The following is a 60,948-nucleotide window of genomic DNA, read 5'->3' as shown; positions in this document are numbered from 1 at the left end:
TAATCTTTCTTCGTTCAGTTGGTAGCGCATGGTGCTTGTAACGCCAGGGTAGTGGGCTCGATTCCCGGGACCACCCATTTGTCAAATGTACGTCGGATAAAAGCGTCTGCTAAATGGCATATATTATAAAACATCTAAACGACAACGGTTTGACAACATTGTTATTTGACTGACATTATGGTTCATGATAAATCCATGTGTAATAACAGAGCACGTAGTCAATCTTCAACTCAAGCTCTACTGAGGAGAATGACCATTTCCTCGTCTTGTAGGTAACATTTTACATTACATCTGGTTATACAATTTAGTATAATTGTATTGTCGTTATTTGGAATGTATCCTCTGACCATCTAATGACAAATATTTGAATCACATCTGTTACACTAGTCCTTAATCAATCAATGATTGTCAGACAAATCTGTGTACAAGAAAAATAGGAAACTATTTAGTAGGCTACTATTTAATAGTAACAACATATTTCCCCACTATCACGTTTGATGATTTATGACGATATTTCAACAACTAAAATAAAGTCAGAATCCTTATAAATTGTCATCAGAAATAATTATTCATTTAAAAGTGTAATAAACGGCATGAATTTTATTTTGAATGGAAAAACCTGACATTGTAAGCCCATGACCAATCAAAATTACGAACACATTTACAAACGTTAGATTATTTAGCAGTATACGTTATTAATTCAAATGCAATATAACCACAGTCCAGGTGTGACAAGACAAGAAATAGCCTACATAAAACATCTCCCATAAATGATTTGATAAAAAATAAATCTGTATACGTTCGAGGCATATATGTTCCATATACATTATCCAGTGTCTACATACAACAACATAGTTATCGAAAATGGTTAGTTTATCAAATGAAAATACTCACAATTCAAAGCCAGACCAAATAGTTCAAGACATCCATGTTCTTCAGAAATCGACGATATTGTACTATTGTCTAACTCTTCATTCTCTTTCAATTAAAAACATCTTAAATGTCGTGTTGTCTCTTTTTTTATCTGGCAATGCAGACATGTAGGCCTATAAACATGATCAAGCGCTCTTATGAAGAGAGGTACAAAAACAATGGAAATAAATATGAGACAAAATGCATAATGCGTTATATAGGGAACTAAATAATGGCCATATTAACCTCGCCTATCTGACATGATGACAGGATATATGTCACCTAAAAGGGCAAAGTATCGAGGAAAAGCTTGTCTATTATTGCAGGTGGAGGGACCAAGTCTTCCAGTTTCAAGTAGAATATCCTCTGCAGACCTTGTGTACATAGCGTGCGAAGTTCAGGCAGCTTTCCCAAGAGTTTTGTCAAGTGATTTGGTCGACTGACACTTCCATCGTTAAAAGTCACTTTGTCTTTCAAACAGTTCACCATCTTGTTCTGAAGTTCCTCTACTTTCCTGGGCTCCTTCAGCCCATGTCTCTCTGAAACAATGACAGGGTGCAATTCGTTTCAAAACTTAACCCAATGGCATTATAGGCGCATAGATTCAGAACTTAACCCAATGGCATTATAGGCACATAGATTCAGAACTTAACCCAATGGCATTATAGGCACATAGATTCAGAACTTAACCCAATGGCATTATAGGCGCATAGATTCAGAACTTAACCCAATGGCATTATAGGCACATAGATTCAAAACTTAACCCAATGGCATTATAGGCACATAGATTCAGAACTTAACCCAATGGCATTATAGGCACATAGATTCAGAACTTAGGGTTTTATTAGCCTACCTGTTACTGTGGCAAGGGCGCTTATGCAGGAGAATGTTGCTACGTCTATATTCATACTTTGAAGGTTTGCAGAGAACTCCACTATGGTGTCAATCCAGTCTCCAAAGCCGCGCCTACACTGAAGCCTGTGCAAAACCAATCCGTTGCAGAAGATGAGCTTCCCTTCCTCAGGGTTGGACCTGTAATATGATAGCATCGCATGATTAGGAATCGGATACCGATTTGGCAATAAGATCAAATGGATACTATCGCCCGTAATTGTTGTGCGTAAAATGACTATTTATATATGTGCACTTTTTGATATGCTATTGTTTAAGATACCTGTAAGCCAAACGCAGAACGAAGAGTTCCAGGAAGGCTGATTCGAAGAGGAGATCTTGGTCCGGTCTCGGCAGATCGGTAAAACCTGGGATCTTTTGCGCCCAGTCCCGGATAATATCCATGGAGGCGGTTAGGACGTCGTAGAACTGCTGCACATGTTGCGTATCATCTCCGTCGATTTGGCTGTCAGCATTATTCTGGAACTAGAAGGTGATGTTAAATTGAAATCATAAACCCAATGCTCAACGGTATATTTTTAAAACGTATTTTATTACTTATTTTATGAATAAACTGGTGCGCAAAGTGATGTGGGTTGCATGACCGAGGCTCGTACTTACTCGGGAGTAGTCCAGTCGAGACAATGAGGGGTTGGAGTCCACATGGGCCCTCACTAGCGCGTTAAGGATGCTGACAGGTGACAAAGGGTCTTGAATTTTATGTTTGGAGGGTAACCGGCCACGTCGACCCTTTAAACTTGCAGTCCTGACGACTGAATAATGAAAGTTGTTTTGTATAAATAATTACTATTATGCTTTGAAAAACACATTCTGCCTACAATTAATGTGTAAATACATTTCAAGGCAATGCGTAAAGTTGTGCGTTTTAGAACAAACCTTACCTTCTTTGACCATTCCCGTGACAAGGCACTTCTGGAAACGGCAGTATTGGCACCTGTTTCTCCGGCGTTTGTCAACTGCACAGTTTTTCCCAGCTAAACACACATATTTGGCATTTTTCTGAACAGTGCGCTGTGAAGAAACACAGAGGAGAACACCTTAGTTGCCATTCGATGCGTTGCCACCTGAAGCTTTGATACATTGATCAAATATAGCCATTAAAACACTTTTGCCACGCATATTGACCATGGGAAATGAACAGCCATGGCGTTGCAGTCTTCCACCTACTCTCCCAGCTGCATAATGCATCATAGCAGCGGACGAGGCAGACAGTGGGTAAATATAGTTCCGTGGCTACTCATAATATTAAGTTGACCCTCTCCCAGTCCTCTATTGACATGGCAAGGAGATCAAGGTTCTTGGTTTTGAAGGGATTGTATCAGGAGCCAACAAACAACACAATGAATCAGTAGCCTAAATATTAAAATACATTTAAATGGAATGTTAGTTGACCGTTAGTTCTAAATGTATAACAATCCCCGCAGATATTTAATGTAACATACCTTGAAGAATCCCTTACAGCCCTCGCAGGTTCGCACGCCGTAGTGCTGACAGGCGGCATTGTCCCCACACACGGCACATAAAGCATCGGTGTTGGTGGGTGATCCTTGGCTAGGAGGCGACGGTGCTTGGTTATCCATAAAGTGATGTCCGTGACCGAGCTGGAACGAATAGGGGGAACCCACCCTGTGCTGTTTCCTTAGGGAGCTGGAACCAAAGATGCCCTGGCTCTCCAAGCTATGATACCTGCCTGGGGTATCCGAGTTCACCGACACCTGGAGGGACCCGTCAAATCTCATCTGGCACGTCGACAAAGGACTACCGGTTTGGGAATGCTTGAGAGAAAACAAGGATAATCTGGATATGGCATTTTTCCGCTGCTCCATTCTGTGCGCCACCGCCAAGTAGTCCTGGTGAAAACTGTAGAGAGATCCAGAATCATCCCACGCATGGCTGGGTGGACTCTGGAATGTCTGTGTGTGTGGAGAGGGGGGCTTGTAGTAAACGGACCCGGAGGGAGTGACCATCTCATCGGACTGATGCGGCTGGTGGTGGTGACTCTGCTGGTGGTACATGGGGATGTCCTCAACTTTGATGGATGACTGCTCCCCCGGATGGGGCATTTGGAATAGACAAGGGGGTTTGACGTCATAGTTCGAATTATTACAGTAGCTGTCCACGAAAACACCGACATTTGGAAGATTGGTGATAGTGGCTGATGTGATTTCTGTGTTGGTCAGGTCCATGCTAAACTTGACAAACTCGGGCGTTAGGAAGTCGCAGTTATGGCTGTGGTGCTCTCCAGCGGCGTGGAAGCTGCTTGCGCTCTGTTGCGAAGCGGGACTAGCTCCTTGAGGCGACGATCCGCACTGAGCCTGGACGCACGGCATAGCTGCTATAATGAGAGAGGGAGACATAGTTATATACATCGATCTCCTTGTCAAGCCACAATCCCATCCAATGCAGATGCATTGCACGTAAATTAGAATGTTTGCGTAAAAGCGCACGGGACTTATATGATTAGCCTATTCTGTCACCACTCTCTAGAACAAGTGCCAACAGCAAAAGCATTGCATCTATAATAGGCGCAACGTCTCCAACATTATTTGTGGTCTTACCTTCAGTTGTATGACTATTTTCAAAGACACAATGCCCGAATCACTTCCTGGAGTTATGATAATATCCACTCGATGTTGCTCCCTGCTAAAGAATTCGAAAAAATCGGTCACAAAAATTACAAACCTGTAAAGATATGAATTTATAAGCAGGTCATTACTTTCTGATCACATTAATGTTATACTGTTGAAAACAAAATGTGAATTTTAAAACAATTAAACCAATACCTTAAACTGTCACCGGGTGCATTATAATACATACATTTAGAGGATTACATCTTCTCCGCTGTATCCATATCCAAGTGCAAATGTAGCATTGTGAAGAGAACGGGTCAGATGGCCATGCACATCCCCAGCTGGCTACTAGACTGGCCGCGGTTAACACTGACAATGTGCCTTTGTTTATGTGGCTCGGAGTCGGAATACCACTGCCCACGTGCCAAAGACACTGGACGTCATCGAGCATTACGCGCACCAATCCCTTCCAAGGATGGATGTTTTAGATACTTCTGTAAACGCACGATAGCGTACAGAATCTAATAGAATAGAATGTTTATTTTTTTTGACATCATCATACAAGAATGATAAAAAACATCACATAATAATACACATGAACGCATATGGGTTGGCGAAATGCCTGATGAAAGCATTGCAAAAAACAAATAACAATCTCACCTCAATTCACAACTAACTTAATGATATGCATTGTTGCATTTACAGCAGCCTACGCCAAATATAGAGGTATGTACGAAGATACTAAACAACAATCATGTAAAATAATGACTAGGGCTGGTGACACTTGTGGCACCATAGTGACCCCGCACTATTGAGGATGGGGATTCCTGAGGAAACGTTGTGCATTTTTGCCCTTCACTTACCTAATTATTATAGCAACGCCCTCTCCAACCTGATTGGATAATTGTGTAATCCCATTGGTCTACCCATATGTCAGTCAACTAATCTTTGCTTCCTGGTTCTCCTGGCTGTCAGAGTTGTATCACCGTTCTCCCGGCGTTATCATCAATTGAACATAGAAAATCAGTAAGTGAACGATTTAGAATAAATATTTGTGCCCTTTCTTTATTGTTATATTGATAATATGAAAAGTTGAGCGACTGGCAGCGAGCCAGACAATATCATGGCGAACGTCAATGCGGCATTGTACGTATTGCTAGAACCCTCTCACCAGTGCACCTTCAACGTTTTCTGTTCTGTTTCTGTTAGGATGATGATACGGCATTCTGTTTTATTTTACACCGTTCTATAGAATAAAAACACTGTGAAATAGTTATATTTACTTCCTGTTGCATTTGCATTGGATAACCAGTATCACCGAAATGGGGATGGATTGACTTTTTTATTTTTATGTAACGTATAAGAATTGGAACAAATGCTAAGTTAGTTTGTCCTCTAAATTCACGTTGTCGTTTTTGTGTAAACACTCGGAACCTTCATATGAGTTGCTGTCACTGTTCTTGCATGTGTATTTGTTGTCATTAACAACAAGTGTCAAGCTAAAATGTTGTCTTAGAGGGATTTACTGTATGTAATGTGGATGGTGGCGTCTGTATCTCGCGTGATCATGTCTCTAATTCATGTGGTTCCCTGCGTAATTTCTTCATTTTCTGTCATTCAGTTGAGTAAACGGCTGCTGTCATGTGGGATTTGGCCCTGGTGTATTACGTTGGAGATGTGTCACCAGGAAGTAATGCCATTCTGAAACCAACAATGTACTTGTCTCTCTGCGTGGGCGGGGCTGCAAGACCCCTCCCCATTCATTCCCCCTATACTTAATCATGCTGAGTATTAATAAAAATAAAAACAAATAATACAAAAATATGTTTTATTTTCACGAAAACTGGATAGGTGCAGTGAAATGTTTTGTTTTACGGGTCAGCCCTAGTAGTACAGAGCGCCTTGCTTAATCTTCCGGTTACTGGGGTAACTCTAACTAGTACTGTAGGCTACCTGCCGCACTCTAACACATTCACTGGATCAACACGACGATGTCATACTACATGTACTTTTTTTCTTATTATCATATATCTGATTTTATGATCCATCTGATGAACACATAATAATAAACACAGAACGCAGCTTTGTCTCATCCAAAAGGATTTGCCTACCTACATTCATGACAGATAAGAAAATGACAGACATTTTTTAAATTCTCCTCATCTTATGAGGGAAATCATTACCTCTGGCCTAGTGAAACAAGAGCTGCTGGTGTGCATGCATACACCACTATGATGTTTGCTCAGTTGTAGATTAGAATATATTGCAGATTGTCAGAATAATGGAGAGAAAGTGGCCATCATGTCACGGCACCTGAGTGGGTGAACCAGGTGTCGTCTTAACTCCCGAGTGGCGCAGTGGTCTAAGGCCCTGCATCTCAGTGCTAGAGGCGTCACTACAGACCCTGGTTCGATTCCAGGCTGTATCACAACCGGCCGTGATTGGGAGTCCCATAGGGGCGGCGCACAATTGGCCCAGCGTCGTCCAGGTTAGGGGTTGGCTGGAATAGGCCGTCATTGTATTACCTGACTTGCCTAGTTAAATAAAGATTTAAAAAAATAATTAACTGTCAGACAAGTAAGAATATTAAAGAAAAGTCAGCTGTCATCCAAGTGTCTCACACAGACACTCCCAGGGCTCCCACACTCTCCTCCACTACTTCTGCCTGTGAATCCAAAGCCCCCCTACCCCCACCTTGTCCCTCAGCACCTGGCCCTAGCCGATTGGCTCTTTGCCCTCCTGTCACGCCCTCTCCACATGATCACCTGTCATGTCATTGCAATATAACCCAGTGTGTCTAACTCAGTCCACTGCTGTGTGTTGTGCTGCAGGAACAGCATCAATGGCGTTCCGGAAGGCCTTGAAAGGGACAGCTATCATCGGGACCGGGGCGGCTGCTGCTCTTCTGGGCCTATCACAACTGTCGGAATACAGAAAGACACAGGTAGGCCTGGGACATTGAGATGATGTAGTGGGTTGCATTTCACACAATCTGCTTGTGTTTTGTAAACTTGTTTTTCTCATACTTGTATGGATTTTGAGTTTGTATGCTGCATTGAGGACAATAACATTTTCTAATCTCATCTTTATGTTGCCAAGGTTGTGGTAGTCTGTTTCTAAAGTCAGGACCTGTAAATTACACCTCAGAGTCCCTCTGCAGCAGGTTATAGATAGTACTGAGAGTGGGAGAGCGTCTGCCAATGGCAGGGCAGGCTCCTGGGAGTCTACTAGGGAATGCTGGGACAGCATCTGACAATGGCAGGGTATGCTCCTGGGAGTCTATAGGGAACACCCATCTGGGCAGCAGGTTGGCATTTATTGGGATGACTAATGTACTGTAGGCAGCTCTGCAGAGTGGTCACTAGCTGGCACACACCTTAACCTTAAACACACTGCTAATGCCTAACACTAACCACACTGCTAACCCTAATGCCTAACCTTAAATTAAGACCAAAAAGCACATTTTTATTTTCATGCATTTTTACAATATAGCCAATTTTGACATTCCAGCTGGCCTGTCTCGTGGAAATGGCTCAGTTCTGCCTCCAGGACAAGATTCATGACAATAAACGTCAACATGCATCTGGGCATGTCTTATCTAGACTGAGGAATGTGTTCCACTATTATTCAAGACTATGCTGCTCAGATAGGAATGCTGTGTAGAGTGAAGTTGACCTGAATATGAAGACAGTCAATGGGACTTTAGCTGTGTAGAGTGAAGTTGACCTGAATATGAAGACAGTCAATGGGACTTTAGCTGTGTAGAGTGAAGTTGACCTGAATATGAAGACAGTCAATGGGACTTTAGCTGTGTAGAGTGAAGTTGACCTGAATATGAAGACAGTCAATGGGACTTTAGCTGTGTAGAGTGAAGTTGACCTGAATATGAAGACAGTCAATGGGACTGCTGTGTAGAGTGAAGTTGACCTGAATATGAAGACAGTCAATGGGACTTTAGCTGTGTAGAGTGAAGTTGACCTGAATATGAAGACAGTCAATGGGACTTTAGCTGTGTAGAGTGAAGTTGACCTGAATATGAAGACAGTCAATGGGACTTTAGCTGTGTAGAGTGAAGTTGACCTGAATATGAAGACAGTCAATGGGACCAACCCTGATCATAAAATAGCTTACTTTCTGTCGCAACTTTCCATAAACTGCCTTATGAAGTGGTAAGATGGACTTTAGCTATGTGACGTGACAAGTTCTTATGCCTTGTTTCATTTGCGTTAAAAAAAGAAGGGAACATGATGTTTGTTTAGTACAGTGAAATAATCAGCACTATTTTGGTGACAAACAAACAAAAAAACACTGAGGAGGAATGGGAGTCCTGATTTTTATTTCATTATTTTTCATTTATTCAAATCTGATGAAGTTCATGTGGATCATATAACATAGCGTCTGAAACTCCAGGGAACTGGACAAAATACACCTCCATGATGTTTCCATGGCGATGCATCACTTGATATTATTAAAGGGCAACTGCTGTGTGAAAAAGCAATAGACTGGTCCCAGATCTGTTTGTGCCGAACATGTTTGACATGATAATGACCATATTGACAGCACAAACCGATCTGAGACCAGGTGACCACTGCATCACTGTAGACCAGGGATTGAAATAGCCAAGGAGTCGCGTGGGTAACGTTAGAAAGAGAGAAACGGGTGCATCTCTTGACCTTTGAACCTAATCAGCGCCACAGATATAAATACGTCTTACAGTATATCTTCTATTTCAATGGTCTGTTATTACTAGTGACATACCAGGTCACTTGTCTAAAGCATCTGACCCTTTGTGTGACCCTTTGTCCTAATGTGAACCTTTATTTCTGTATCCTGGTATAATATCTCATCATCCCCCTCACCTTCCTCCCAAACAAGAATAAATGGGTAAGCAAAAGTGAAACACCTCCGAAAAAATTATAATAATCTGCAATCAGGCATGCGGACGACAGAGGCCATCACTAACTAACCCTGGAGAATCTACTGCTAATTGGATAAATATGTCTGTTTGGTCTCCTCTGTGACAAGGGCACAATCTCTTTCTCTCTTTCAGCTTGAACGTTTTTCTGTTCTTTGGCGGTGGGCGATTGGACATTTGCATGACATCCACTGTCTCACTGACTCCATGTACTCAATGTGATTGCAGGGCAGAATGCCACTTAATTGTCTGTGGGTGTTTTAAATATGCACGTCCATGGAAATAGACACTAATTATTTGATCTTGTTTGCTGTTACGGCCCTAAATTACAAATGCCCGGGTTTCATTCACAGATTTGCAAGTCAAATGGACCAAGTGGCATCACAGCAGCTCGATGTAATCATTTAGAGAATAAAATGCTAAATAGAAAATGAATAAAATGTTTCATTACGACAGCCATCCTTAACTTGCTTGTCCCCATGATCCTTGAGTTCAGAACAGACTTGATTTGACTTTGTTCTATTTTCCCTGAGTTCTTTTGTGCTTTTGCAAATCAGACACCAGGAATCATTGTTATTATCTAAGTACTGCAAGCAGGGGTCTTTCTGTATGAATAGGATTGTGGGTACAACCCTTACCGATATGGGTACCTGATGTTGTTGTGACCATCGATATCTATGGTCGTGACAATGTTGCTGTGACAATGTAGACACATCTATCCCAGAGGAGATTATCCAGGCTTTAAGACATTGCTTTATGCTTTCACTAATCTCTGAACCCAGAGCCAAATCTTGATTATTTTCAGTCTGTTACAAAAGACAATGCCTCCACCAAAACAGATGTAACTGTGCCTGTACTGCATGTTGTCCAGGCACGGCTGGCGTACGTAGCGGCGGAGGGGGAGTTAAAGCAGCCGTTTAAAGATGAGCTCCCAACCAGACAGGCTCAGCTCTCCACCCTGCAAGACACTGAGGAGTTTGACGTCCTTGTCGTAGGGGGAGGGGCCACGGGCTCCGGATGTGCCTTAGACGCTGTCACACGCAGTGAGTCCCCATGAGCTGCACCATTTTGGAAAACCTTTTTGGTTGGGGTCAATTACATTTCAATTTCAGTCAATGTGCAGGAGAGTCGAGGCTATTCTTCTCTCAAAATTATGAGGCCCTCAATGCAATATGCATGCCTTGCCATTTTGCCTTCATGCATATTACACGACAGGAGAAGCACATGGAAGTCATAACCTACCAAATGCCTCCTGAATAACTCTGACTCTGAGGGTGCATCTGAAATGACACCCTATTCCCTATATAGTGCACTACTTTTGACCAGAACCCTATGAGCCCTGGTTTAAAGTAGTGTGCCATATAGGGTGATTTTTCAGACTGTCTAAATCCTGTTCTTGTCTTGATTTTTTTTCTCTGCTCTCCTAGACCTCAAGACTGCCCTGGTGGAGAGGAATGATTTCTCATCGGGGACCAGCAGCCGGAGCACCAAGCTCATCCATGGGGGAGTACGATACCTCCAAAAGGCCATCATGAAGTTAGATTACGAACAGGTAAACGGCTCGTTTTTCCGATGCTGCCTGACAGTTGGTTCCCTCTGGGATCACATTGCTTTGTTTTCCCCCTTTGTGGACATTTTGTCATTGAAAAGAGATTGAGAGGTTGGAAGATTCAGAGGGTTGTAGGGCACTAGGTGTTTCCCCATAATCCTTCCTTGGTCTGCTATTGTGTGACTGCTATGGGTCTACTCCTACTCTTTTACCAACAAGTACTGTGTTATGTGTTAGATGTTATCCATCCATTTTACTGACCTCTGAACCCCTCTTTCCCTTGTTCTCAGTACATGATGGTGAAAGAGGCTCTCCACGAGCGCTCCAACCTGCTAGACATCGCCCCTCATCTGTCTGCCCCACTACCCATCATGCTCCCTGTTTACAAGTAAGACACGAGTCCACACAGTTAGTAGAATGAGTGTTATACCCTGTCAACTGAAAATGTTCTGAGTGTGTGGTGGCTGTTTAAAACATGTATACACATTTTAAAATGTTCAATGGTATACAAGCCAGATGGCCATTCTGTATAACAGACAGCTAGTTATACGAGGTGTATTTACATGTTACCTCTAGTGGTTACTTCTAATGGTTACCCTCGAATGGTCACCTCGAATGGTCACTGACTTTAAGTCACTCTGGATAAGAGCATCTGCTAAATGACCAACATATAAATGTAATGGCTGAATGTACTCTGTCTACTGGGCTGGTATAAAGATGTTGTACTGTCTGTTTATAGATGGTGGAAGCTGCTGTCCTAAATCAAATCAAATCAAACTTTATTTGTCACATGCCCTGAAAACAAGTGTAGACCTTACTGTGTAATGCTTACTTACAAGCCCTTACTTACAAGCCCTTACTTACAAGCCCTTACTTACAAACCAACAGTGCAGTTCAAGAAGAGTTAAAACAAATATTCACCAAATAAACTAAAGTAAAAAGTAACACAATAAATGAACAATAACGAGGCTATATACAGGGGGTACCAATACAGAGTCAGTGTGCGCGGTTACAGAAGTCATTTGTACATGTAGGTAGGGGTGAAGTGACTATGCATAGATAATAAACAGCGAGTAGCAGCAGTGTACATGTAGGTAGGGGTGAAGTGACTATGCATAGATAATAAACAGCGAGTAGCAGCAGTGTACATGTAGGTAGGGGTGAAGTGACTATGCATAGATAATAAACAGCGAGTAGCAGCAGTGTACATGTAGGTGGGGGTGAAGTGACTATGCATAGATAATAAACAGCGAGTAGCAGCAGTGTACATGTAGGTAGGGGTGAAGTGACTATGCATAGATAATAAACAGCGAGTAGCAGCAGTGTACATGTAGGTGGGGGTGAAGTGACTATGCATAGATAATAAACAGCGAGTAGCAGCAGTGTACATGTACAGTGCCTTGCGAAAGTATTCGGCCCCCTTGAACTTTGCGACCTTTTGCCACATTTCAGGCTTCAAACATAAAGATATAAAACTGTATTTTTTTGTGAAGAATCAACAACAAGTGGGACACAATCATGAAGTGGAACGACATTTATTGGATATTTCAAACTTTTTTAACAAATCAAAAACTGAAAAATTGGGCGTGCAAAATTATTCAGCCCCCTTAAGTTAATCCTTTGTAGCGCCACCTTTTGCTGCGATTACAGCTGTAAGTCGCTTGGGGTATGTCTCTATCAGTTTTGCACATCGAGAGACTGACATTTTTTCCTATTCCTCCTTGCAAAACAGCTCGAGCTCAGTGAGGTTGGATGGAGAGCATTTGTGAACAGCAGTTTTCAGTTCTTTCCACAGATTCTCAATTGGATTCAGGTCTGGACTTTGACTTGGCCATTCTAACACCTGGATATGTTTATTTTTGAACCATTCCATTGTAGATTTTGCTTTATGTTTTGGATCATTGTCTTGTTGGAAGACAAATGTCCGTCTCAGGTCTTTTGCAGACTCCATCAGGTTTTCTTCCAGAATGGTCCTGTATTTGGCTCCATCCATCTTCCCATCAATTTTAACCATCTTCTCTGTCCCTGCTGAAGAAAAGCAGGCCCAAACCATGATGCTGCCACCACCATGTTTGACAGTGGGGATGGTGTGTTCAGGGTGATGAGCTGTGTTGCTTTTACGCCAAACATAACGTTTTGCATTGTTGCCAAAAAGTTCAATTTTGGTTTCATCTGACCAGAGCACCTTCTTCCACATGTTTGGTGTGTCTCCCAGGTGGCTTGTGGCAAACTTTAAACGACACTTTTTATGGATATCTTTAAATGGCTTTCTTCTTGCCACTCTTCCATAAAGGCCAGATTTGTGCAATATACGACTGATTGTTGTCCTATGGACAGAGTCTCCCACCTCAGCTGTAGATCTCTGCAGTTCATCCAGAGTGATCATGGGCCTCTTGGCTGCATCTCTGATCAGTCTTCTCCTTGTATGAGCTGAAAGTTTAGAGGGACGGCCAGGTCTTGTTAGCTTTGCAGTGGTCTGATACTACTTCCATTTCAATATTATCGCTTGCACAGTGCTCCTTGGGATGTTTAAAGCTTGGGAAATCTTTTTGTATCCAAATCCGGCTTTAAACTTCTTCACAACAGTATCTCGGACCTGCCTGGTGTGTTCCTTGTTCTTCATGATGCTCTCTGCGCTTTTAACGGACCTCTGAGACTATCACAGTGCAGGTGCATTTATACGGAGACTTGATTACACACAGGTGGATTGTATTTATCATCATTAGTCATTTAGGTCAACATTGGATCATTCAGAGATCCTCACTGAACTTCTGGAGAGAGTTTGCTGCACTGAAAGTAAAGGGGCTGAATAATTTTGCACGCCCAATTTTTCAGTTTTTGATTTGTTAAAAAAGTTTGAAATATCCAATAAATGTCGTTCCACTTCATGATTGTGTCCCACTTGTTGATTCTTTACAAAAAATACAGTTTTATATCTTTATGTTTGAAGCCTGAAATGTGGCAAAAGGTCGCAAAGTTCAAGGGGGCCGAATACTTTCACAGGGCACTGTATGTGTTCCTTTTGTCCAGGTGGGAAAGGACAGTGTGAAGTGCGATTGAGATTGTGCCATCTGTGGATCTGTTGGGGTGGTATTCAAATTGGAGTGGGTCTAGGGTATCCAGGAGGATGCTGTTGATGTGAGCCATGACCAACCTTTCAAAGCACTTCATGGATACCGACGTGAGTGCTATGGGACGGTAATTATTTAGGCAGGTTACCTTCACTTCCTTTGGCACAGGGACTAGGGTGGTCTGCCTGAAACATGCAGGTATTACAGACTCAGTCAGGGAGAGGTTGAAAATGTCAGTGAAGACACATGCCAGTTGGTCCGTGCATGCTTTGATTACAAGTCCTGGTAATCCATCTGTCCGCGCGGCTTTGTGAATGTTGACCTGTTTAAAGGTCTTCCTCACATTGGCTACCGAGAGCGTTATCACACAGTCATCCAGATCAGCTGGTGCTCTTGTGCATGCTTCAGTGTTGCTTGCCTCGAAGCGAGCATACAAGGCATTTAGCTCATCTGGTAGGCTTGCGTCACTGGACAGCTTGTGTCTGGGTTTCCCTTTGTAGTCAGTAATAGTTTTCAAGCCTTGCTACATTCGATGAGCGTCAGAGCCGGTGTAGTAGGATTCAATCTTAATCCGGTATTGACACTTTGCTTGTTTGATGGTTTATCTGAGGGCATAGCGGGATTTCTTATTGGCATCCGGATTAGTGTCGCGCTCCTTGAAGGTGGTGGCTCTAGCCTTTAGCTCGATGCGGATGTTGCCTGTAATCCATGGCTTCTGGTTAGGATATGTACGTACGGTCACTGTGGGGATGTCGTCATCGATGCACTTATTGATGAAGCTGATGACTAAGGTGGTACACTCCCCATTGCCATTGGATGAATCCTGTAACATATTCCAGTCTGTGCTAGCAAAACAGTCCTGTAGCGTAGCATCCGCATCATCTGACCACTTCCGTATTGAGCGAGTCACTGGTACTTCCTCCTTTAGTTTTTGCTTGTAAGCAGGAATCAGGAGGATATAATTATGGTCAGATTTGCCAACTGGAGGGTGGGGGAGAGCTTTGTACAGATCTCTGTGTGTGGAGTAAAGGTGGTCTAGAGTTTTTTTACCCCTCTGGTTGCACATGTGACATGCTGGTCAAAATTTGTTAAAACTGATTTAAGTTTGCCTGCATCAAAGTCCACTAGGAGCGCCGCTTCTGGGTGAGCATTTTCTTATTTGCTTATGGCCTTATAGAGTTGGTTGAGTGCGGTCTTAGTGCCAGCATCGATCTGTGGTAGTAAATAAACGGCTACGAATAATATAGATGAGAACTCTCTTGATAGATAGTGTGGTCTACTGCTTATCATAAGGTACTCTACCTCAGGCGAGCAATACCTCGAAACTTCTTTAATACTAGACATTGCGCACAAACTGTTATTGACAAAAAGACACACACCCCCACCCCTCGTCTTACCAGACGTAGCGTCTCTGTTCTGCCGGTTCATTGAAAATCCCTCCAGCTCTGTATTATCCATGTCGTTGTTCAGCTACGACTCGTTGAAACATAAGATATTACAGTTCTTAATGTCCGTTTGGTAGGATAATCGTAATCGTAGGTCATCAATTTTATTTTCCAATTATTGCATATTAGCAAGTAGAATTGATGGCAGTGGGAGTTTACTCGCTCGTCTACGGATTCTCAAAAGGCAGCCCGATCTGCGTCATCTTTTCCTCCGTCTTTTCTTCATGCAAATGAAGAGGATCTGGGCCTGTTCCCAGGAGAGCAGTAAATCTTTCTCGTCAGACTCGTTAAAGGAAAAAGCTTCTTCCAGTTCATGGTGAGTAATCCCAGTTCTAAGGTACAAACAATGCAAAAAAATGAACAAAATAGCACAATTGGTTACGGGTATGTATAAAACGTCAGCCATCCCCTTCGGCGCCATCTTAGATGAACTACTGGACTGGTAGAAAGATGTTGTACTGTACTATCTGTTTATAGATGGTGGCAGCTGCCATACTACTGGGCTGGTATAAAGATGTACGACCTGGTAGCTGGAGGCCAGTGTCTGAAGAGCAGTTATGTCCTCAGTAAGAACAAGGCTCTGGAACTCTTCCCCATGCTGAAGAAAGACAAGCTGGTGGGAGCCATCGTCTACTATGATGGTGAGTATTTCTCATTATTATCTTCATTGAAAGGGCTTTTTAGTCCAGGAGTAGGTTTAGTCTGGATCCCGGGAACTGGTCCGAAATGTGTTACACTCACTGTAAGTCTCTCTGGATAACAGTATCTCTGCTAAATGACTAAGATGTATAAGTGTTGTTGGACATACCAACACTTCAGTCAGTAATACTCCGATAGGATGGTAATAACCGTCTCATTTATCAAGATGCTTTTCTTCTGTTTGCTAAGTGGGCTATGTCTAGGGCCGGTTTGCCATACATTAAGAATTCACACTGTTATTAAACAAAACAAAACTCATGTTCATAAAAATACTGCCTTTTTCCCAACAGTAACAAAATTATTTTTCTTTAGTGTGGGTGTGATTGAATGTGACCCAAGTCAACAACAAGACAAGACACAAGGCAGCCGGTGGCCATCAGATCTCACATGTCCATTGATGCCTGAACCAATGCGTCTGCGAGCAGCTTGTGCTCTCTATGTGCCTTGGGCCAAGGCTGTGTAGTGTGTGCGTGGCCTGGATTGGCACGGAGACAACCAATCAGATGTTCCGGCTCTATCTGGGTGTACTCTGTGCAGAGAATGTCCCATTAGTTGACTGGAGGCCTCTCTTTTTCAAACCAACAACGGCCAACTCTGTGTCTGAAGGCTATCTGAATCAGTCAGTCTACATTTAGATTCTACTAGGTCTCTCCAAGAGTGGAAAGACAACCTCTTCTCTGAGGGGGATAATATACCAGGCCAGATACCTGAGCAACAGTTCATCACATTTACTCACTTGCCTTTCTAAGGAAGAGTGAGGCATGCTGATATTTTTTTAGCATTTTGTTTATTTTAATGCAGTTTGTTCATTTGTAATGCGTTTTGTTTATTGCTCATTTGAAATGTGCAGAACATATTTGTAGCTTAACATTTCTTCCAGGCAGCATGTTTGTGTGTGTATTGTCTCTGGGTGTGCTGACTGTCCTACAGCAAACAGAGAGAATATTCGGAGGGGTTTTGTGTTGGGTTGAAGCAGCATTGTTGGGTTGGTTTGTACCCCTCCCCCCCAGGAGGCTGAGGGGTTCTTTTCTCTCCAATTATTCCGTCTGGAACAATCACGGCCGTGACATTTCAAAAGCTGACCTTCTCTGCTACTGCGGCTCAGAGAAGAGGAGAGCAGTACCGTGGTCTGACTGCCAGACTGCTCTGTCTCCTCCTGTTCTTCACCCTGCCGGGTGGGATCTTAGACTTCACCAGCGTTACTCATTTCCCAGGAGACCAGTGTGGTCCAACACACACACACACACACACACACAGAGACAGGAGTCCTCATTCTTACTAATTCATTCTGCACAAGTGTGTAATTGTATTTTTTCAGCAAGCAACCATGAACTGGTTTGTTAGACGTATCATATTTTGGGTTAACGACAGGGTCTCCAGTCATACCTTCTGCTGCCGAATGTGAGGCATCAGCCCAGCCAAGCACACCCCAGCCCCACGTCAGCCCACCCCAAGCCAGCACTACCCAGTCCAGCCCTGGCTGTCTGTCCCATCCCACAAGCTCTCTGACTAGTGATTTGAGTAGCACCAGCAGGCATGGCTTAGGACCGGGCCTTGAGGGCAGCAATGAACCAAATGCCCCTGCAAGGGATTCCCATACATTAGATACGCCACACTGCACTTCAAAGCTCCGTTCCAAATTCTTAAAGATGCAATATTGAACTTTTTGGGCAACCTGACCAAATGCACATAGAAATGTGAGTTATAGATCTGTCATTCTCATTGAAAGAAAGTCTAAGAAGCGGTAGATCTGTTCTGTGTGTGCTATTTCTATGCTTCTATTCTTAAGTTTAGTTTTTGCGTCTTTCTACTTTGGGTTTTGTACACCAGCTTCAAACAGCTGAAAATACAATATTTTTGTTTATGGAAAATATATTTCACAGTGGTTTAGATGGTACAATGATTCTCTACACTATAATTGCTTGTTTTGGCACATAAACTGTAATTAGGCTGACTTTTACGAATTTTTCACAACCAGGAAACGGCGGAACAATTCTGTATAGAGCACCTCCTAAGGAAATCTTCCTTCTTTGTTTCTATTTCTCTTCGACCCCCTCCTATCGTCTCTCACCCTTCACCCCCCTCCCCCGCTACAGGACAGCATAACGACGCTCGTATGAACCTGGCGATCGCCCTGACAGCAGCCAGACATGGTGCTGCCATCGCTAACTACACAGAGGTGGTCCACCTGCTGAAGAAAACAGACGCAGGGACGGGCAAGGAGAAGGTCTGTGGGGCGCGCTGCAGGGACGTTATCACAGGTACACACACTTGTATGTGCACACACACACACGAAGACACAGTATGACAGTGGTTTTTGACTGAAACAGTTATGATCTCTCACAGGAAATGAATTTGACGTCAGAGCCAAATGTGTCATTAACGCCACGGGACCGTTCACGGACTCTCTGAGGAAGATGGACGACGGGAAAAACACTAACATCTGCCAGCCCAGTGCTGGGGTTCACATAGTTATCCCTGGTTATTACAGGTACAGTACAGGGACGGCAACACACTGTCACACCTTCACACCAGGGACGGCACCACACTGTCACACCTTCACACCAGGGACGGCACCACACTGTCACACCAGGGACGGCACCACACTGTCACACCTTCACACCAGGGACGGCACCACACTGTCACACCTTCACACCAGGGACGGCACCACACTGTCACACCAGGGACAGCACCACACCTTCACACCAGGGACGGCACCACACCTTCACACCAGGGACAGCACCACACCTTCACACCAGGGACAGCACCACACCTTCACACCAGGGACAGCACCACACCTTCACACCAGGGACAGCTTCACACCAGGGACAGCACTACACCTTCACACCAGGGACAGCACCACACTGTCACACCTTCACACCAGGGACGGCGCCACACTGTCACACCTTCACACCAGGGACGGCGCCACACTGTCACACCTTCACACCAGGATTGAAATTCAACTCATGAATTGAAAATTGTTATTTATTTTTAATGAGGGAATTTCAATTCAGCAGCGCTGACCAACCAGGTCTTCCTAAATGTAGTTGTCATTTCCATTGCCCCTCCTCCCTCTGCCCTGTTCTTGTAGTCCTGACAACATGGGTCTCCTGGACCCGGCAACCAGCGACGGCCGTGTCATCTTCTTCCTGCCCTGGGAGAAGATGACCATAGCCGGGACGACGGACACGCCCACTGACATCACCGCCCACCCCATCCCCAGGGAGGAAGACATCAACTTCATTCTGAACGAAGTCCGCAACTACCTCAGCCCTGATGTAGAGGGTACGTAACCCCCAAACTACCTCAGCCCTGATGTAGAGGGTACGTAACCCCCAAACTACCTCAGCCCTGATGTAGAGGGTACGTAACCCCCAAACTACCTCAGCCCTGATGTAGAGGGTACGTAACGTTGACTTTGGAACAGCACAGTAACTAGTAATTGTTTTAAGTGCTGGAGACACTACAGGCTTGATTTTCTGATTGTTTAGCTTGATATGGTTTTGCCATTAGATGTAACACCTGTCCTGTGCCTCAGGTAATGATCTCTGTCATCACATGCAGATGAGATTCCCTGTGTTCTCTGACTGGTTCTAGGACCTGTGATAAGATGTGATCTGATGTGGTCATCTGATTTAATGGAACCTTGTGTGTAATACTGACTCTGTCCTCGCCCGGTGGTCCTCAGTAAGGAGAGGAGATGTCCTGGCAGCGTGGAGTGGTATCCGTCCTCTGGTCACTGACCCCAACTCTAAAGACACCCAGTCCATCTGCAGGAACCACATAGTCAACGTCAGCGACAGCGGCCTGGTCACCATTGCAGGTCAGTACCTACTCTAAAACAAGTGGTATCCTGATGACGTGCTATACAGCTGTAGTAGTTTCTAGGTCGTTCGTAGCCGTCAATGGCTCTTAGCCTATAGACCTTTTCCTGCTCAAATTGGATAGGTCATGTTCTGTATTCTGTCTGGCCCTGTATCTAATAATAATGATCATCTGGTGGGTGTTTGGATTTGTGTGTATTATATGCATGTGTGAATTGGAAATGTGTTTTTGCATATCCCAACTCCTCCTGAGTGACCCTCAGCAAATAGGGCTAAGTGCCCTGCTCAAGAGAACATTGACAGATGTTTCACCTTGTCGGCTCAGGGGTTTGAACTAGCGACCTTTCGGTTACTGGCCCAACGCACTAACCGCTAAGCTACCTGCCCCCCTATCGTATCTGGTGTGTATGTGTGTGTAACATGTGGATGATCCCATCACCCCAGGTGGGAAGTGGACAACGTACCGCTCCATGGCAGAGGAGACCCTGGACGCCGCGGTTGCAGCACACAGGCTGGGGGGCGGGCCCAGTAAGACAGTGGGCCTGGTGCTGGAGGGGGGCCAAGACTGGAGCCCCACCTTGTACATCCGACTGGTGCAGGACTACGGCCTGGAGAATGAGGTGGGGACAGACCCTTCCCATAGACATTCTGTCTTTAGCCACCATTTTGGATATATAATACTCCCTTAGGCATTGTCAGTTGCACTATGGTTACACAGTCCCTGTATATCATATATCAGAACATTTAACATTGGTTAACGGTTGGATGAGGGTTGAAAATGTTGAGATGATGTCGCCGTTACAAGACCGCAGTACACAGGGAGATTGATCCAAGGTTCTAGACCAGGGCTAATCAACTCTTACCCTACGAGGTCCAGAGCCTGCTGGTTTTCTGTTCTACCTGATAATTAATTGCACACACCTAGTGTCCCAGGCCTAAATCAGTCCCTGATTAGAGGGGAACAATGCAGTGGAACTGGCTTTGCGGTCCAGAGTTGAGTTTGAGGGCTCTAGTCCAGACCAGTGTACTTCCCTTTCAAGGTTTTAGAAGTCATTTGTACCAGGTAGGAAAGCGCTCCGCTTCCTATCTATGTTAACTTCCCATTAGAGAAAGCCTTCCACACCATTAGGGTGTTTTCTAGAATATTCCAAAAGGTCAGTGCTCATATTTTGACAGCATTTGACCTTTTGGTGAGAGAGCTAAGCCAACCATCTGAATAGCAATAACCCCTTGTTTGGTCCAAACGCAAGATAAATCATAGACATAACTGTATCTACCCATCACCCACCTCAGCATATCCAAAACATTGGAGCCATCTGCTGAAAGATCGTATCGAACCATAAGGAGTTGCCTTTGAACAGCTGCCTGCTGCGTTTCACAATACTCTCTCAACACTGTCTTTGGCAAAACGCTGTGAGTCATATTCAAACTCATGAGAAACAGAAAGGAAAACGCCTAACACTGCTGCTTATGTCCCCAGGTGATTTATTTATAACAATGTTTCTGCCCTTAGGTCTTCATGGGGCATATTCAAACAAAACCATTACCTGGGCTTTAATCAAAAAGTGTCACCCTAAACCTTGTTTCGTTGATTATATGACACCCACACAATGTCCTCTCACAACACAAGAGCAATGTCATTTTGTCTTGGTAAAACCTTAAACAAGGATTGCTGTTTTGATTGAATAGTGGCCTGTTTCCCATCATTCCACAGGTTGCCCAGCACCTGGCAGCAACATACGGGGGGAAAGCATTCGACGTGGCCAAGATGGCGCGCGTCACTGGGAAGAGGTGGCCCATCGTAGGGAATAGACTGGTCTCTGAATTCCCTTACATTGAGAGTGAGGTACAATATGTGTTCTGTTGAGACTACTACAGGATACTGCATCAGATCTGTAAAATACCGCATGTTTATGTTCTCCTGATGCGCACACACACACACACACACACACACACATCATGACCATAGACTATTACGTTCTATTATCTAACCAATTGAAACACACCCCCACCCACCTTCCAGGTGAGGTATGCTGTTAAGGAATATGCCTGTACGGCCATCGATGTGATCGCCAGGCGCACACGGCTGGGTTTCCTCAACGTGCAGGCTGCTGATGAGGCTCTGCCACGCATCGTAGACATCATGGGCAAGATGCTGGACTGGAGCGACAAAAAGAGGACGGTACGTCACAAACTGTTGTTCCTGTCTACTAGACTGTAGTTCAAATGACTGTGGCAGTGTTACAGGAACTATTTTAGAACCCCTTTAAAATAACATATACAAACAACAAAATACTTTTTACCTTTTAAAAAGAACAACTTGCCTTCATATCCATTTTTAACTCAGAGATGAATTATTGCCCCTGTATTTCCTGTCCAGGAAAGACTTAGGACCTGTTTTAATCCAACCATTGTTTTATTGATTCAGTGACTACAGTACATTCTCACTCAGTGGACTAATAATAATGTTTTGATTGAATAGGACCAACCCTAAATCCATGTGCTGCTAGTCAGCTTGTAGGAGCGCTGGAACTGTTGTTAGGTCAGAGTATAATAGTAGGGTCTACGCCCTTCCTGGATTTCCCTCTCCGGGGGTGTGTGTGTGTGTGTAAACCTTCCCCCAGTTCTGCTATTCCTGTTGTCCTGCTCTTTACAGGTTTATCACAAGATGCATCAGTTCCTTTTACTTAAGTTGTTGTTACATTTAGCTATGATCCCTTTTCATTAATTATTACTTAAATTAGTTACGATTAAAGTTCTGAATAATGTACACTGTGTGTATATATATATATATATATACACACACACAAAAGTATGTGGACACCCCTTCAAATTAGTAGATTTGGCTATTTCAGCCACACCCGTTGCTGACAGGTGTATTCAATTTAGCACACAGCCAAGCTATCTCCATAGACAAACATTGACAGTTGAATGGCCTTACTGAAGAGCTCAGTGACTTTCAACGTGGCACCGTCATAGGATGCCACCTTTTTAACAAGTCAGTTTGTCAAATGTCTGCCCTTCTAGAGCTGCTGTGGTAAACTGTAAGTGCTGTTATTGTGAAGTGGAAACATCTAGGAGCAACAACGGGTCAGCTGCGAAGTGGTAAACCACACAAGCTCACAGAACGGGACTAGTGCGTAAAAATCGTCTGTCCTCGGGTTGCAACACTCTCTACCAAGTTCCAAACTGCCTCTGGAAGCAACGTCAGCACAATAACTGTTTGTCGGGAGCTTCATGAAATGGGTTTCCATGGCTGAGCAGCCGAACACACCCTGCGCAATGCCAAGCATCGGCTGGAGTGGTGTAAAACTCACTGCCATTGGACTCTGGAGCAGAGGAAACGCATTCTCTGGAGTGATGAATCATGCTTCACCATCTGGCAGTCTAGGTTTGGCGGATGCCAGGAGAATGCTACCTGCCCCAATGCATAGTACCAACTGTAACATTTGGTGAAGGAGGAATAACGGTCTGGGGACGTTTTCCATGATTCGGGATAGGCCCCTTAGTTCCATCCAGTGAAGGGAAATCTTAACGCTACAGCATACAATGACATTCTAGACGATTCTGTGCTTCCAACTTTGTGGCAACAGTTTTGGGAAGGGCATTTCCTGTTTCAGCATGACAATGCCCCTGTGCACAAAGCAAGGTCCATACAGAAATGGTTTGTTGAGATTGGTGTGGAAGAACTTGACTGGCCTGCATAGAAACCTGACCTCAACTCCATTGAACACCTTAGGGATGAATTGGAACTCCGACTGCGAGCCAGGCCTAATCGTCCAACATCAGTGCCAGACCACAATAATGTTCTTGTGGCTGAATGGAAGCAAGTCCCCATAGCAGTGTTCTAATACAGTGGAACGCCTTCCCAGAAGAGTGGAGGCTGTAGGAGCAGCAAAGGGGGGACCAACTCCATATTAATGCCCATGATTTTGGAATGAGATGTTCGATGAGCAGGTGTCCACATACTATTGGTCACGTAGTGTAACTTATTTTCACTACCATGGTTTGTTTAGGAGGAGCTGGAAGCTGCTAAGAAGTTCCTGTACCTTGAGATGGGCTACAGGTCCCGCTCTGAGCAGCTGACCGGGACCACAGAGATCACACTGGACACACAGGAAGTGGCAAAGTACTCTACTTCCTGTCTACTTTACTCTCTACTTCCTGTCTACTTTAATCTCTAAGGCAGGGGTGTAAAACTCAATCAGCACAGGGCCATATTGAAAAAACACAATGAATTCGCGGGCCATACATAGCCAGTTATGTGTTTGTTTTTTTTACAAAAAATGTGTGCATACAACTGATCCAAACTAGCCATTGTTTTATTAAAATATGACCCTTTACAATGCCCACTGATGTACATAGGATGCTGTACATAGCATTTTTAACAAATTAAAACAAAAGAAGAGCTCAGTAATATTTGTCCAGCCTTTGCTGCTATGCTTGCGAATGTGCATAATATGCTGCATCCCTAATCAAAATGTTTTTAATAACAACAATGACATAAATGTAGCTAGGTTGTTGTAACATTAACTCTTAAAAACATGTAACATTTTTTTGCACGGCATGGATCACCTGTGCGGTTGAATGCAGCATTACTGTATGGTGCACTCAACATGTCTTGTAGATGAGTCGTCAGCCTAGGCTCAATCCAAAGATTAAGACTGTTTCATTGTATAAAATACAAATCTTTAATGCATACGAGCAGCTGAAAGGTAGATCTGTCTCTGATCGCAGTCAGGGAAGAACTCAAAGAATAAATGGTCAAATGTTCTTATATAGTGAGAGGTGATCATACAATCATATTGTTTACACAACAGATCTTTATACAAGCAACCGTTCTGGAACAAAATGGCCTTGTGTTAGGGTGAGACATACCAGGAGTCTACTGTATGAAAGGCATAACATCACAGTCCAACAGGGAATATATCCCTTGAGAAGTTGCAACAGCTCACCCCAAATTCTGCCGCCACACTGTAATATGTCTACATGTTCCTCCTTTGCATGTAGATTTGTCGTTTTGGTTATTCATTGTCGAGCTTTAAAAAAACGAAGCCAGGCTGAAAGATGTTTGGAGCCTAGCTAGGACTGTGTTATGTGTCTGTACACCTCTGCTGCGCACAGTAAACGGAACGAAAGCAATGCAATTGATGTTGAATTCACAGATGTGAGCGCATCAGGCTGTGATTTCATAAAGTAGATGACTCAACTGTTTATTAATTTATACTCGCTTGTGTGTCCTATTGTCCTTTAGTAGTAACGTTCAGTATACCCACTTCTGAATCCTTTATGTTATAACTTTTTGACCATCAAGATGACATTTCCTGTAGGCTACAGCAATGACTCGTTGGAACCCAAACTTGGCATGGACATTTAACCTACAACACGTTGAAACTTTCGGTCCGGTAGAAGATTTGGTCAGTGCCATTAGTGATGACATGTTACAGCGCATTGGCTGGCTCGTGTGTGGGTCCGTGTGACTTATAGTGCAGCGCATTGCAGCTGTACGGAAGCGGAACAAAATGAATTGACAACACAAATCATTGCGCAGGCCGGATAGAAATGTGTCGCAGGCCGGATAGAAATGTGTCACAGGCCGGATTCGGCCTGCGGGCCTTGTTTGACACGTGTTCTAAGGAAGAAACTGAGTAGATTGAGTTGGACCCCTGATATACCAAGGGTTCAATCTCAATCTGGACAGTTGCTCCCTCCCACCTGACCTTCTTAAATCACTCCCCTTGAGATGTTGCCACGATATGAGATGCAGATTGCGTTAATAGCTCTGTTTGATTGACAGGTACACAAACCGGTTCCACAAGTTTGACAAAGACAGTAAAGGCTTCATCACCACAGTGGACGTTCAGAGGGTCTTACAGGTGAGAAACTTTCACAACTCTCTTTGGAATCTTTATCCATGAGTGCTGACAGGGCTCATGTAAACTGTGTGCAAAGGCCATTGAGCTGTGGTGTCATTTCCTGATATTTTGCCTTGCTGGTCTCTCTTGCCCCTCCCAGAACATAATTTCCTGATATTTTACCTTGCTGGTCTCTCTCCCTCCTCCCAGAACATCAGTGTCCAAATTGATGAGAACGCTCTCCATGAAATCCTCAACGAAGTGGACCTCAACAAGAATGGACAGGTGGAGCTGAATGAGTTTTTACAGGTAGGTGGTTTGTGTGTGTGTGTGTGTGCGCACGCGCGCATCTTCACATATGGTCTCTCCTCCCTCCACTGACTCATTAATTCTCAGGCCCATGGTCAATATCTGCCCCCTCTCCCATCTCTGCTCTCTTTCTCTCTCTCTCTCTTTACCATGAGAAGCTGAACAAACAGACCAGGCTGGAGAACATGATAATAGACTCCTCAGGGAGAAGGATCAATTACCCCTCAGACACAGACACAGACAGACACACACACACTAACACTCGGCTACAGAACAGGTAGATGCTCACATTAGTTTTACATGATTCCAACATTGTAATTAATGGAGAATAGGGGATTTTCATGTTCTGTTCGCTGGGTGTTTTTTCTCTTCTGCGAGTGGCAAGGCATGACAGACCCTCCTATGAAGGGAGCTGTAGGTGTGAAAGCCTAACTGGGAGTATGTTCTCTGCTGACCAGATTCAGATCATTACAGTCTGAAACGTATGACAATGACTCCAGGTAATGAGGGTGAGAGAGAGCTACAGTACTTCCAGGTCATTAGTAGTCATCATGTGATCAATTAGGAAGTATAATGCTGAGGACCAGAGAATACCTTTATTACAATAACTGTTGACAGGAGATGACTTTCCATGGTCAAGTAAGAATCCCAGAATGGTTTGGGGTAATGTAAAACCAGTGTACTACTACTACAAGTGTCAGTAGTATGAGTACTCTGTCCAGACACAGCCTGACTACCCCTGGAGCTTAGATCAGAACATGCTCCAGCATTATAATGTATCTCTAACCCTGTCTCCAACACACACACACACACACACATACAGCGTATCTCGTTGCGTTAATTTGATACCTTGCATTACATCCACAACTATGCCACAGTTTCCTCATCCTCTATATTCCCTCTGTTTCCTGCTCCCAGCTGATGAGTGCTGTGAAGAAGGGCCAGGTGTCTGACAGCAGGTTGGCCATCCTGATGAAGACAGCTGAGGAGAGCCTGGATCTGAGGGGACCTGTGACTGTGGACCGCAGTGGAGGAGGGGTGTGAGGGGAGCCCATCCGCACCACCACACATTACCACCACACCGTACCATCATACCACCACACATTACCACCACACCGCACCACCACACCACACCACCACAGTAACCAGAGCTGTGGTGCTAAGAATGACAAGGATGAAAGGGATGATATTGTAAACAACAAGAGTACAAACTAGATTTGTATCCTAATTTAATCTAGGTGAGTATGTGTCAACCCTGAGTGTTTTATTGTGAAGTTGAGGCTAGATTGGGGCAGCAGGTAGCCTAGTGGTTAAAAGCGTTGGGCCAGTAACTGGAAGGTCAGTGTGTCCTTGAACAAGGCACTTAACCCTAATGGCTCCTGCAAATCGCTCTGGATAAGAGTCTGCTAAATGACTAAAATATAAAATGTAGTTTGATGTTAGACATTTTTTATAATAATTCTTTGTATTGATATTTTCATGGAGGGAAACGGGGACTATCTGGCCAGTTTTCCATCACACTGGATTCTCACTACTACAATGTCAATGGGTTTGACAATCAGTGCCTCTGACATAAAGCTGTAACTCACAGTTCATACGGTCTATAATCTTATCAATGCTTCGCCTTATATGGCTTTGTAATATAGTTTATTGTTATATTATTCCGTCTTATTTTTGTTATCGGTGTCTTATGGATGTCCACATCTCACTGGAGCTGTACTTTGGATGTGGTTCTTATGCCCTTTCTCCAATACAAGAACCAGTTGCGCCTGATTCCGCCTCGTTAGGGACATTACAGTACCAGCAGTTTATTCACACTCAAGCTTAACGTTTCCACGTCTTCATTTCTGACTTCAGCATGTTACTTTACATCACTGTTCCTCGCTGTAGTCACATTGTATATTTAAGCAATAAGGCCTGAGGGGGGGGGTGGTATATGGCCAATATACCACGGATAAGGGCTGTTCTTACGCATGACGCAACGCGAAGTTCCTGTATACAGCCCTTAGTTAGCCGTGGTATATTGGCCATATATCACAAACCTCCAAGGTGCCTTACTGCTATTATAAACTGGTTACCAACTTAATTAGAGCAGTAGAAATAAATGTTTTGTCATACCCGTGATATACCACGACTGTCAGCCAATCAGCATTCAGGGCTTGAACCACCCGGTTTATAATGGCCAATATACCACTGCTAAGGGCTGTTCTGCACGACGCGAAGTGGAGTGCCTGGATACAGCCCTTAGCTGTGCTATATTGGCTATATACCTCTAACCCCTGAGGTGCCTTATTGCTTTATAAACTGGTACAGATAAGTTACCAACAAAAATAGAACAGTGAACAAGGATTTTTGTGTCATACCGTTGGTATATTGTCTGATATACACACAGCTGAAATGTTGTTTTGGCTAATCAGCACACAGGACCAAACTACCTGGTTTATAATAAGGCTTTTTTCCTGGCACACCGGTGACGACAACGTTTCTATATCTGCTGTCTGCTAGCTAGCATACACTGTTCTGTCTGATGCACCTTAAGTAACTGACTCCATCTTTATCCTTACTGTTTTTTAAATCATGGCAGAATGAATGCTTTTTTTCTACTGTTATTGCTACGTCATTATATATATTTTTTAATTAAAGATATTTATTCATTATGTTATTCACTCCTTCCATCATTCAAAGAACTTTAAGATAAGATAGCTAGAGGTATGAGTGGTGATGAGATGTACGTCTAATGCTGAGAGGATTAACGGAACAATCTGGAACTTTCATTTCCAGTCAAATGTGCTGCTGCTGCATTTGTTTGTAAACTGGAGGTGACCACCTTTACCTTTTGCAGAAAGTTACAAATTGTGCCTTTTTTATTATTGTATGGAAATGTCTCTTCACTGTCTGTGTCTGTCTGCAGTGCACCTGAGCTTGTACAGTATTTGTACTATTACTAAGTTAATACTTGCAGTTCTGCTGATTATTTGTGGTTTTATAGAGGGAAGCAGTTGAAGGGGAATGTATGATCTGTGCCTTGCTTTCAAACACGGTTTGATGTCATCTGAATTGAACCTATTCCAACTCATTCCTCTATATTTTACATTTACGTCTTAATGTTGCCGTTATTAAAAAGCATGTAAAGATACATATTCTAAAACGTATTTTTAAAGAAAATTAGTATTTTCTGAATGGATAAAAGGAACATCAAATTTTTTGATTGTTCTGACTGGTTCTTAATATTGGTCTTGTTGGCATGTTTGTAATACAATTTGCGTGTGTTCTTGTTTTGTCTAAAAAGGCTGAGAGAATCATTCTAGAGGCTTCCGCTGTGTACTCTTACTGTAACTGAATCCAACCATGTATATCAGTTTTTTGCCACATGGGAGTTTTCAGTACAATGCCTTGACAGCCAGGGCCAACTTTGTCTGCTTGTGTCTGCTTGGATGAAATTCCAGCCTTATCCAGATTGAAAGAGATTCATAGTCCTCTTTTTTTCAATAAACATTGTAAGTCGATCTCAAAAGCTTTTCCAAGACACACTGCAATTATGTAATTAAATGTATCTGGTTGCTAACAACAACATTGTTTTCGTGTGTGTTTTCACGGCAAACCCTGTTTTTCTTACAATCCCGCTTACCGCCATTCAGATCTGTGAGCATAACAAACTTGCATGATAATTCTCCCATAAGGGAACTTCGTAGTATAATTCAACACAATACAGAAAATGGCTGCATGTTGAACTGTACTCAGACTGAGGTACTACACATTGAACTGAGGTAATTAGTACCTACATTATAACCACTGAACTGTAACAAACAAACCCAAGACACTTGCACTAAATCTATTCATATGGCAGCCTTCCATGAAGCAGGTTCTGATGAGCAGTCAACATACAGAACTGTATATACGAGAGATGACACCTGTTACTAGCACCACTATGAAGCTACAGGTATGGAAGAGACTGGTCAGAGTGAAGCACATGGAGTCTAGATGATCCTACATTAAGGAAGGATATATTTATCAGTCACTGGTACAGATAAGCTGCTCTACACTGGGTCTAGGACCTCATCAAATGGCCACCTACAACCTAATCTTCTCCAAGGGGAAGGTCATGTATAGATTCAGTTAGCCAACTGTAATACCCCCACAACCAGCGGAAACCAGCTAGATCCTTCAATTCAGGCTGATTGCCTCAAACAAAGTGGTTTTAACCCCAAATCCATCAAAAGCTTTTGAAAATGTGTTATTGTTTCATTGGGTCTGATTTCATTCATTTGAACAGGGAACTAGTATCTGTGGCTTGCTCTGCTTAAAGGCCCTTAATATACCTGGTTCCCTGTCACCCAGCCCAGTGTTAATCCAGGGGGCTCTCTCCTGCACCAGGGGAATAGGTAATGGGTTTTCCTAGGTGATCAGCTGACTGTATAATGCAATTAAGCAACCTGGGGCTGTTGGACGAGGGGCTCTGATCCTGAACTAATTTGAACTGTGGTTTGATAGCAAGCGCTGTGATCCTGGAATAATCATGTAGGCTGCTAATGAAACTGGGTGGGCAGACCAGGCTGATAGACCAGGCTGATAGACCAGGCTGATAGACCAGGCTGATAGACCAGGCTGATAGACCAGGCTGATAGACCAGGCTGATAGACCAGGCTGATAGACCAGGCTGATAGACCAGGCTGATAGACCAGGCTGATAGACCAGGCTGATAGACCAGGCTGATAGACCAGGCTGATAGACCAGGCTGATAGACCAGGCTGATAGACCAGGCTGATAGACCAGGCTGATAGACCAGGCTGATAGAGGTCCTCTGCTCTTAACGCTCGCCATGTGTCAGAGAGAGTGGGGAGACAAGATGTCAGGCTGGCCAAAATGTCTCACACATACAAGCACTAGTATGGAAGGGCCACTGCTAGCAGCCTTTTGACACACACACACACACACACACACACAACCAGGCTTTCCTAAAGGTCAATGTGAGATTTGAATGTCAGGACTAAAGTCCTCTGTTCATATTACTTGGTGCGTTTGCAGTGGAAGTCTATGAGATCCATCCAGCGCCACTCTTAAAGGGCCTTGAGTGAGCGAGACCAGAGGCAATTACTGTAATTGTAATGAATAATCAGACAAATCTTCTTGGCATTATGACCACTAAAGCTCTCCATCTCTGGAGGCAGCAGGTCGGCAGCAGGTCGGCAGCAGGGGGATTAGAGATGGGGAGAGTACACCTACAAGTGTCTGACTGACTGGTGTGGGTGTGCACTGACTGGTGTGCTCCACGATGTCTGACTGACTGGTGTCTACGTGATGTCGGATTGACAGGTGTGCTCTGTGATGTCTGACTGACTGGTGTGCTCCGTGGTGTCTGACTAACTGGTGTGCTCTGTGGTGTCTGACTGACTGGTGTGCTCCGTGGTGTCTGACTGACTGGTGTGCTCCTTGTTGTCTGACTGACTGGGGTGCTCCGTGGTGTCTGACTGACTGGGGTGCTCCGTGGTGTCTGACTGACTGGGGTGCTCCGTGGTGTCTGACTGACTGGGGTGCTCCGTGGTGTCTGACTGACTGGTGTGCTCAGTGGTGTCTGACTGACTGGTGTGCTCCGTGGTGTCTGACTGACTGGTGTGCTCTGTGGTGTCTGACTGACTGGTGTGCTCCGTGGTGTCTGACTAACTGGTGTGCTCCGTGGTGTCTGACTGACTACTGCACACTACTAGAAATGGGCATTAGGGAATGGCTGTGGGAATTCAACAATGCAGCTTTATTGGCTTCTCTGCATCTGTGCAATATCTTTTCTGCATCTTCTCTGTAGCAAACCACTACAGCTGCAGAAGCAGGACAATATGACATAATCATACTGTCTGTCCTGCCATGAGCTCTTAATGGAAGGGTTGATCCGAATAATTTGTCAAAACTGGAATGTTCATTATAAGAAGGTTTTATCTCACGAGTATAACAGTTTTCATCACTTGAAAAAGAAGAGCTGTCCATTTTGGCTCCAGTATTGTGAGGTTTGGTCTTCAGTGTGAATGCTAGCTGTCATTCATGTTATTATGAGCCAAGATGGCTCTCCATAGCTCCCAGGCCTTCTGCTCTCCATAGCTCCCAGGCATTCTGCTCTCCATAGTTCCCAGGCCTTCTGCTCTCCATAGCTCCCAGGCCTTCTGCTCTCCATAGCTCCCAGGCCTTCTGCTCTCCATAGCTCCCAGGCCTTCTGCTCTCCATAGTTCCCAGGCCTTCTGCTCTCCATAGCTCCCAGGCCTTCTGCTCTCCATAGCTCCCAGGCCTTCTGCTCTCCATAGCTCCCAGGCCTTCTGCTCTCCATAGCTCCCAGGCCTTCTGCTCTCCATAGCTCCCAGGCCTTCTGCTCTCCATAGCTCCCAGGCCTTCTGCTCTCCATAGCTCCCAGGCCTTCTGCTCTCCATAGCTCCCAGGCCTTCTGCTCTCCATAGCTCCCAGGCCTTTGGCTCTCCATATCTCCCAGGCCTTCTGCCCTTGGCCCACCTTTGATCAAAGTACAACTAGTTAGCTATGCCCCGTGGGAGTACATTTTTGAGGTGGGCGTTCTTCTGTACACAAAGGGTCTTAGAGTTGCTGACGTCACAATGTGACAAAGGCGTGATCTCCACCACCACATTGAAGCTATTCATAGCAAGGTCACCACTGTTGCTCTAAGACACATTGTAGTACAGAGGAGCACTGAGAGGTTATTGAAAGTGCTTCAGGAGAAACTGCATTGCCTTGCTAGCTGCTGCAACAGCTAACACATAATGGAGGCAGCAGCACTGATGGACGCTGCATGATGGCCAAAGGAGGACTGAATGCTGCAGCCTCAGAGTTCTGGAATCTGTCAAAGACAACATGACAGCTAAATTCATTTTTAAAAATGAGTGGGAGGAAACAGAACAACGCCAGGGCAGTATTGGAGCCATCCCTTCATATATATCTGTAATTTAGGCAGCCCACTCAGAGTCTGGTGTTACAGTAGTTACAGGGGGAACAGTCATGGGTTTGAATGAGTTTGTGAACCCCGCGCCTGGTCTCAAAGAGGACATTGTTGAGAGCGGTGGAGAGAAACTGGAAAATATTTGAGGGAGAAAAAGGGAGTGAGGAAAGTAGTTGAAGTGTTGACTTCCTTAACCCAGAGTGCAACACTCTCTGATTCTCTACGTGGGGAGAACAATGATGGGAGAGATGACATGCAGGCAATTCATTCCCTGGTGTTTCCACACACAAGCGCTCTGAGGGAGACAGCAATCCTGGGATGACGCTGGCCAGTTGGACAGGGCAGGACCTCAGTGGACAAGTGAAGCTAGTGTCTCACTGTAGAGATGGAATGAGTTGCAGTGTTTGCTGGCAGAGTATGTCCCTACAACACACTGTATGGAACATCCACGTCAGTAGGAGGGAGATCTCTGTATGTTGCTAAATATCATCCATACAGGCTCATTTGATAACAAAGCAATATTTTTCAACATTCCACTGGACATTGTTATAAACCAGTTGCTACGTCCATTTTTGGACTTGTAAATGAATGATATGTACCCATTGATTCTTGAAGATATATAACTTATAAATGCCTCGTGAGCTTAGTTGGGCTCCCGAGTGCCACAGCGGTCTAAGGCACTGCATCTCAGTGCTGGAGGTGTCACTACAGACAGCCTGGATTCAAACCAGGGTGCATCACAACCGGTCGTGATTGGGAGTCCCATAGGGCGGCGCACAATTGGACCAGCATCGTCCGGGTTTGGCCGGTGTAGGCCGTCACTGTAAATAAGAATTTGTTCTTAACTGACTTGCCTAGCTAAATAAAGGTCAAATAAAAAATATTATAATAATAATGTAGTTCAACCGTCGTACCCCATCAGAACTCTAATGTTTGTAAACAAAGAAAATGTAAACAAAAAGAATTTAGCTTCAAAACATGGTTAAAACTATCATTCTGATATCCTGGATGGTCAGTCCTTACATCCATAGCTCTGTCTATGAATCTGAGTGGTTACTTTTCTTCAGCCGCATTCCTCAGCTTTTTACCAAACCAGGTTCTGGGAGGCCGCTTTGTTCTAGTTTCTACTGCTGATAACATAGAAAATAGGAAAATAAAGAGAAAATCATCTTATTTTGCTGAACAGACTGAGTGACAGGTGTCCTTTCAAATGCCAGAGAAAGAGCTTCCTGCTTGAGCATTGATATGCAGCACTATGTGGTTCTTATCGTCAGGCAGTGGATGGCCTGGATAAATGCCTGCCGGCTCACCTTCCAAATTACCTCAGTATTATTGCATCATTGGGGAGGAGGAGGAGATGGAATGTACGGAATTGGGGGTGAAGCTCAATGATCTATTCTCTTCACACAATGGAAGGTTCTTAGCATTCCTGGGTTATTGAGTCATCCTCTCTGCAAGACTGCTCAGAGCCCTGGGGGGGGCTCAGGGTTACAGGAAGACCATTGGTCCCTATGTCACCAGGTTAGGTGTTTCACTAATCTCCCCCTTCCAGGCCTGTCATGAATATTCTACAGCGTTTTGACTGCCACACAGGTCTGTTTCAGTGGTCACCATGGAGTTAACGGAAACACAGAATGAAGGCTGCCTCCCGTCTTAGCTTAGACATCTGTGTAAACCAACAAATATCCTTCAGGTGCTTGGCAATTTGGCCATTAAGAAGGACTATCAGCCTGGCTGCCAATCTCTTTTCAGCTACATTCAACTACTTGTCCTTGTAGCCTACTCTGTGTCATTTGGCAAATGACACATGACACAGAGTAGAAGGAGTGGAATGTTACAGAGACTGGTACCCAGACTAGGACTTCATATTAACAGTTCATGGTCTTGTTCTAATCTTGAAGATTGTTCAGTGTCAATGGTCATGGTGAAACTACTGTCTTTTTTACTGTTGTATCTCAAACACAATTACTTAAGGAAAGAAATGGGCCAAACCTGCCAACCATTCATACAGTGTGTGGGTGGGTGCACTGCCTTACTTTCTGATTGGACTACAAACCAAGACAACAACGACCAAAACAAAGTTTTATATGTAGGTGCTTTACGGCGTTGCCCCGAAGTCTGGCAAATATTATGGTCTACCATTCTGAGGGTTGATGGAGCCAATGTACGGTAAGTGCTAATTGGGATCCTTGGGACATCCATACCCTAACCTTAACCCCTACCCTTATACTAACCTTTCAACCTTTCAACTTCAATGGGGCAGGGACATCCAAAGGATTCGGGATAGCACGGACCACCAATGTAGAAAGCTCTCTAAAACAGGAAGCTGTTAAAACGGACACATTCTGTGATAGCGCAAGGTGTCTTGTAAGGCTGTTGTTCATCTCCATATTAAAACTAAAAAGAGTCCTGACCTGTAAATCCTAGAACCACTGTAGGACTGGGCACATAGTCATGCACTGAAACCACCCTTTCCCCAACAGTTCTCACGTATCATGGTTTAATGTCTTAGTGAAATGTCACCAGAGAGGATGCTGTTTTATATGTTGGATTAAGAGCTCGTTCAGTGGAATTCGCCAGCACTAGCAGGAACTGGAACAGCGTGCTGCATGGCGAAAGGTTGTCTTGATCTTGAATTCAAATCAACACAGTTTGTGTTGTTATTATTAGGTAATGTAGTGACTATTTAATTATGACACGTTGAAGAAACGTCCAGGAAATATAATAAAACTTCAAATAAAAACTGAAATTCCCTCAGGAGAGACGATGAACATTGTTCAGTGCATGTGAGAATCAAAAGCCCGGGGTATTTCAGCTTCCTGCTCTTCCTCTTCCACAAGAAAGAAAGAAAGAAAGAAAGAAAGAAAGTGAACAAACAAAAGAACAAAGGAAAGAAAGACATTGGTATGAGAAGAACCAATCCTGTTAGCCACCCTGCTGCTACAGAAAGCTAATTAGACCCTCACATATTGCTCCCCCTGCTTGGCTAATGATGGTGGTGTGAACACTATGACACAGAAGTGTCACTAACTATCCCTGTCTCTATGGCTAGCTGAACACAGGTCCACAGATGAGATAAAGTCCTTTATTTCACCTGTATCTCCTTCAGCACCAAATCACAGGTGTGTGTACTGTAGGACTTTGCTTTTAGTGGGGATTGGTGACATGTATAGCAGCAGATGTTCCTCTGTGTCAGAGTCGTGTATCCATACTGTAGTCCAATGTTAAGAAGAATAGTTTTGTAGCATATAAAGAATATTCTTATTTATGCATTGGAGGAATGTTGTCCTGCACAACTGCTCTAAAGGTCAAGCGTGGCCCCAGAACAACAGAGTGCTGAATGTGACCTGGTACCTCCTGTGACCCCCAGCTACATCAGGAAAGAAGCCCAACGGAGCTCATCATGGAATGAACAGGTAGCCTGCAGCCATATCATCTGACATTTGCCTCTAGTCAAATGAAACGGTCATGGCTAGAAGGGCTCCAGCTTTTGTCAAATGAAACAGTCATGGCTAGAAGGGCTCCAGCTTTTGTCAAATTAACATCAAAAGTAGATTTTTTTGGGGACATTTTAGCTAACCCTAACTGTTTTCCTAACCTTAACCTAATTCTTATGACCGATTGCGTTAATTCTCCTTACCGGCTGAGTACGTTCTCCTAACCTTCTACGAAAAGTCACATTTGAATAAAGCTGTTTCCCATCTATTCAAAACCAAATGAAACCGGACGATGTGCATTGCATTCTCCTTCTCCAGTCTCAGCCAAGAGGATTCAATAAAATACACACACTACCACTGCACAAAAAGAGACAAGAACGTGCTCTATTGTTGACAATATGCTAAGGTGAATACAAAGTTAGCTTTGGAAAATGTCATCAAATACATTTTACGACACCGTGCAGCATAAGAAAAAACACAAACATGAAACAAACTTCCAAGAGACAAATTATCAAAGGCAACTAATCTGTCATACTTCACCAGGTCACAACAGCTAAATCAAGATTAGAATGGAGGGAAACAACTCATCAGACCTTTGATGTTTACTACCTTTCTTAATGGGCATGATTGGCCCATGATTACTCCTTTGGTTTCTGTAGATATGTATATGAATACAGGCAGTAAGGGCACAATGAAATACAGTCTATAAATATTAATGAAGGCTTAAATGTCACATTCCAAACTGCCGTAATCTGTGACATTAGCTACATTTAGATCACTTTCACACACAAATCACTTTAATCTACTCCTCCACATTGTAGTTTGAATTTGAAATTCAATCAACCACTATGTTACAATGCCAATGGCACTATCATGGCCGCAGGAAGATGTTTTGTGGTGGGGGGGCTTTTAGTAGCAGGCTAGGAGAACTTACTCAGCAGGTTAGGAGAACTTACTCAGCAGGTTAGGAGAACTTACTCAGCAGGTTAGGAGAACTTACTCAGCAGGTTAGGAGAACTTACTCAGCAGGTTAGGAGAACTTACTCAGCAGGTTAGGAGAACTTACTCAGCAGGTTAGGAGAACTTACTCAGCAGGTTAGGAGAACTAACGTAGCAGGCTAGGAGAACTTACTCAGCAGGTTAGGAGAACTTACTCAGCAGGTTAGGAGAACTAACGTAGCAGGTTAGGAGAACTTACTCAGCAGGTTAGGAGAACTAACGTAGCAGGTTAGGAGAACTTACTCAGCAGGTTAGGAGAACTAACGTAGCAGGTTAGGAGAACTTACTCAGCAGGTTAGGAGAACTTACTCAGCAGGTTAGGAGAACTTACTCAGCAGGTTAGGAGAACTTACTCAGCAGGTTAGGAGAACTTACTCAGCAGGTTAGGAGAACTTACTCAGCAGGTTAGGAGAACTTACTCAGCAGGTTAGGAGAACTTACTCAGCAGGTTAGGAGAACTAACGTAGCAGGCTAGGAGAACTTATTCAGTATAACGTAGCAGGTTAGGAGAACTAACGTAGCAGGCTAGGAGAACTTATTCAGTATAACGTAGCAGGTTAGGAGAACTAACGTAGCAGGCTAGGAGAACTTACTCAGCAGGTTAGGAGAATTAACGTAGCAGGTTAAGATAATTAACGTAGCAGGTTAGGAGAATTAACGTAGCAGGTTAGGAGAACTTACTCAGCAAGTTAGGAGAATTAATGTAGCAGGTAAGGAGAACTTACTCAGCAGGTTAGGAGAATTAACGTAGCAGGTTAAGAGAATTAACATAGCAGGTTAGGAGAATTAACATAGCAGGTTAGGAAAATTAACATAGCAGGTTAAGAGAATTAACATAGCAGGTTAGGAGAATTAACGTAGCAGGTTTGACAACGTCTGACAATACTGCATTGCAAAATGGGCTCATCTTTCTCTCTCTCTCTCTCTCTCTCTCTCTGTCTCTCTCGCTCTGTCTCTCTGTCTCTCTCTCTGTCTCACACACAGATATTGACCAGGGAGACCATGTGAAAAGAAACACACACACACACACACACACACACACACACACACACCACACACACACACACACACACACACACAGACACAGCCTGCTGTTTGGTCCTCGGTTAATCTTGATCTCAAGCGCCACCTTGTGTCCGTAAATGTAAAAGTACACTGAGTGCTCTTTCCATGACAGACTGACCAGGTGAATCCAGGTGAAAGATGATCTCTTATTGATGTCCACTTCAATCAGTGTAGATGAAAGGTAGGAGACTGGTTAAAGAAGGATTTTTAAGCCTTGATACAATTGAGACATGGATTGTGTGTGTGTGTGCCATTCAGAGTGTGAATGGGAAAGAACGGGGTATGGTAGTAGGTGCCAGGCGCACCGGTTTGTATCAAGAACTGCAACACTACTGGGTTTTTCACACTCAACAGTTTCCCGTGAGTATGAAGAATGGTCCACCAGCCAACTTGACACAACTGTGGGAAGCACTGGAGTCAACATGGACCAGCATCCTTTCGACACCTTGTAGAGTCCATGCCCTGAAGAATTGAGGCTGTTCTGCAACGCAATATTAGGAAGTGTTCTTCATGTTTTGTACACTCAGTGTAAAGTATATTTTTCTAAATGTAGACCTTCTTGTCTCAAGGTCTGTTCTATGTGTGTAGAGTGAATCTACAAGTCACAGAATAATTATCATCCAAGTCAATTTTGCAGTTAGCTCACTGTTAGTCCAAATCTCTGTTGTTGGTCTGACTGTTCAGGATGGTCTCATGGAATACACTGGAATGGGAAAGAAAAGGATCAGATTCAGTTGGATGTTGTTTTGTGTGTGGCAAGACATGTTTCGCTGTGGTATTCGTCACGGGATCTCTGAAACAACATTTTAAGAACAATCTACAAAAGAAACACACTTGAACACCAGTTTACAGCAAATACTGTAGATCACGTGTCAAACTCATTCCACAGAGGATGGAGTGTCTGCGTGTTTTCACTCCTCCCTTGTACATGACTGATGAATTAAGGTCACTATTTAGTAAGGAACGCTCCTCACCTGGTTGTCTAGGTCTTAATTGAAAGGAAAAAACAAAAACCAGCAGACACTAGACCCTCCATGGGATGAGTTTGACACCCCTGCTGTAGATTATTCAACTTAACTTATAACATACAGTACAGAAGATTTACATTCTATGAACTGTATAAAAAGCATTTCTTGAAATTATTGGACATTTTAATATACAAAGATTTATTGTGACACAATGTCAGGGCAAAAAGTTCATAAACGCGTACGTGACATCGGGGTTATGTGTTTACCATGGACTCAAACTCATCAATCCTCTGTTTGGTGTTCCCTTTTCGTATCTTCCTATAGGATACGGTGCTGTACTTTGAAGCATTTTTGCTGCCAGGCTTCTCGCCAGGGGACTGCCGCCCACCACTCTGGCGCCCACCTCCATTTGACCCCTCTTCCTCCTCCTCACACTCTTCCTCAGGTTCCTCATGGTTCTCTCTTGGCTTGGTGAATGTGTTAGGTCCTGCCCCTTTTGCAGGTTGACCAGTGGACACCCCAGTCTCCAGCTTTGTCTCCTGTGGCGTCCTCTCCATTGAAGATGTCACTTCCTGTTCTTGTTATGCAGAAACTGGTGCTAGTGAACAGAGACAAAACATTTCAATTGTTTATCAATAGTTGTTGTTCTGCCAACAATCCTCCATAATTATAGCTCTCTTGATGAGACACAAAGGCTTTTTGTCCAATAAAAAAGAGGCTTGTTGATACACTGCTGCCCACTTTGGACAATCAATGGTTGGTAACATGGCATTGCATGAGAAGAGCAACTCTGTGGAACTTTAATTGTTATTCTAATTAATCACAAACTCCCAGCTAGGCCTGATGCCCTAATTTGTGTTGCACTACAGTTGTTGGTGTGCAATGAGCCTGCAGTTAATACGCTGCATCGCATACATCTCGACTGCACTCGCACACCACAACACATAGTTCCTAGAGCATGTGATAATAAATTACTATTTTATTTTTTCCATTCATCTACAATACACATAACTAGACATAAATAAGATAGGTGCATGTAAGTGCCCAAGTGCATCAAAATATCTCCTTATTGTGAGTTTATCTGAGTATCTTCTCCACAATTCAATAATGTCAAGATACAAAAATCATACCACATCCCTGACTAACTGTTCTCATCAACCATACTGAAATAGCTTGTAGGAGCTTCCCACCTTGCTCTATGTGAAGATCTGTCTCTGGGTCACACTGTGTGCTTGGTCCAGGCTTTGGTTCGAGATGAGAAGTTTGTCTCTGTTGCTCTGGAGGTCTCTGGGGGGACCAGAGCAGCTCTAGCTGTAACAGCTCTGTCCCAGTCCTAGGGGGCAGCGTCTGTGACTGGGGCTCTGTTAGGGGCTCTTCTGCATCGCAGGCTGTCCCACTGCTAACACTCTGCCCTCTCTCTCTCTCTCTCTCTCTCTCTCTCTCTCTCTGTTCACCATTGTCCAGTGATGTGACTAAAACATCCCGCTGTGATTTTTGGCTGTAGTTCCTGCTGTCCCTCTCTCTTGTACCATGGAATCGCTGGCAGCAGCCATGGTGGCCCCATTACAAGGGTCATCATTGATTGTCTCTGTGACCACCACACTAATTCCCACTTTAGAGAACAGCGACCTACAGTATGTGGTTGTGATGATGATGATGTTCCCTGTACCACCTCACCATCCTTTACTGTGCTAGCTGCACTCATGTCTTCCTCACTGTCATCACAGCTATAATCTGTTTCTTCTTCATCATCCTCGTCATCATCTCCATCAAGCTCGGGCTCTATGGTGGGCTCTTATGACAAGATATCCCCAATACGATCAATGATCTGCATGACATGAGAGAACACTTCCAGCTCCATTCCTTCCGGGAAAATATTCCACCAGAATGCCATCCTTCCTTTGAAAACTGTTCTTCTCAGACAGTTCTGTAGCCCCCCCCCCCCTCTCCGTCTCTCTTTGACTCTCTCTCTCTCCGTCTCACTCTCTGTCTCACTCTCTCTCTCTGTCTCTGTCTCTGTCTATCTCTCTCTCTCCGTCTCCCTCTCTGTCTCTCTCTCTCCATCTCTGTCTGTCTCTCTCTCTCCGTCTCCCTCTCTGTCTCTCTCTCTCTCCGTCTCTGTCTCTCTCTCTCCGTCTCTCTCTCTGTCTCTCTGTCCCCCCCCCCTGTCTGTTGTCTGATATTTGGGGACTATCTATTGTGAATGAATTATTGGGACAGACAGGATTGGTGTATGCAGCAAACTGCATTCAGTTCTGGTGCACAATTCCATCTTATGATCAATGTTCTAGAACAATCCTGGAGGTAATAATGTGCACTTTGTCTGCAGGGAGCTGATTGTTTAGTGTTTGTTCCTAATATGTTAATCTGTCAAGAGTAAACACCATCTAACCTCCTTTGTAATTGGATTAACATTCTTTACAAGTTTATCCGTCTGCACAATGTAAAGCTACAAAGCTTTGCTTATGACTCAGGGTTATGGGGATCCCACGGATATATATGGCAATATAGGAGGCTATTTAAATTGTGTAACATACCAGTTTATTAAAGTCACCATGAGGAGTTTTGTATGGTCTCAAAACAATATTTGTAACTTTTCACTTTCACGTGCATTTACCCTCCTCGACGCTAGAGGGCTCTATAGATTTCCCTAACAACTCGTAAATTGCCCTTTTTATACACGGAAATGACTACTGTCAACATGCCGACACATGTGTGGCATGCTTGAAATAAATGAATGTACTCTTTCTGTGATGTTTATGATCATTTAAATAATAACAAATATAGAGAACAACTACCAACATGAAGTTTGCTTACAGGGTAAGTGATACTATTTAGTAGTCTGTGTCTGCTTGCTAGCTTTAGTGGTTAGTTAGTTAGCTAGCTAATCTTCCTAATGTCTGTCTCCAGTTTTCCAATTTGTTGGGAGCTGTGTATCGTCGTGGGAATCTGAGTTTCTCCAAGGATGGCAACTCTGTGATAAGTCCGGTGGGAAACCGCATCTCCGTCTTTGATCTAAAAAAGTAAGATGGCATCTGATTATAGGATTCCTTTTATCTGCTAACTAGCTACATGTTAAGCTAGCTAGATTCCTTTACAAGACTGTGTTGATTAAAATACGTGTTTAACTTATTGCATTTGGAGAACAGACTAACTGATCACGTTCTCTTTCTAACAGCAACAAGTCAGAGACACTGCCAGTGTCCACTGCCAAGAACATCACCTGTGTCGGCCTCTCCCCCGATGGGAACCTGGCTATACTGGTGGATGAAGATGGAGCCGCGTTGCTGATCAGCCTGATCACAAGGGCTGTTCTCCATCACTTCCACTTCCACAAGCCTGTGGCCAGTATCCGCTTCTCTCCTGATGGCAGGTCAGTCCCTCACACATCATGACACACGCTGCATGGCTACATCATTACATCAGCTGATGTAGCCTAATGTCTGTTGGTGTGACTCTCTCCTGGTCCTCAGGAAGTTTGTGGTAACCAAGGAGAATGTAGCGTTGATGTACCACGCTCCCGGGAGGAACCGGGAGTTCAATGCCTTTGTCTTGGACAAGAGCTACTACGGACCCTACGATGAGACCACCTGCATCGACTGGACCGACGACTCCAAGTAAGTCACTGGCCCACCTAGAACATGTTTCATGTCACCTGGCAATGGAAAACCAGCTAACACTGCTTACCCCGACCACACTGCTTACCCCGACCACACTGCTTACCCCGACCACACTGCTTACCCCGACCACACTGCTTACCCCGACCACACTGCTTACCCCGACCACACTGCTTACCCCGACCACACTGCTTACCCGACCACACTGATTACCCCGAACACACTGCTTACCCCGAACACACTGCTTACCCCGAACACACTGCTTACCCCGAACACACTGCTTACCCCGAACACACTGCTTACCCCGACCCCACACACTGCTTACCCCGAACACACTGCTTACCCCGAACACACTGCTTACCCCGAACACACTGCTTACCCCGACACACTGCTTACCCCGAACACACTGCTTACCCCCCGAACACACTGCTTACCCCCACACTGCTTACCCCGAACACACTGCTTACCCCGAACACACTGCTTACCCCGAACACACTGCTTACCCCGAACACACTGCTTACCCCGACCACACTGCTTACCCCGAACACACTGCTTACCCCGAACACACTGCTTACCCCGACACACTGCTTACCCCGAACACACTGCTTACCCCGAACACACTGCTTACCCCGACACACTGCTTACCCCGAACACACTGCTTACCCCGAACACACTGCTTACCCCGACACACTGCTTACCCCGACCACACTGCTTACCCCGACACACTGCTTACTGCTTACCCCGACCACACTGCTTACCCCGACCACACTGCTTACCCCGACCACACTGCTTACCCCGAACACACTGCTTACCCCGAACACACTGCTTACCCCGACCACACTGCTTACCCCGACCACACTGCTTACCCCGCACACTGCTTACCCCGAACACACTGACCACACTGCTTACCCCGAACACACTGCTTACCCCGACCACACTGCTTACCCCGAACACACTGCTTACCCCGACCACACTGCTTACCCCGAACACACTGCTTACCCCGACCACACTGCTTACCCCGACCACACTGCTTACCCCGAACACACTGCTTACCCCGAACACACTGCTTACCCCGACCACTGGAGTTTAGCATCCCCCAGTATACAGTTTTGTCTTGTGACCCTTCCTTGTATAATTGTAGTAGTAGAGAGAAACCCCCTGCCTTAACTCTGTTTCCCCCACGCAGGTGCTTTGTGGTGGGCAGCAAAGACATGTCTACCTGGGTGTTTGGAGCCGAGCGCTGGTCCAACCTCATCTACTACTCTCTGGGGGGACACAAGGACATCATGGTGGGCTGCTTCTTCGAGAAGGACAGTTTAGATGTGAGTGTTCTCATTCGGGTTTCCCCCTCAGCCCTTCTCTGTGTCCAACATGTCCTGGGTTTCTCCTATGTGCCCTGTGTGTGTTTGCAGATTGGAACCTGCGTGTGCCTGTGCATCATTTACCGTATGTGAGTTAAAGGGATGCTTCGGGATGTTGTCAACAAGGCACTTCGTTTACTTCCCCAGTCTGACAAACTGGTGGATACCATGTTTATGTCTCCGTGTCCAGTATGAAGGAAGTTAGCGGTAGCACAATGACTTGAAGTGTATGGGTATCTGCTATCATGCCAAAACCCCAAAGTATCCCTTTAAGTGTGTGTGTGTACATGTTTCCACAATGACCTGCTGAATATGTGTGTGTTCCAGTTGTACACAGTGAGCCAGGACGGGACGCTGTGTGTGTGGGAGAGTGATACGGAGCTGGACGGGCTGGTTCTGAGAAAGACCAGGCTACCAGTGGAGAGAGGAGAGGAGGAGGAGAGAGGAGAAGGAGAGGAGGAAGAGCCCAGAGGAGAGGTGATCAGAGGGAAAGGAGAAAGACCCAAGGAGAAGGAGGGAACCAAGAACGTCAGATACAAACAGAGGAGCAAGTATGTCATCTCAGAAACATGTTGAAGTATCTGTGGTACAGCAGCAGACTGCCAACGGCTTGTCTGACCAGGAGTCTAACCAACTCTTACCAAGCCATTTACAAATAAACATTGATGATACTTACATTTGTTTTGGGCCGACTGAGTGTTACCAATGTGAGGTTGGTTTCTGATTGGACGCTGCCTGTTGTGTTGGTCTCCATCAGACACTTCTTTAACAAGGAGGGTGACTTCAACAACCTGACGGCTGCAGCGTTCCACAAGCCCACACACATCCTGGTGACTGGGTTCGCCTCGGGGATCTTCCATCTCCACGAACTGCCCGAGTTCAACCTCATCCACTCCCTAAGGTCAGGGGTCATACACACAGACACACGCACACACACATCCTGGTGACTGGGTTTCCATCTCCACGCCTCAACTGCCCGAGTCATCCACTCCCTAAGGTCAGGGGTCATCTCCTGGTGACTGGGTTCATCTTCCATCTCCACGAACTGCCCGAGTTCAACCTCATCCACTCCCTAAGGTCAGGGGTCATACACACAGACACACGCACACACACATCCTGGTGACTGGGTTCGCCTCGGGGATCTTCCATCTCCACGAACTGCCCGAGTTCAACCTCATCCACTCCCTAAGGTCAGGGGTCATACACACAGACACACGCACACACACATCCTGGTGACTGGGTTCACCTCGGGGATCTTCCATCTCCACGAACTGCCCGAGTTCAACCTCATCCACTCCCTAAGGTCAGGGGTCATACACACAGACACACGCACACACACTAACTCCTCGTCTGTTGAACCACTCAATGACCAGTTTCATTCAGGTCCCAAGTCTGCAGTGTTTGCTCGTGGGTGTCATTCATCATAAGTTGTTAGGACAATTAGGTTTTGTTGTATTATTGGCTAGTAGCAATAACTGAGCCTGTATGTTTTCATGTGTTCTCTCAGTATCTCAGACCAGAGGATCGCCACAGTGTCAATGAACAGCTCTGGCGACTGGATAGGCTTTGGCTGCTCAGGTATGGTCTCATGGTGTCTCAATTAACATACCCAACTAGCACATGCAAACTTGCAGTGTTTAACAAAGGAACAAAATATCATCAATTACCCGTGTGACATGTTACCTTGTGTGTTGTCCAGGTCTGGGCCAGCTGCTGGTGTGGGAGTGGCAGAGTGAATCCTACGTGTTCAAACAGCAGGGACACTTCAACAACATGGCCGCCCTGGCTTACTCCCCCGACGGACAGTACATCGCTACAGGAGGGGATGATGGGAAAGTGAGTTCTTATACGTTTTTCTCCATGACCTGTTAGCTGCTGTATCTCAGTTGTTCTGTTGTGCCAAACCACGTTGGCTGAATGATACAACGTTTTTGGAATATCAAGATCACGAAAATGGTGACCCTGGCGTGACCCCACTCCCTGCGGGAGCTTTAGGGGGAGTTGAGATATGCAAGAAACACAACTTCATTACACAACAAATATAAACACCCCCCAAATGATTCTATGGTTAGGTAACAGCAGGATCTTCCTGTGTTTTCAAACAGGCATGTGAATGCTGATGGTTTTCTGTGTTTCAGGTGAAAGTGTGGAACATGACCAGCGGCTTGTGCTTCGTCACGTTCACAGAACACACCAGCTCTGTCACTAACGTCACCTTCACCTCCAGAGGCTTTGTCATCGTCAGCGCCTCCCTGGATGGAACGGTCCGAGCCTTCGACCTGCACAGGTAAGAGAAGATACCTGGTGAAGGTCGCTTCACACCACACCTACACACCACGCCTACACACCACGCCTACACACCACACCATGCCTACACACCACACCACGCCTACACACCACACCATGCCTACACACCACCCCTACACACCACACCTACACACCACGCCACGCCTACACACCACGCCACGCCTACACACCACACCACGCCTACACACCACACCACGCCTACACACCACACCACGCCTACACACCACACCACGCCTACACACCACACACACGCCTACACACCACACCACGCCTACACACCACGCCTACACCCACGCCTACACACCACACCACGCCTACACACCACACCACGCCTACACACACCACGCCAGACACACCACACCACGCCTACACACCACCCCTACACACCACGCCTACACACCACACCACGCCTACACACCACGCCTACACACCGCCCCACGCCTACACACCACGCCTACACACCACACCACGCCTACACACCACGCCTACACACCACGCCACACACCACACCACGCCTACACACCACACCACGCCTACACACCACACCACGCCTACACACCACAAACCTGTTTAAGACAGACATGCACAATACTCACCCTTTCAATTAAAACAACAACAAACTAGCAATGCAACATAAACCTTCCCAGAAACATGTTTCCCCTTTCAATCACATCCACTAGGAAGGTTTCATAGAGACACCGGCTCTATGGTTAATGAGTGGTTCATACTGATAGTTGATTTCAATCACATCCACTAGGAAGGTTTCATAGAGACACCGGCTCTATGGTTAATGAGTGGTTCATACTGATAGTTGATTTCAATCACATCCACTAGGAAGGTTTCATAGAGACACCGGCTCTATGGTTAATGAGTGGTTCATACTGATAGTTGATTTCAATCACATCCACTAGGAAGGTTTCATAGAGACACCGGCTCTATGGTTAATGAGTGGTTCATACTGATAGTTGATTTCAATCACATCCACTAGGAAGGTTTCATAGAGACACCGGCTCTATGGTTAATGAGTGGTTCATACTGATAGGTGATTGTCTGGAACTACTGTATCTACACAGGTACCGTAACTTCCGGACGTTCACGTCTCCGCGGCCGGCCCAATTCTCGTCTCTGGCGGTGGACCCGAGCGGGGACCTGGTGAGCGCTGGGGCCCAGGACTCCTTCGAGGTCTTCATCTGGTCCATGCAAACTGGACGCCTGCTAGAGGTCCTGGGGGGCCACGAGGGCCCGGTGAGCTGTCTGTGTTTCAGCCCGGTGCAGTCCATCCTGGCCAGTGCATCATGGGACAAGACGGTCCGCCTCTGGGACATGATGGACAGCTGGCAGACCAAAGAGACGCTCCGTCTCACCTCTGATGGTAAGCCCCGCCTCAGTCTCCCCTCAGTCCATTCCCCAGCTCTCTGACTGACAGTCATGTTAATGGGATAGTTTCCTGCTAAATTAGCATTTCTTCATCATTTTCCTAATCCAGAGTTGTTAGTTGTTTCCAGACAGACACTTAGTCGTAGTGTGGCCGAGTGTAGAGACGATTTGGGATCAGCAGAAGTAATGGTAGTTGGGGAAACACTGAATGAATGTCTGTCTCCGATTGGTTGTGCAGGCCTGGCGGTGTCGTACCGGCCGGATGGTCAGGAGCTGGCCGTGGCCACGCTGGACGGAGAGATCTCCTTCTGGAGCCCCCAGTCAGCCAATCAGACAGGCTCGGTCAGCGGACGCCACGACCTGAAGATGGGACGCAAGGAGACCGAGAAGATCACCTCCAAACAGTCCGCCAAGGGCAAGTGAGTGGAATAACCTGTGTGTTTCTGCCAGGGTTCTGGTTATTGGACAACAGTTCATTTCCCTGGCAGCGTCTTAGCAATTACCTCATAGTTTCCCTTCGGGCATTAAGTGTGGCCACCCATACTGTGTATTCCAGGTCCTTCACATCGCTGTGCTACTCTGCAGACGGGGAGTCCATCCTGGCTGGAGGCCAGTCCAAGTTTGTCTGCATCTACAACATCAGAGAACAGATCCTCATGAAGAAGTTTGAGATCTCCTGCAACCTGTCCCTGGACGCCATGGAGGTACAATAGTGACCACAGGTTGACCTGTACACCTACAGAGCATATATACAGTACACCTACAGAGCATATATACAGTACACCTACAGAGCATATATACAGTACACCTACAGAACATATATACAGTACACCTACAGAGCATATATACAGTACACCTACAGAACATATATACAGTACACCTACAGAGCATATATACAGTACACCTACAGAGCATATATACAGTACACCTACAGAACATATATACAGTACACCTACAGAACATATATACAGTACACCTACAGAACATATATACAGACACCTACAGAACATATATACAGTATACAGAACATATATACAGTACACCTACAGAACATATATACAGTACACCTACAGAGCATATATACAGTACACCTACAGAACATATATACAGTACACCTACAGAACATATATACAGTACACCTACAGAGCATATATACAGTACACCTACAGAGCATATATACAGTACACCTACAGAACATATATACAGTACACCTACAGAACATATATACAGTACACCTACAGAACATATATACAGTACACCTACAGAACATATATACAGTACACCTACAGAGCATATATACAGTACACCTACAGAGCATATATACAGTACACCTACAGAGCATATACACAGTACACCTACAGAGCATATATACAGTACACCTACAGAGCATATATACAGTACACCTACAGAGCATATATACAGTACACCTACAGAGCATATATACAGTACACCTACAGAGCATATATACAGTACACCTACAGAGCATATATACAGTACACCTACAGAACATATAATACAGTAGCACCTTCTAGTCAGATGTTGCAGTGAACATATAGATTGATCTCGAACATATATACTATCACCTTCAGAGTTATATGGTACACCTACAGAGGATAAATACAGAGTTTATACACCTACAGGCATATGGTACACAGAGATATATACATATATACAGTACACCTACAGAGCATATATACAGTACACCTACAGAGCATATATACAGTACACCTACAGAGCATATATACAGTACACCTACAGAACATATAAAGGAGACATGAGCTCTACAGAACATTTCAAGCCTGAAATCAGAGTACACCTACAGAACATATACAGTACAGTACAGAACATATATACAGTACACCTATCAGAGCATATATGAAGAGTACACCTGGAGCATATATCAGTACACCTACAGGATATATAGTCAGTACACCTACAGAGCATATATACAGTACACCTACAGAGCATATATACAGTACACCTACAGAGCATATATACAGTACACCTACAGAGCATATATACAGTACACCTACAGAGCATATATACAGTACACCTACAGAGCATATACACAGTACACTGTGCTAATAGAATGGCGGCTAGCTGTCTTCTAGTCAGATGTTGCGTGAGATTGATCTCGTCTGTTTTCTATCTCCTTCAGGAGTTCTTGGACCGGAGGAAAATGACAGAGTTTGGGAGTCTGGCACTGGTGGATGAGGGGGTGGGCGATGGTGACGGGGTAGAGCTCAGTCTGCCAGGGGTTAGGAAAGGAGACATGAGCTCTCGCCATTTCAAGCCTGAAATCAGAGTGAGCGCTCTCCGCTTCTCTCCTACTGGTTAGTATCAGGATTACAAGTGTCCTATCTGAGCTGGTTCTGCTGAAGAGTCCACCTGGTGCATCGTTCTGTACCACGGATATCCATATAGTCAACGCTTCTCTTTCCCCTCCACATCTCTTCTCTTTCCCCTCCACCTCTCTTCTCTTTCCCCTCCACCTCTCTTCTCTTTCCCCTCCACCTCTCTTCTCTTTCCCCTCCACCTCTCTTCTCTTTCCCCTCCACCTCTCTTCTCTTTCCCCTCCACATCTCTTCTTCTTTCCCCTCCACCTCTCTTCTCTTTCCCCTCCACCTCTCTTCTCTTTCCCCTCCACCTCTCTTCTCTTTCCCCTCCACATCTCTTCTCTTTCCCCTCCACCTCTCTTCTCTTTCCCCTCCACTCTCTCTTCTCTTTCCCCTCCACCTCCACTCTCTCTCTTCTCTTTCCCCTCCACATCTCTTCTCTTTCCCCTCCACCTCTCTTCTCTTTCCCCTCCACATCTCTCTTCTCTTTCCCCTCCACCTCTCTTCTCTTTCCCCTCCACCTCTCTTCTCTTTCCCCTCCACCTCTCTCTTTCCCCTCCACCTCTCTTCTCTTTCCCCTCCACATCTCTTCTTCTCTTTCCCCTCCACATCTCTCTCTCTTCCACCTCCACATCTCTTCTCTTTCCCCTCCACATCTCTCTTCTCTTTCCCCTCCACATCTCTCTTCTCTTTCCCCTCCACATCTCTCTTCTCTTTCCCCTCCACATCTCTCTTCTCTTTCCCTCCACATCTCTCTTCTCTTTCCCCTCCACATCTCTCTTCTCTTTCCCCTCCACCTCTCTCTTCTCTTTCCCCTCCACCTCTCTCTTCTCTTTCCCCTCCACTCCACATCTCTCTCTCTTTCCCCTCCACCTCTCTCTTCTCTTTCCCCCCACCTCTCTCTTCTCTTTCCCCTCCACCTCTCTCTTCTCTCTCTTCCCCTCCACATCTCTCTCTTCTCTTTCCCCTCCACATCTCTCTTCTCTCTTCTCTTTCCCCTCCACACCACCTCTCTTCCCCTCCACATCTCTCTTCTCTCCACCTCTCTCTCTCTTTCCCCTCCACATCTCTCTCTTTTGACTCTTTCCCCTCCACATCTCTCTTCTCTTTCCCCTCCACATCTCTCTCTCTCTCCACCATCTCTTCTCCCTCCACATCTCTCTTTCTCTTTCCCCTCCACATCTCTCTTCTCTTTCCCCTCCACATCTCTCTCTCTTTTCTCCACATCTCTTTCCCCCTCCACATCTCTCTCTTCTCTTTCCCCTCCACATCTCTCTTCTTCCAGGATCTCTTCTCCCCTCCACATCTCTCTTCTCTTTCCCCTCCACATCTCTCTCTTCTCTTTCCCCTCCACCTCTCTCTTCTCTTTCCCCTCCACCTCTCTCTTCTCTTTCCCCTCCACCTCTCTCTCTTCTCTTTCCCCTCCACCTCTCTCTTCTCTTTCCCCTCCACCTCTCTCTTCTCTCTTCCCCTCCACAGAAGTCTCTCTCTCCCCTCCACACTCTCTCTTCTCTTTTCCCCACACTCTCTCTTCTCTTTCCCCTCCACATCTCTCTCTTCTCTCTGTCCCCTCCACATCTCATCTCTCTTCTCTCTGTCCCCTCCACATCTCTCTCTTCTTTCTCTTCTCCTTCTCTTTCCCTCCACATCTCTCTTCTCTCTTTCCCCTCCACTCTCTCTTCTCTCTGTCCCCTCCACATCTCTCTCTTCTCTCTGTCCCCTCCACATCTCTCTCTCTCTCTCCCCTTTCTCTCTGTCCCCTCCACATGGGCTCTCTCTTCTCTCTGTCCCCTCCACATCTCATCATTTCTGTCTGTAAAGGTGTCATGTGACTTAAATTTTTGGTAAAAAGTGCTGCCTGTACTCCACAGACGAGTCTTATCATGGTTAGTCTCAGCATGTCCTGTCCCCTCCCTGCCTCTCTCTGTAGAGAAACTGTCATCATCAGCCCTGGAGCGATGTGGTCACCTGCAGTTCTACCTGAGCTGGTCCCAGTCTCTCCTCACGCAGCATGGACAGAAACTCAAAACCAGGTGGGTACTGCTGGCCACAAACACACCATAGAAATAACAGGCTTCTCTTCCGTATCAAAAACAGTTGACCATTTACTGAGAGGAGACATGCCATCTTGTAGAGTCATTTAAAGGATTGTGAAGCCACAGCAGAGGGCAGACTGCTAAACACTGGTTTGTGGTGATCAGGTCTGGAGCTGTTCTCCCCACCATTCAGTCACTGCAGAAGAGTATTCAAAAACACTTTGAGGACCTCTCTGTAAGTCCCCTCCACATTTAACTCTTTTCTCTTCTCTCAGTGTGGAATGTGGTCTTTCCCCAGTCCACCTCTCTCTTGTGGTAACTCTCTTTCACCTCCACCTGTAACTCTCTCTTCTGTCCCTGCAACAGTTCACCTCCACCTCTCTCTGTCTTCTCTGTTCCCCTCCACCTCTCTCTCTTCTCTGGAATTTCCCTCCACCTCTCTCTTCTCTCAGGTCGTAGCTGGGCTGCTACCTCCACGGAGGGTCTGCTAACCTACTCAGTGTGGAATGGGTCGCTGGTCCTTTGACCCCTGTGGAATGTGACCTGGTCGTGACCTGAAACAGTGTGGAATGTGGTCAGCTGCGCCAGTGCCAATGTGGGCGGCGTGTCCATGCGTGCTGGCGTTCCGCAGTGTGGAATGTGGTCGTGACCGTCCTCACACAAGAAGTCCTGGAGGCCGTGCCACACCACCAGAGTGAGTGCTCATGGGCATTTCTGTTTCTGTAAAGGTGTCATGTGACTTAAATTTTTGTCCTGTAAAAGTGTGGATCTGTACTTGTTTGTAAAAATGAGAGGTTGATATTGGAGGATGTAAGTGTGTGGTTTTTGGAATGTGGTCGTAACCTGTGTCCTGAAACAGTGTGGAATGTGGATTATCATGGTGTCTAGTCACACGCCATCAGTGTGGATGTCCTGTGTGTGTGTTTTCTCTGTGTCCTGCCAGTGTGGAATGTGCGGCTCCCTGCCTGAACAGTGTATGTGGAGAAACTGTTAGGTTTCCTGCAACATCAGCCCTGGAACAGTGTGGAATGTGGTCACCTGTCCTGCAACAGTTCTACCTGAGCTGGTCCCAGTCTCTCCTCAAACAGTGTGGAATGCATGGACAGAAACTCAAAACAGTGTGGAATGTACTGTTTGTCTCTGTGTCCTGAAACAGTGTGGACCATAGAAATAACAGGCTTCTCTTGTCCTGTGTGGAATGTGGTCAAAAACAGTTGACCATTGTCCTGCAACAGTGTGAGGAGACATGCCATCTTGTAACAGTGTGGAGTCATTTAAAGTGTGGATTGTCTCTGAAGTCCTGTAACAGTGTGGAATGTGGCAGACTGCCTGCAACAGTGTGGAATTGGTGGTGATCTGTAACTGTAAATGTGGTCGTGTTCTGTGTCTCCCTGTAACATGTGGAATGTCACTGCAGAAGAGTATTCAAAAACAGTGTGGAATGGACCTCTCAAAACAGTGTGGAATGTCCAAATATATTACACATCTCTCTTATTTTAACAGTTTGTGCTTTTCCTGTAACAGTGTGGAATGTGGTATGTTTAACAGTGTGTGGTCGTGTCCTGTAACAGTGTGGAATGTGGTCGTGTTTGTCTCTGTGTCCTGAAACAGTGTGGAATGTGTGTGTCTCTGTGTCCTGCAACAGTGTGGAATGTGGTCGTGTGTGTGTCTGTGTCCTGCAACAGTGTGGAATGTGGTCGTGTCCTGAAACAGTGTGGAATGTGGTCGTGTCCTGAAACAGTGTGGAATGTGGTCGTGTCCTGAAACAGTGTGGAATGTGGTCGTGTCCTGCAACAGTGTGGAATGTGGTCGTGTCCTGTAACAGTGTGGAATGTGGTCTCTGTGTCCTGTAACAGTGTGGAATGTGGAATGTGGTCGTGTTTGTCTCTGTGTCCTGTAACAGTGTGGAATGTGGTCGTGTTTGTCTCTGTGTCCTGTAACAGTGTGGAATGTGGTCGTGTTTGTCTCTGTGTCCTGCAACAGTGTGGAATGTGGTCGTGTTTGTCTCTGTGTCCTGCAACAGTGTGGAATGTGGTCGTGTTTGTCTCTGTGTCCTGTAACAGTGTGGAATGTGGTCGTGTTTGTCTCTGTGTCCTGTAACAGTGTGGAATGTGGTTTCATTTGTCTCTGTGTCCTGTAACAGTGTGGAATGTGGTCGTGTTCATTTGTCTCTGTGTCCTGTAACAGTGTGGAATGTGGTCGTGTTCATTTGTCTCTGTGTCCTGTAACAGTGTGGAATGTGGTCGTGTTCATTTGTCTCTGTCCTGTGCAGTTGTGACTGGAACATGTACACCATCCGCTACGCAGTCGCCCTGTCCAAGCAGAAGGGTGTGAAGAGGACAGCGGGGGACGCTCTCTGTGACAAGGACGAGAGCGAGGACTCTGAGGTGATGAGCGAGGCCTCTCTGGAGGAGACAGACATGCTCATGTAGGATGCAGTCACAACCTCTTGAGTGGTGGACCTCCCTTCATCCACTCTGTCCTGAATAACCATTGAGTGGTATGAAGCAGACCCACTGCAGTTCTTCTACATCTAACCACTGATCAAGGAGAGGAAGCCACTCAAGAGTACGGTGATGCAGCTTCAACAAGGTTCTGTTCCAATATCCACGCTAGCATACCACTGCTACATTCCAATGAAGCAATGTATTGGGCAAGCATTTTAAGTACTGTAGTATGCTAGGATGAGCATCGGAATGTAGCCAAGAGACACTGACCTCATCACACAGGGCCTCTCCCAGTGCCTTCTGGGAAATCAAGATGGCCACCAATAGGCCAAAGGAGGAGGACTGTGGCAGACCACAAAGGATTAACCTGTGCTAGTGAAAATCTGTTTATTTACAATAAAGTAGATGTAGTAAACCGTTTGAAAAATGACTGATGAATAGTTGTGTTAGTTACCTGGATCACCACCAGCTCCTGTGATTTAAATAGTGATGGGGAAAATGTATACAGTTAAGGACCACAATATTATTTTGGATACCAAGTATCAGTTCTATATTTGTCATCTTATAGAATTACAAGTGATACTAAAATAAACAATTTTATTTCCTTTTCATTCAAATGTTAATTTCAAAATCATCAGCTGTATTAGAAGTTGAATGTCATTTTCCTCACCCTGATATGCAGATCTGTACAGGCTGACATTTGGACAACTGGTTGTTCATCTCAAACACCACATGAGAAATATACATGTCCACAGTACAGGGTCAGCTAGATGCATAATCATACCTGATGACAATAGAAACCCTCGAGTGGCTTGAAAGTTCCTTTAAGAACACTACTGGTCTCCATTTGACTTCCTTTTAATATTTAGACTCAAATCAGTAGTCAGACTAGGCAGAAGCAAGAATTGTGCTGCCTTGCTGGATTCAATCCATATCAAGGCAATTAGCGATTGAGTCATCGTATACCGTGAACAGTCTCCAAACATCGCCTTTAAAATCTCAACCAGCTGTAATGCAGATCTTCCAAGACATGGATTGAATCCAGCCTTTAAAGTGTGTCTTCCAACCTGAAACCTTTCATATCTATTTTACTTACTGTGTTTAAAATGCTTACTCTGGACGAGGCATCCATTGGCCAAATTTACAGTAGTATTCAGTTGCCATAGAGACATTTCTTTTTGGTACATTAAATCATATACAATGGGTCCCTTACTCAGGCTGCGTCCCAGTCAAAGGTTATACTCTACATAGAGAACAGTGTACCATAATGGGACAAACTCTCACTTAGAAGTGAAGTTGCCCCAGAGCACAGATCTAGGATCAGCTTACCCCAGTCCTCCATAAGAGGGGAACACTAACCACCCCCAAATCAGTGCATATGGGCAACTACATCCTTAACCAGTCTGTCTATAAAAATGGCAACTTGAAAGTAACCACAAAGACTGGTCCTTTACAATAACCCTGCATTACCATTTCTTAGGGCCACGAGATTCAAGTTCTGCTCTCCAGGCAGTGGGTTCAACCAAACAGGGTTAGAAAAGGTTCATCTCTCAGACCATTTACATACTAGACAAACCCAGAACAAAATCTAACGTGCTCCAGAAACCCACATTGCAGTTCATTGTGAGGCCCTTTCCAACATCAGGCTACCTTTCCAAGATAACGTTGGGAGAACTCGCTCAGAACCCAAGATAACGTTGGGAGAACTCGCTCAGAACCCAAGATAACGTTGGGAGAACTCGCTCAGAACCCAAGATAACGTTGGGAGAACTCGTTCAAGCACAACAGTGAAATGAGGAATGTGTGACAGTAGGGCAATGTTACAATTGACAGATTGTGTTTTTGGATTAAAGAAGGAAGAATTGTGTTCCGTGAATAGCACTACATTAGTGAATATCCTTTGACAAACTGATCGTTGACCAAAAACAAGGAACCAAAAATGACATGGATAGATATTGCATACACAACCCATCCCATATTCACCACCCCACAGTCACTACACCCCCCATTTCACTCAGTCACACAAGAAGAGCAATGTCCATTAGGATGTAGAGCAACATCATTCCTAAACACCAGATTTATTCATACTGGGTCCATTCCACACTACAGTTCCCATCAGCCACTGGGCTCCAGGCCAACAGTTGGGTTCCCAGGTAACGGTTGGATTGGAGCGCTGACATGGAACGTTTGTGTTTTGGCCATTCAACCAAAGGTACGGGGAGGGAGTGGTCCGGGAAAACTGAAGAATAGCAGGATGTGTCCTTTCCTGGACCCGCCCCTTCTGATCCACTGCCCAGTCTACTTGTGGCCTGGGTAAAAACAGAAACAGAAAGAGTTTAATACCACCAGGCCACATAGGAGGGGATGTTTTGCTAGAAATGCCAGGGATTGAAACTACAGGGTAATGTCATGCAATTGATGCAAGCTGGTAGTATCGCTAAGTCTTGGAAGGAAGAGCTAGCAGGTGCTACTGCAGGAGAAACGATCAGGTAAAGCATGTGATTGTTGCAGTAGCAGAAGGTTGGGAGAACTAGCTAGTCAGTCTAACTTTGTTAGGACAAGAGTTAGCGCAAAGGATACAGGTTAACCATAAACACACTTCAAAACACCACTTTATCACTCAGATCAACTAAAAACTAATCTGTATGATAGAGCACACACACACACACACACACTTCAGTCAGATTCATTCATCCTTGTTCATACAAAGTACATGTCCATGTTTCACACACTTCCTCTCTCATGCACTGTTAGCACATCCACACTAAAGCGGACACTGACCTGCGATGTATTTTGCTCCAATTAACATTAACATGCTACCCAGAATGTAAAAGCCCAGTGGGACACTACTGAAGATACTAGTTTCACCTGGACGATGTCCAAACCCAGGTCCAATTCAAGCCAGACAGGAGAGAGAGAGAGAGACAGCAGGACACAGAATTACCACCTCTGGGTACAGCTTAACCAGCTTGTTCCAAGATCCCTTTATTTCTACTGTCTTGCCAACTCCTACGGTTATTGGCGTGATGATGACCGTAAGAGTTGGCAAGACAGCACAAACAGGCCTGGGACCAGGCTACAGCTCAACAATAACATCGCCACTCTAGATTACAATTTCTTGGACTTTTTCAGTTTAGAAGTTGACTGTGTTTTTAGGAATTGGAACAGCCACCCAGTCTCACTGTATTCATTAGGGGCGCCACTGTTCAGTCTTACTGTCCCTGGTTGTTATACACGGTGCTATTATGGAGCAGCCTACATTAAACCCGTCAGTATTGAAGTGGAGAACAGTCCCTACCATTTCCATTAGAGATGGGTTCAGTGGTTTCCCAGTTCATGGCTCTCTGTACGGCCTTCTTCCAGCGAGCATATCGAAACTCACTCTCTACAGAGCACAGAGGGGGAAACACGAGAGTGGGGGAGAACACGAGAGTGGGGGAGAACACGAGAGAGGGCAAGACAGAAATAAATACATCATCCCATTTATTCACATGGGCACAACAGCAAACATTTTGCTGGGTTCATGTATATTGTCCTTACCATAGGCTCCCTGACCTCCAGGGTTCATAGAGAGACAGAGAGACAGACAGATATATTTACCTATGTCTGTGTTCAAACAGATAGGAACAGCTAGCATTGAGATAAGGTAACAGGGCTTTACATGTCCCTTACCTCAAGGGTTGATAGAGAGACAGAAATACTTTGACCCATGTCTGTGTTCACACAAAAAGGAACTGCTAGCATTAAGGTAACAGTGGTGTCCCTTACCTTCAGAATAGAGACAAATACTTTTGACCTACAGTACCAGTCAAAACCTTGGACACACCTACTCATTCCAGGGTTTAACTATTTTCTAAAGTGTAGAATAGTGAAGACATCAAAACTATGAAATAACACATATGGAGTCATGTAGTTACCAAAACAAAAAAAGTGTAAAACAAATCAAAATATATTTTATATTTGAGATTCTTCCAAGAAGCCAACCTTTGCCTTGATGACAGCTTTGCACACTTTGCAGTCTCTCAACCAGCTTCATGAGGTAGTCACCTGAAATGCATTTCAATTAACAGGTGTGCCTTGTTAAAAGTACATTTGTGGATTGTTTTCCTCAATGCGTTTGAGCAAATCAGTTGTGTTGTGACAAGGTAGATGTGGTATACAGAAGATAGCCCTATTTGGTAAAAGATCAAGTCCATATTATGGCAAGAACAGCTCAAATATGAGAAACAGTCCATCACAGGGCTCCCGGGTGGCTCAGTGGTCTAAGGCACTGCATCTCAGTGCTTGAGGCGTCACTACAGACCCTGGTTCGATTCCAGGCTCTATCACAACCGGCCGTTATTGGGAGTACCATAGGGTGGTGCACAATTGGCCCAGCATCGTCCGGGTTTGGCCGAGCAGGCAGTCATTATAAATAAGAATTTGTTCTTAACTGACTTGCTAGTCAAATAAAGGTTAAATATTATTATTATTTAAATCATTACTTTATGGCATGAAGGTCAGTCAATCCAGAACATTTAAAGAACTTTGAAAGTTTCTTCAAGTACAGTCACAAAAGCCCATCAAGCGCTATGATGAAATTGGCTCTCATGAGGACCGCCACAGGAAAGAAAGACCCAGAGTTACCTCTGCTGCAGAGGATAAGTTCATTGGAGTTAACTGCACCTCAGATTGCAGCCCAAATAAATACTTCAGAGTTCAAGTAACAGACATCTCAACATCAACAGTTCAGAGACTGCGTGAATCAGGCCTTCATGATCAAATTGCTGCGAAGAAGCCACTACTAAAGGACACCAATAAGAAGAGACTTGCTTGGGCCAAGAAACACAAGCAATGGACATTAGACTGGTGGAAATCTGTGCTTTGGTCTGATGAGTCCAAATGTGAGATTTTTGGTTCAAACTGGCATGTCTTTGTGAGATGCAAAATAGGTGAACGGATGATCTCCACATGTGTTGTTCCCACCGTAAAGCATGGAGGAGGAGGTGCGATGGTGCTTTGCTGCTGACACAGTGATTTATTTAGAATTCAAGGCACACATCCAGCATGGTTACCACAGCATTCTGCAGCGATACGCCATCCCATCTGGTTTGCGCTTAGTGGGACTATCATTTGTTTTTCAACAGGACAATGACCCAACACACCTCCAGGCTGTGTAAGGGCTAGAAGAATATAAAAATATATTTTGATTTGTTTAACACTTTTTTGGTTACTACATGATTCCATGTGTTATTTCATAGTTTGTCTTCATTATTATTTTAAAATGTAGAAAATAGTAAAAATGAATAAAGACCCTTAAATAAGTAGGTGTGTCCAAACGTTTGACTGTTACTGTAGGTCTGTGTTCAAACAAATAGGAACTTCTAGTATTGAAATAAGGTAACAGTGCTTTACATGTCCCTTACCTTCAGGGTTGATTTGTGGCTCAAACTTCTCAGAGGTGACCTCACTGAGGTCCTCAGGACGCAGGCTCCAGACACTGACCCCCTCTGCTGCCCCCGCAGCCATGGCCGCCCCCAGGGCAGTGGTCTCAGGCATGGAGGGCTTCACTACAAACACATTCTTCCTCATCATTGTGGATATTAACATAGTTTGTGTGAAAGAGAGAGAGCGAGCGAAAGACAGACTTAGAGAGACAAAGAAACAGAGAGAGAGTCTCTTACCAACGGGGATGCAGAGTATATCAGCTTGCAGCTGCATCAGTAGTCTGTTGGAGGTCATGCCCCCGTCCACCTGGAGCTGGGTCAGAGGGATGCCACTGTCCTGGTTCATCGCATCCAGGATCTCTCGAGTCTGGAAACAGACAGCTTCCAATGCAGCGAAGGCCAGGTGACTCTTGTTAGTGAACTGAGTCAGACCACAGATTATCCTGTGTATGAGAGCGAGATATTTTACACTTCTTGATTTACCGTTCCTTCTTTACCAAATGTAAGGGAAAGAGAATGGGCTAATTTAAAGACTAGTACTCACCCTCGTGCACTGGGCTCCCAGTAGGGAGCGTAC

The 60,948-nt window shown here is 45.0% G+C and overlaps 5 protein-coding genes across 10 annotated transcripts in view; 2 read left to right on the top strand and 3 right to left on the bottom strand.

Annotated features, from left to right (window-relative positions):
* Positions 1-580: 580 nt before the first annotated feature.
* On the bottom strand, positions 581-5,149 carry LOC112239131 (nuclear receptor subfamily 4 group A member 2). 4 transcript variants are annotated; one of them, XM_042319489.1, is made up of 8 exons: positions 4,642-5,149; positions 4,383-4,467; positions 3,267-4,156; positions 2,706-2,835; positions 2,425-2,576; positions 2,087-2,289; positions 1,766-1,944; positions 581-1,451 (listed from the first exon to the last, which is right to left on the bottom strand). In XM_042319489.1, the coding sequence occupies exons 3-8, from the start codon at positions 4,152-4,154 to the stop codon at positions 1,195-1,197; spliced, it is 1,809 nt and encodes a 602-aa protein (XP_042175423.1). In that variant the 5' UTR covers positions 4,155-4,156; positions 4,383-4,467; positions 4,642-5,149; the 3' UTR covers positions 581-1,194. The 4 variants fall into 4 exon arrangements, with proteins under 4 accessions (XP_042175423.1, XP_042175425.1, XP_042175422.1 ...); XM_042319491.1 differs by having other exon boundaries at positions 4,383-4,464; XM_042319488.1 differs by having other exon boundaries at positions 3,267-4,159; positions 4,642-5,148.
* Positions 5,150-5,317: 168 nt separating this feature from the next.
* On the top strand, positions 5,318-29,632 carry LOC112239139 (glycerol-3-phosphate dehydrogenase, mitochondrial-like). Of its 3 annotated transcripts, XM_042319487.1 has the most exons (18): positions 5,318-5,420; positions 7,226-7,338; positions 9,270-9,278; positions 10,181-10,352; positions 10,737-10,861; positions 11,149-11,246; positions 15,852-16,015; positions 18,170-18,334; positions 18,420-18,564; positions 19,165-19,358; positions 19,762-19,896; positions 20,342-20,517; positions 21,612-21,743; positions 21,921-22,079; positions 23,914-24,026; positions 25,695-25,773; positions 25,963-26,061; positions 26,980-29,632. In XM_042319487.1, exons 2-18 carry the CDS (start codon positions 7,237-7,239, stop codon positions 27,103-27,105), a joined length of 2,193 nt encoding a protein of 730 aa, XP_042175421.1. In that variant the 5' UTR covers positions 5,318-5,420; positions 7,226-7,236; the 3' UTR covers positions 27,106-29,632. The 3 variants fall into 3 exon arrangements, 2 of the variants coding, with proteins under 2 accessions (XP_042175421.1, XP_024263405.2); XM_024407637.2 differs by lacking the exon at positions 9,270-9,278; XR_006083096.1 differs by lacking the exons at positions 23,914-24,026; positions 26,980-29,632.
* Positions 29,633-38,964: 9,332 nt separating this feature from the next.
* On the bottom strand, positions 38,965-41,145 carry LOC112239145 (ermin-like). The gene is made up of 3 exons (XM_042319366.1): positions 40,655-41,145; positions 39,731-40,062; positions 38,965-39,199 (listed from the first exon to the last, which is right to left on the bottom strand). Exons 2-3 carry the CDS (start codon positions 40,019-40,021, stop codon positions 39,188-39,190), a joined length of 303 nt encoding a protein of 100 aa, XP_042175300.1. The 5' UTR covers positions 40,022-40,062; positions 40,655-41,145; the 3' UTR covers positions 38,965-39,187.
* A 980-nt stretch (positions 41,146-42,125) lies between these two features.
* On the top strand, positions 42,126-55,556 carry pwp2h (PWP2 small subunit processome component). The gene is made up of 18 exons (XM_042319398.1): positions 42,126-42,284; positions 42,375-42,487; positions 42,643-42,837; positions 42,938-43,081; positions 44,268-44,403; positions 44,770-44,993; positions 45,200-45,343; positions 45,950-46,020; positions 46,142-46,278; positions 46,581-46,729; positions 47,823-48,121; positions 48,365-48,545; positions 48,683-48,830; positions 50,285-50,459; positions 52,393-52,495; positions 52,664-52,733; positions 53,483-53,487; positions 54,771-55,556. The coding sequence occupies exons 1-18, from the start codon at positions 42,267-42,269 to the stop codon at positions 54,928-54,930; spliced, it is 2,472 nt and encodes an 823-aa protein (XP_042175332.1). The 5' UTR covers positions 42,126-42,266; the 3' UTR covers positions 54,931-55,556.
* LOC112239136 (glycerol kinase-like) overlaps positions 55,526-60,948 on the bottom strand; it is a 12,332-nt gene continuing 6,909 nt past the window's right edge. The window contains exons 15-20 of the mRNA XM_042319411.1: positions 60,916-60,948; positions 60,609-60,814; positions 60,351-60,494; positions 58,244-58,330; positions 57,727-57,813; positions 55,526-57,254 (exon numbers count right to left, since the gene is read on the bottom strand). The exon at positions 60,916-60,948 is cut by the window's right edge and continues 64 nt beyond it. Of these exons, the coding sequence (XP_042175345.1) occupies positions 57,244-57,254; positions 57,727-57,813; positions 58,244-58,330; positions 60,351-60,494; positions 60,609-60,814; positions 60,916-60,948 (568 nt within the window). The 3' untranslated portion in view covers positions 55,526-57,243. The remainder of the gene's footprint in view (positions 57,255-57,726; positions 57,814-58,243; positions 58,331-60,350; positions 60,495-60,608; positions 60,815-60,915) is intronic.

This window comes from Oncorhynchus tshawytscha, unplaced genomic scaffold (assembly GCF_018296145.1).
Source record: "Oncorhynchus tshawytscha isolate Ot180627B unplaced genomic scaffold, Otsh_v2.0 Un_scaffold_4246_pilon_pilon, whole genome shotgun sequence".
In the NCBI taxonomy this organism is placed as follows: Eukaryota; Metazoa; Chordata; class Actinopteri; order Salmoniformes; family Salmonidae; genus Oncorhynchus; species Oncorhynchus tshawytscha.
This window is presented reverse-complemented; position numbering and strand designations above follow the sequence as displayed.

Excerpts from the sequence above, each read along its gene's own strand:
- LOC112239131 (XM_042319489.1), bottom strand. The coding sequence starts at position 4,154 with ATGCCGTGCGTCCAGGCTCAGTGCGGATCGTCGCCTCAAGGAGCTAGT. Across the intron at positions 2,290-2,424 it reads CTCGACTGGACTACTCCCGA|TTCCAGAATAATGCTGACAG; the intron begins GTAAGTACGAGC and ends ATCACCTTCTAG. Across the intron at positions 1,945-2,086 it reads GTTCTGCGTTTGGCTTACAG|GTCCAACCCTGAGGAAGGGA; the intron begins GTATCTTAAACA and ends ATCATATTACAG.
- LOC112239139 (XM_042319487.1), top strand. The coding sequence starts at position 7,237 with ATGGCGTTCCGGAAGGCCTTGAAAGGGACAGCTATCATCGGGACCGGG. Across the intron at positions 10,353-10,736 it reads CTTAGACGCTGTCACACGCA|ACCTCAAGACTGCCCTGGTG; the intron begins GTGAGTCCCCAT and ends CTGCTCTCCTAG. Across the intron at positions 16,016-18,169 it reads AGCCATCGTCTACTATGATG|GACAGCATAACGACGCTCGT; the intron begins GTGAGTATTTCT and ends CCCCCGCTACAG.
- LOC112239145 (XM_042319366.1), bottom strand. The coding sequence starts at position 40,021 with ATGGAGAGGACGCCACAGGAGACAAAGCTGGAGACTGGGGTGTCCACT.
- pwp2h (XM_042319398.1), top strand. Across the intron at positions 42,838-42,937 it reads CGCTTCTCTCCTGATGGCAG|GAAGTTTGTGGTAACCAAGG; the intron begins GTCAGTCCCTCA and ends CCTGGTCCTCAG. Across the intron at positions 43,082-44,267 it reads GACTGGACCGACGACTCCAA|GTGCTTTGTGGTGGGCAGCA; the intron begins GTAAGTCACTGG and ends TCCCCCACGCAG.